This window comes from Pectinophora gossypiella, unplaced genomic scaffold (genome assembly GCF_024362695.1).
Source record: "Pectinophora gossypiella unplaced genomic scaffold, ilPecGoss1.1 Pgos_59, whole genome shotgun sequence".
Taxonomy (NCBI): Eukaryota; Metazoa; Arthropoda; class Insecta; order Lepidoptera; family Gelechiidae; genus Pectinophora; species Pectinophora gossypiella.
Genome location: NW_026063269.1, coordinates 1 through 66,116, shown reverse-complemented (window position 1 = coordinate 66,116; position 66,116 = coordinate 1). Strand labels below are relative to the sequence as shown.

Genomic DNA, 66,116 nt, shown 5'->3' with positions numbered 1-66,116 from the left:
CTGTCTGACAGATATGAGCCAAACCAGTCTAGTAGTGAACCATTGATTCCAAATCTTTTGAGTTTAATCAGTAAAGCTGAGTGACTCACTCTATCAAATGCACTACTGAGGTCGGTATATATTGTGTCAACCTGGTGACCTTTATCTACTTCGTGTGACAGTGTAGATATTAGCGAGACCAGATTTGTGTCAACTGAACGGCCCTTTATAAAGCCATGTTGGTACATTGATAACTCACTTCTAACTTGTATATATAGGTGCGGATATATGAGGGTTTCAAATAATTTAGAAAGACATGATAAAATTGAAATGGGTCGGTAATTTTTAACGTCTGATAAATCACCTTTCTTATACACCGGCACTATTCTTGCTTTTTTCCATTCTTCTGGAAAGATACCACTGCTAAGGGAACTGTTAAATATAACCGTCAAGGGGAGTGTTATTGCAGGTCCACAGCGTTTAATAAACAAAGGAGGTAAATTATCCGGCCCAGAACCTTTTTGTATGTTAATATCTTTAATAGCCTAAATTGTTATTATTATTATTATTATTATTATTATAACGAAGTTGTTTCTTTTCTGTTGAATAAAGTAGGGGAATTTGAAGAAAGAGACAGTGGTTGGACATTTTTAAGCAATTCACACCTTGAAATAAATATAAATAAATATCAGCCTTTAAGCGGTTCCAGCTTTATCTCATTGCCTAAATATATAAGAAACAAAAAAGCATGCCTCAATATACAAAACAAGGATGACTTTTGTTTCTTATGGTGTGTAACCGCTGCTCTGTATCCTTCAAAAAAGCACCCAGAGCGGGTATCATCGTATCCCCATTTTCAACAAGTACTAAACATTAAAGACTTAAATTTTCCGATCACTTTCTCAGATATTTCTATATTTGAAAAAAATAACCCTAGTTTGAGTATTTTTGTTTATGGATTAAAAAATGGTAAAGAAATAACAGGTCCGTTATACAAATCAGAGTCGACCATAAAGAACGATAAACGTAAAGTTGTACATCTTTTGTTCCTAGAAAACGATACATCATCTCATTTTTGTCTAATCAAAGACTTGACTCGTCTTGTTAGAAACCAAATTACTAAACATCACGAAAAAGTTTATTACTGTGAAAACTGTTTGTTATTTTTCCACTCAGTTGAACGCATCAATAGTCATTTATGCGAAGGAACTGTTACTGTTTTACCAGAAGAGGGTTCATTTATTACATTTAAAAACTACAACAGAAAACAAGACATTCCGTTTGTTATCTATGCCGATTTCGAAACAATTCTGCGACCTATTCAAGACAATGACTGTGATACTGCTAACACAACAAAATTGCAATGTCACGTGCCCGCGGCGTTTGCGTATAATATTGTGTCTTCCATTGATCCTAAGTTTAACCAATTTAGAATTTATCGTGGTAGAGATTGTGTTAATAAATTCATAAATATGCTTTTGGATGATGCTAAGGAAATTAATACTTTATTGAATACGAATCGAGGAATGAAATTTACTGAAAGTGATGCTCGTGATTTCGAAAAATCTTTATATTGCCACATTTGTAATAATTTTTTATGGGGGAAAAAAGTTAGAGATCATTGTCATATTACTGGAAAGTATCGCGGAGCAGCCCATCGTCATTGTAATTTACAATTTAAAGTTCCTAAATGTATCCCGATCTTTTTCCATAATTTATCTGGCTACGATTGCCATTTATTTATTAAGCAGTTAGGAGAGGTTCCTGGAAAAATAACAATAATACCTAAAACGAAGGAAAAGTACACCTCGTTTTCTAAATTTGTTCCTATCAACGAAAAAGAGTACATACATTTACGTTTCGTAGATTCTTTTAATTTCTTAGGAACGAGTTTAGACAAACTAACCAAAACAATGAAAACTGAGGATTTTGTTTATCTTCGGCGTCATTTTCCTGAAGAGGAAAAATTCAAATTATTGACTCGTAAGGGAGTGTATCCGTATGATTATATGTCAAGTTGGGATAATTACGAAGAAACCGCACTGCCATCGAAGTCTTGTTTTTTTAATTCATTAAATAATGATCCAATTTCCGATGATGATTACAATCACGCGATGTCTGTATGGTCGCGATTTAGTTTGACTAGTTTAGGAGAGTATACTGACTTGTATCTCAAATCGGATGTTCTTCTGTTAACTGATATATTTCAGAATTTCCGTAAGACCTGTAAGCGACATTACACTCTCGACCCTGCCTTTTACATCTCAGCGCCAAGCCTATCGTTTGACGCTATGTTATTAATAACAGGAATCAAACTTGAACTTATATCTGACATAGAAATTACCCGAATGATTCAAGACGGAATTCGAGGTGGATTATGTATGTGTTCGCATCGCTATGCTAAAGCTAACAATAAATATATTAATGAATACGATGAATCACAACCCGAGTCTTATATCGTTTATGTGGATTGTAATAATCTTTATGGTTTCAGTATGTGTCAATATTTACCATACGCGAATTTCAGGTTTTTGCTTGTGTTGCATATCGGTTTCTGCGTGATATGGAACGCTCTCTTCTTGATAATATTAAGTGAGTGTCTGGGTCTTGCTGCCAAATAAATGGATAGTAAAATACTATTATTTGTTTCAATATATAACAGTGGCGACGAGAAATCATTACGAATCACGCTGCAACGGAATTCAATGAAGGATTTTGGCAAGAAGAGCAGAAATCACCAAAAGTAAGAAATTAATTACTACAATTTACCAAAAAGCAAACATTGGAAGGTATTTGTAAAACATTCCGCAAGGATAACAAAAATAAATACCCGTTCATTTTGCGTGCCCGTTCAACTTAAAACGGAACGTAAAAAAAAAAAAAAAAAAAAAAAAAAAAAAAAAAAAAAAAAAAAAAAAAAAAAAAAAGACATTTGTCCATGGTACAAACAAACCAGAAATGTCAGATATACTAATAGAAGCAGTGCGCGCGGGGAAACGAAAATACATATACAAATGCAAAAAGTCCGTGTTAAAGCAAATTTGTGAAGCAGAAGATATAAAATTTTCGGAATCAGATACTGTTGAAAACTTACCTACAGAGACAATTGATGACTACTTATTAACATTACGAAAATTAGTGAAAGGTTGTCAATTCAAAGATGAGGAAGACCAAATTAAGGAGAAATTTATAGAAGGAGTATACTCAAAGATGATAAAATTTGAATTATTAAAGCAAGGGGAACAATTAAAATTAGACTCATTAATACAATTGGCAAGAACAGTTGAGTCAGCATACAAGCATGCAAATGGAGAAAAGGACATAAGTACAGTTTCATATATGAAGCCTAGGAGGAACACTCCGAAATTGAAGACCGGACACCAAAAAGACCGGAACTCACAGCCAACTAATAAGAACAAATGTTATTGTTGCGGAAAAGACAATCACATCAAGAAAGATTGTACGTTAAGGAACAAATACTGCTCTGAATGTGGTCAAAGGGGACATATTTATAAAATGTGTCAGCAAAAAAATAATACAAATATTCTGGACGTAAAGTGTGAGGAGGAAGATGGTGAGCAGGCCCTAGATGCCATAAAGGACCTATACACAGAGTATGAAACATTCTCCATGCACAGTGTGAGTAAAATTCCACCGTTTATTTTAGAAATTGACTTAAATCTGGTTCATAAAGTGCCTTTTGAGGTGGATACTGGGGCAGAAGTGTCTGTAATGCCCCTCTCATCTATACTTATAATAAATCTGTAGAGAGGTCAATTCTGTACATTAAATATTTTTTCAAAATAACTATCAGGGGGTGATAAGTGGTCGATACTGATGCCAAAAATGCAATCAGTAAAATTTTTGTCTGTCTGTCTGTCTGTCTGTCTGTCTGTCTGTCTGTCTGTATGTTCCTTATAGAAACAAAAACTACTGGACGGATTTTAATGAAACTTGGTACAATTATTCTTCACACTCTTGGACAGGTTATAGTATACTTTTCATCACGCTACAATCAATAGGAGCAGAGAAGTGAAGGGAAATCCTTTTGTATGAAAAATCTAAACCGCTCAAGTTAGACGTTTGAAATTTGTCATGCAGGTACCTTAGGTATCGTAGAGGTGCATTAAGAAAGGAATTCCCGAAATTCCCACGAGAACGGGAATTAGCGGGAAAATCCTTTTGTATGAAAAATCTAAACCACTCAAGTTAGACGTTTGAAATTTGGTATGCAGGTACCTTAGATACCGTAGAGGTACACTAAGAAAGGAATTCTCGAAATTCCCACGGAAACGGGAATTAGCGGGAAAATCCTTTTGTATGAAAAATCTAAACCACTCAAGTTAGACGTTTGAAATTTGTCATGCAGGTACCTTAGGTATCGTAGAGGTGCATTAAGAAAGGAATTCCCGAAATTCCCACGGGAACGGGAATTAGCGGGAAAATCCTTTTGTATGAAAAATCTAAACCACTCAAGTTAGACGTTTGAAATTTGGCATGCAGGTACTTTAGTAAACTTAAAGCTTAGTTGCAACAGGATATTACAAAATTCCCACGGGAACGGTAGTTAGCGGGAAAAAAACATTTGTATGAAAAAATCAAATCTAAATAAAAGGAGAAACTGACTAACTCAGTGACTAACATATCAACGCATAGCCTGAACGGCTAAACGTAGGCATTTGAAATTTGGAAGGGACATAGCTTAGGTACCGTAGAGGTGCACTAAGAAAGGAATTCCCGGAATTCCCACGGGAACGGAAATTAGCGGGAAAATCCTTTTGTATGAAAAATCTAAACCGCTTAAGTTAGACGCTTGAAATTTGGCATGCAGGTACCTTAGTTAACTTAAAGCTTAGTTGCAACAGGATATTGCAAAATTCCCACGGAAACGGGAGTTAGCGGGAAAAAAACATTTGTATGAAAAAATCGAAACCGCGTAAGATAGATGTTTTCAATTCAATTTAATTAAATTAAATTATTTATTGCATTCCATGTAGTACAATGGGGTGTTACATAGGCATAGGAACTAAAACATGGACCCTGTAGGGAACAGCAACGTTGAAGGGAAGAGAGGAAGTGTGTATTAAAATTAAAACTCAATGAACAATCAATTAAAAAAAAATCAATTCAATCAATTAATTCAATCTAGCATGCATGCATACCTTAGTAAATATAAAGTTTATTTTTGGCTGTAAGTATTTTGAAAAATGGGAGTTATTGGGAAAAAAATTGTATGAAAAAATCTAAACTGCATAAGTATGCACCCCCACACACACAAAGATCTCTCTCTTATATAACACGCCACGCGGACGAAGTCGCGGGCAAAAGCTAGTTTAAAAATAAATATTTAAAGGAGTTTAAAATAGAAACATGTAAAGCGGCATTTAGAAATTTTGATCAAACAATTTCATATCCCCTAGGAATCATTCACAATATACCAGTACGGTATAATAATGTTGAAAAGAAATTAAGTATATTCATAACGAAGGAAAGTACCCCATGTTTAATTGGACGCAACTGGCTGCATCAGTTAAATATGTGGCCACCCAAAAATATTCGTATCATAAATACTAAGACAAGTGTTCAAAATGTTTCAGAAGCACAACGATTAATAAAAGAGAGGTTCGCAGCAGTATTCACCCCGGGATGGGGGAAGTTTAATGGAGAAGCCATATCTTTGAAGCTGAAACCAGAGGCTAAACCAAAATGTCTACCGGTCCGTCGTGTCCCATATGCTTTACGCGATAAGGTAAAACAAGAAATTATACGTTTACAAGAAAATGGAAGAATAACACCGACGGAACAAACCCAGTGGGGTACACCTGTGGTCCCAATCTTAAAGCCCGATGGCTCAGTGCGATTATGTGGGGACTATAAAGTAACCTTAAACCCTCATTTAGAAATTTATCACTATCCGTTGCCACATATTGAGGATATATTTGAAACATTAAAAGATGGTGAATACTACTGCGAGCTAGATCTAAAAGAGGCCTATTTACAGGCATTATTGACTGAAGAAAGTCAAGATTATACTACTATAGTGACCGAATTCGGAACATATAAATATAAGTACTTGCCTTACGGGGTAAATACGGGACCAGGCTCCTTCCAGCGGTTAATGAGTAACCAATTAAAAGATATTCAAAACACAGTGGTGTTTATTGACAATATTTACATGGCAGGGAGAAATTTGCAGGACTTGTATGATACAGTGGTGCAAGTATTAACAAAACTAGAACTATGTGATTTTAAACTAAAAATAGAAAAGTGTAAGTTGTTCACAAAATACATTGATGTGTTTGGTTTTCGCATTAATAAGTATGGTATGAGTGTAATTAAATCTAATTTGAAACCATTGCTGAATGCCCCAGCACCAACAAATTTGACTATGTTAAAGTCCTTTTTGGGGAAAGTGAATTACTATTCACGTTTCTTAAACAATATGGCCACAGCTTTGACACCCCTATATGAATGTACAAAAAGAGGAAAATTTAAGTGGACAAAAGAATGTCAATTTGCATTTGAACTGATAAAAAACAAATTAGCAAATACTGAAAACTTAAAACATTTTAATCCTGAGCAACCAATAATTATAACTTGTGATGCATCACAAAGTGGATTAGCAGCAATATTATCAAACCGAGATGAAAAAGGGGTAATAAAACCAGTAGCTTATGCAAGTAAAAAACTAAATAGTACGGAAATCAAATATGCTGCAATTGATAAGGAAGCTATGGCTATAGTGTTTGGAATAACAAAGTTTTACAACTACATTTATGGGCGATCATTTGAGTTGGAGACTGATAGCTCAGCTTTGGTTAGAATATTTGGTCCAACTAAAGGTATTCCAAAAATGGCAGCTAAAAGATTGCAACATTATGCTATATTTTTGTCAGCATTCAAATACAAAATTAGGCATATTAAAACAAGCATAAATCCAGCAGATTTCCTTTCCCGAACGCCAGAGTTACTACAAGAGGATGGCTTAATGTTGCACTCTTTATGCTTAAACGGTAATGTGACAAATGTAATTCAAATACATAATTCTAAAATAGATCATTTAAACTGGAAAATAATCCAAAATAAAACTAAAGTTGACCAAACTTTATCAAAAGTACTTCGTTATTCTATGGATGGTTGGCCAGAAAAGAGCTTAATAACACCTGATTTACTGCCATACTATAACAGGAAAATTTAAATTAACATAGACAGAGGTTGTTTATTTTGGGGGCACAGAATTATAATTCCTGGACCAATCAGGCAGGCTGTGATGCAGAGTTTACATGAGTCACACTTTGGAATTGTTCGTATGAAAGAATTGGCTCGATCATATTTTTGGTGGCCAAATTTAGATTCACAGATAGAAAATGTAACTAAATCATGCCTAATATGTTTGACAAATTTTAAAAATCCGCCTAAGTTAGAAAAACCATGGCCAGTACCGCCATCTCCTTGGTATAGACTGCATGCAGATTTCTTAGGTCCATTTTACAAAAAGATGTATTTAGTTGTTGTAGATAGTTACACTAAATGGCCCGAAGTATTTGAAATGGGAAACATGACCGCAACAAAAACTATTGATATACTTGAAACTTTATTTTCTAGATATGGATATCCAGTACATTTAGTAACGGATAATCAAACAACATTTGCAGGTTTAGAGTTTGCGACGTATTGTGAAAAAAATAACATAAAACATACATTTACCCCACCATATCACCCAGCAACAAATGGTGCCGCGGAAAGATTTGTAGAAACTTTTAAAACAACAGTTACAAAAATAAAGGAAACTGGAACTGCAGTAGGTACAGCAATACAGTTATTTTTGTTCGATTACCGTAGCACACCACAAAGAACAACAGGAATTTCACCAGCTCGTTTGATGCTGGGGAGGGAGTTGAGAAACAGATTTAGTATCCTTAGACCGCCGCCTCTAGTAGATAGTTTAATAGATAAACAAACACAAAAAGGGGAAGGGAGGAGAGACGGATATTTTATAGTTGGACAAAAGGTCATGGTTCGGGATTATAGAAAAGGATGTAAACCTTGGATTTTGGGAATTATTATAGCCGAATCTGTTCCTGGTTTAACTTATAAAGTAGACGTTCTAGGAATGACTTGGAAACGACATGTAAATCAAATGTTATCTTGTAATGAATCCATTGAAGAATCGACAACTTAGTATAGATATCGCAGGACTTAAATGTGTTTGAATAAACGACGCCAAGATATCTGTACCAGGTCACAGTCAAGGATTCGACTGGTAGTTTAATTCTTGTTTAACTTTATTTTATTAGTTGTACCTAATATAGTTGTTACTATTATTGTTGTGTAACACTTAATATCTAATATAGTTAAGGTATTCAGTAAGTGACAGTCTAGGCTGTGTTTATACGAGGTTAGGTTAGAATAAGTTGGGGAGAATGTTGCATATCGGTTTCTGCGTGATATGGAACGCTCTCTTCTTGATAATATTAAGTGAGTGTCTGGGTCTTGCTGCCAAATAAATGGATAGTAAAATACTATTACTTGTTTCAATATATAACAGCTTGAAAGCGAATTAAATGATTTTAACGTTTCAAGTATACCCGACAACAATGCCTGGGGTTACATACTTGAAGTAGATCTGTTATATCCTGACCATTTACATCAATACCACAACGATCTTCCATTTTGTGCAGAAAAAAAACTCGTTCCAAACTTATATAATAAATACAAATATGTGATTCATTACGTACACCTAAAAAAGTGTATAGAGCATGGTTTAATATTACGTAAAATCCATCGAGTTATTACCTTTAGACAGAGCGCATACTTAAAACAATATATTGATTTAAATACCGAGTTACGCAAAAAAGCAACAAGCGTATTTGAGCAGGACCTATTTAAATTATTTAATAATAGTACATTTGGAAAAACGTTAGAAAATACCGAAAATAGAGTGAATGTCCAATTAGTTAATAGTTGGAAGGATGAAAACAATATAACAAAAAAGTCTACCCAAGCGGAGCGATTGATAGCTAGTCCTTATTTTCATAGTGTTTCAGTGTTCACGGAGAACTTAGTTGCTATACAAATGAAGCCCGACCAGATTGTTTTAGATAAACCAATATACATAGGGTTTACAGTGTTAGAGTTATCAAAATCCCATATGTTTCACTTTCACTATAATGTCATCAAGCCCTTTTATAAAGATAGAGTACAATTGTGCTATATGGATACCGACTCGTTTTTGTATTTAATACATACAAAAGATTTTTATCTGGACATAAAAAGTACTTTTCATAGTTATTTCGATACAAGTAATTACGACGAGCAAAACCAATGGTGCCTTCCTATTAAAAACAAAAAAGTTCCTGGTCTTTTTAAAGATGAGATGGGAGGAAAGATTATTACTGACTTTGTCGGTTTACGCTCAAAACTTTATTGCGTGAAAAATTGTGATCAAGTTATCAAAAAGGCTAAAGGCGTAAAGTCCTCAGTAGTACGTGACTTAACCATTACAGACTATGAAAAAGTTCTCTTTGATAATGAAATAATTAAAAGAAAAAATATTTTGTTCAAGTCGATAAAACATCAAATATTCACACAAAGCGTAAATAAAGTTGCATTATCTAACAGCGATGACAAACGATCGATATGTACCGATAAAATTAGAACCCGAGCTTGGGGAAACGCTTTAACTTTTAAAAACCTAGATTATGAGTAAAACCTAAAGACCATCTCAAATAATCATAAGTAGTAATATAATAAATTACTTAATAATTATTAACTTAAATTTGTATAAAATTGGTTACGAATAATTGTACATTGTACTTATTTCCTAACATAGTTTAAGTTTACTAACAAAATTTACTATACTTATTTAATGTTTTATAAGTACTTTCTAATTTTTTTATACAATAAAATATTATATTCAATATAAATGTTTTTTTTATTTTATCATAAGAAATTTTACCTCCTTACCTATGAAAGTTGTCTCAAGGATACGAGTAATCTCATGACTAATTTCACGAGTGACAAGCAACTAGTGTCTCTGCCTACTCTATTAGGGATTACGAGCGTGATCGTGAGTTTATGGTTGTTGATTACTTGACCTACATTGATGTCATCATTCATCAAGTCAGCGAATTTATAAGAATGTAGCAACTGCTAGCATCAGTGATGTGCCGTTCTCGGGAATGTTCCCAAAGTGGGAATGTTTCCGTTGCAAAAACTTTTTAGTAGTAAAATAATGGCTGTTTTTCTTTTTCAAATTGTTCTTTTTTGTGCTCTATAATGTTATCTGCGTAAAGGTTAGGTAATAAAGCTCTTTTTATCATAAATTTTCCGTCTTTTACTGCTGGGTACATTCCCTAAGTGGGAAAATTCTCGGGAACGACACATCACTGGTAAGCACAATACGTCATTCTAGCAAATTTTGCAAAAATCGTGCATTTTGTGTATTTTGCATTTTATTTGCAATCTACACTTTAATACCTTCAAGGTGCGTCATTCATTTTTAAAACTCGAAGAGGTTAGACACGACACGAGTGCATCTACTTGGTAAGTCAATATTATTATTTTATTTTTTATTATATTACTTGTATTTTTTATGTATTGTGACGTTAATTCTAAATTATAAGTCTGCAGACCCTGTAAAAACGGAATAACGCTAGGAAGATATACGTACAGATAGTTCTAAATTGTGTTTATTTTAGAAAAACTTTATTTTCTTTTTTATTAATATGTTTCTTATCTTATGTTTTTGTTTAACAGATCAACATGACGACGTCATCTGAAGACATAACGTACATGTTCGAACAACATGCGCAAGACCCGCTGGCAAACTTTGATGAAGATTATCCAGAGTTGGCCAGACTCCACCGCGAACCAAAGAAGAGGAAGCCTGCCAAGCGAAATGTTAGCGTGCAGTGCGTCTCAAAAAAATACGTCATAAGGACACATCATCCTTCGTGCTACAAAACCACCACACCCCGGGCACTCGACTAATTAGAGTCCAAGTTGTCGATCTAGAGAACAGTCCCCAAGTTACTCATGACAACGGGGACCCTGAGGAAAACATTTTAATGAGCGCCCAGTACGTGGTACATAAGGATTCCTATGATGAAGTGTTAACGCAGACAGAAGCACTTATCGCAAACATATCAAAAAAGTTGTGTAATTATCATTTCTAGTGCAATAAATATTTTATATTTATTCTGGTGTTTTTATTTATTTTTCTTCTAAAGCAATTTATTAAAGGTAAAAATAAAACTATTTTTTCATTCATTACACAATCATCATCATCATCAATTTAAGAGCCACGCTCTTGTCGGTGTAGCATTTTCCATTCCAGTCTATCAAAGGCTAATTCCTTGACTTCCCTATAAGACACGACGTTAACCTTTTCTTTAATCTGTTCCATGTAAGCTCTTCTTGGTCTTCCCCTTCCTCTCTTTCCTTCTAGCTTTCCTTCTATGATGTTTTTAATGAATTCGTCGTGTCTTATTAGGTGTCCAATCATCTTGCCTCTTCTGTCCTCAATAATTCTCAGTATTTGTCTCCCTTCCCTTACTCTTACTAGCACTTCCTCATTTGTAACCCTTTCTGTCCAACTTATTCTTTCCATCCTCCTCCAACACCACATTTCAAAGGCCTCGAGTCTCTCTCTGTCCTTCTGTGTCAGTGTCCAAGTTTCACATCCATAGAGGGCTATACTCCATACGAAGGTTTTGACACATCTTTTTCTGATAGATTTGGCAATCCTAGCCTTGAATATGCACCCTTTGTTATGGAAAGCTTGTTTTGCCATTGCTATTCTGGTTTTAACGTCTAAAGTACATCTTGAGTCATTCGTTATTATGCTGCCTAGATACTTAAAGTTCTTTACATTTTCAATCGGGATATTATTTAACTTAATTATTTGGCTGTCTATTTTTGGAGTTTTGGAAATTGTTAGAATTTTGGTTTTACTTATATTAATTTTAAGGTCGTATTTTTCAAAAACTGTGTTCATTGTGTTAAGTAGGGTTTCTAGGTCTTCTTTATTACTGGCCAGTGCCGCAATATCGTCTGCAAATCTGATACTAATTATATTCTGTCCATTTATTGTTATTCCGTTACTGATTTTAGCTATTTCCTTCATGGCACCCTCTATGAAAATGTTAAATATTAGTGGAGATAAGGAACAGCCCTGTCTTACACCTTGCCGTACTCTAGCTTTTCTCTTCACTTCTCCTATTTCTACGACAGTTTCCTGGTGTTTATATAGTTCGTATATTATCCTTCGGTCTCTATAATCCATTCCTACTTCCTTCAACCCCCTCATCATTTTCCTCCAGTTTACCTTGTCAAAAGCCTTTTCAAGGTCTATAAAAGCCACGCTGGTATCCATGCTTAAATCCAATCTCCTGTCAATTATCAGTCTTAAAGCTAATATTGCTTCTCTTGTACCTTTCTTTTCCCTGAACCCATACTGGTCATCTCCCAGACATCCCTCAGCTTTAGGTCTCAGTCGGTTTTGAATGATTTTAAGTAAAATTTTTGAAGCCTGTGATATTATGCTCAGTGTCCGGTGTTCTTCGCATTTCAAAGTATTTGGTTTTTTTGGTAATGCCAAAGTTTTACTAACTTGAAAGTCTGTTGGTATTTTGCCAGTTGTATACATTAGATTGATTAATTCGTAAATTTCGTTCAAAACTAAGGGGTTTGCAGATTTTAGCAATTCTATAAACAACTTGTCGTCTCCGGCCGCTTTTTTATTTTTTAAACTGTTTAAAGCTTTATCAAATTCCTCTCTCAAGATGTCCGGGCCACGATCATTCTCTTCCACCTCTTGTTCATCCTCTATATCGTCCTCGGTTAGTCCATCTCCCTGATATAATTCTTCTATGTATCTCTTCCATCTGTTAGCTATATCCTCATTATCAATCAAAATCTTTCCATCTTCATCTAGTATTGCTGTACTTCTTGTCTTTTTCTTCCTATTTAAACTTTTTATTATGTTATATGCTAGATCCATTTTACCTGCTTTCATATAATGCTCAACGAGATCACAATCCTTTTCTAAGTCTTTTTCTTTACGGTTCCTACATTGTGTTGTTATTCTGTTAGTAAGTTTTCTATATTCAACAATACTGGCGTCATCCGACTTATTTCTTAACTTTCTCCCATTACACAATAAATTTATTATTTTCTATACACCATTTTTTAATACACAATACATTTTTCAAAGCACATGATTTAGAATGGTTTATACAGTTATAATTTTTTTCATTTTTCGTATATTTATCACATAATTTAGAAAGGTTAGGACATTCTTTTTCACTCAAATCGGTCACTTCGCAATTAGAGCCTAATTCTTTTATCCACTTTACTTTTTCTAATCCTTTAGTAAGAATGTTTTTATTTGCTAAATAAGGCTGTATAATACGTTTGAATTCTCGATGATCTATAAATCCTTCACTCCAATATATTTTACGATTTTTTTCGAGCCATGTAACTTGTTTTTTTTCTTCGCTTGTTAGAGTATTATACGAGTATGGAGGTTTAATCAAAAAAGTTTGCGTATAATCACTGGTTGCTATAGCGAGCTCCTTTATTATGAAGTTATTTCTAAGATCCTTAAAACCTTGAACATCAACGATTATTGTTTGCGAATTCATGATATCTTTTTAACCACCCCACAGAGCGGTTTATATTCAACTATGCAATCGTTCAAAATTAAGCAATATGCCGAAGTTAGATCTGGTATTTCGGTATTGGTTTCTATTTCCACTCGCACATTTACTACAGGTCCAGACTTCAAATTATCAACCTGTCTCGAACAATCTATCACAAATAACGGAGCTATTTCTTTAAATTCTTTTGCACTTAGTAATGGTTCTGTTCGGCGTCCATAATAAGACTGTTGAAACCTCGCGTATTGTTCGTATAATAAAGCTATATTATTGTTTGAAAAATTGACATTTAAATGGAGTGGAATTTAGGTATACTTTAACATCACGTAAATTGCAATGGTCGAATCGAGACATGTCTGCGTCACCATTATTTTTTCTATTAGTTTGCAAACCAATTATGACGTATCTAGGTTTTTCGATTTGTGATGAAGTTTTAATTGACCACGTATGTTTTGTAGTTTTTGGTAAAGTAGGATATTCATAAAGGTCCCAATTTCTAAAAGCTAATTGGACTGGTCTATCCCTTTCTAAATGTTTCAATAAATTATTTTTTTCTTTATCGGAAACTTTCACGTGTGGCACACGCCATACTATTTTATTTATCTGAATATCGTTAACAATCTCTCCAGTATTTAATTTTAATGCATTAAGATTAGTATTACTACGTAACAAAATAAGTTCGTGTCTGCAATTAATGATAATTTTCTTATAGTCCTCTGCAAACCCTAGTATATTACAGAGGGGAATAGAAGCAGAAAAAATACCTGAATTTATATTTTTTGTGCCATTAATATCCCACCCCCACACTTTAGACATTTTTGATTCACACTCATTCATAGATAATAAAGATTTTATAGTAGTGGTTACGCCAGCATTTTTTATTCTATCTATTTCGATACCATTCAGTTCATATCGAATATCTTGAAAAAAGTAAAGTAATGGATTGTTTGTAAACTGAACAGACGAAGCTATTTCTTTCGAATCTCTCTTGCCGACGAGCACTTTTCCTTCTAGATATAGAGTGCTGGCTGATGGTAAAACATATAAATCTTGTTGGTTGATCGGGATGCGTATTTCATCGTTCCTGTTGAAACTTGTCACATACGGTTTATAAGAATGAAACTCAATACCGTCAATGCTGTTGTCGTATGTAGGTGTAGATGATATATCTAAAATATTCATTTTTTCAAACCAATTTTTTTGAGGAAATTTATATTTTCAGCAAATAAATTATTACACTTCTTAGATGTTCTTTTGTTGATGCCTCGAGAATAACTGGTATTTTTAATTGAAGGAGTCGTCATTTTATTATAGACTAGCTTTTGCCCGCGACTTCGTCCGCGTGGCGTGTTATATAAGAGAGAGATCTTCGTGTGTGTGGGAGTGCATATCAAATTTCAAGCATCTAACTTATGCAGTTTAGATTTTTTCATACATTTTTTTTTCCCAATAACTCCCATTTTTCAAAATACAGCCAAAAATAAACTTTATATTTACTAAGGTATGCATGCATGCTAGATTGAATCAATTGATTGAATTGATTTTTTTTTAATTGATTGTTCATTGAGTTTTAATTTTAATACACACTTCCTCTCTTCCCTTCAACGTTGCTGTGCCCTACAGGGTCCATGTTTTAGTTCCTATGCCTATGTAACACCCCATTGTACTACATGGAATGCAATAAATAATTTAATTGAATTGAATTGAAAACATCTATCTTACGCGGTTTCGATTTTTTCATACAAATGTTTTTTTCCCGCTAACTCCCGTTTCCGTGGGAATTTTGCAATATCCTGTTGCAACTAAGGTTTAAGTTAACTAAAGTACCTGCATGCCAAATTTCAAGCGTCTAACTTAAGCGGTTTAGATTTTTCATACAAAAGGATTTTCCCGCTAATTTCCGTTCCCGTGGGAATTCCGGGAATTCCTTTCTTAGTGCACCTCTACGGTACCTAAGCTATGTCCCTTCCAAATTTCAAATGCCTACATTTAGCCGTTCAGGCTATGCGTTGATATGTCAGTCACTGAGTCAGTCAGTTTCTCCTTTTATTTAGATTTGATTTTTTCATACAAATGTTTTTTCCCGTTAACTACCGTTCCCGTGGGAATTTTGTAATATCCTGTTGCAACTAATCTTTAAGTTTACTAAAGTACCTGCATGCCAAATTTCAAACGTCTAACTTGAGTGGTTTAGATTTTTCATACAAAAGGATTTTCCCGCTAATTCCCGTTCCCGTGGGAATTTCGGGAATTCCTTTCTTAGTACACCTCTACGGTGTCTAAGGTACCTGCGTGCCAAATTTTAAACATCTTACTTGAATGGTTTAGATTTTTCATACAAAAGGATTTTCCCGTTAATTCCCGTTCCCGTGGGAATTTCGGGAATTCCTTTCTTAGTGCACCTCCACGGTACCTAAGGTACCTGCATGACAAATTTCAAACGTCTAACTTGAATGGTTTAGATTTTTCATACAAAAGGATTTTCCCGCTAATTCCCGTTCTCGTGAGAATTTCGGGAATTCCTTTCTTAGTGCACCTCCACGGTACCTAAGGTATCTGCATGCTAAATTTCAAATGTCTAACTTGAGTGGTTTAGATTTTTCATACAAAAGGTATTTCCCGCTAATTCCCGTTCCCGTGAGAATTTTGGGAATTCCTTTCTTAGTGCACCTCTACGGTACCTATGGTACCTGCATGCCAAATTTCAAACGTCTAACTTGAGTGGTTTAGATTTTTCATACAAAAGGATTTTCCCGCTAATTCCCGTTCCCGTGGGAATTTCGGGAATTCCTTTCTTAGTACACCTCTACGGTATCTAAGGTACCTGCATGACAAATTTCAAACATCTAACTTGAATGGTTTAGATTTTTCATACAAAAATATTTTTCCGCTAATTCCCGTTCCCGTGGGAATTTCGGGAATTCCTTTCTTAGTGCACCTCTACGTTATCTAAGGTACCTGCATGCCAAATTTCAAAAGTCTTACTTGAGTGGTTTAGATTTTTCATACAAAAGGATTTTCCCGCTAATTCCCATTCCTGTAGGAATTTCGGGAATTCCTTTCTTAGTGCACCTCTACGGTATCTAAGGTACCTGCATGCCAAATTTCAAACGTCTAACTTGAGTGGTTTAGATTTTTCATACAAAAGGATTTCCCTTCACTACTCTGCTCCTATTGATTGTAGCGTGATGAAAAGTATACTATGACCTGTCCAGGAGTGTGAAGAATAATTGTACCAAGTTTCATTAAAATCCGTCCAGTAGTTTTTGTTTCTATAAGGAACATACAGACAGACAGACAGACAGACAGACAGACAGACAGACAAAAATTTTACTGATTGCATTTTTGGCATCAGTATCGATCACTTATCACCCCCTGATAGTTATTTTGAAAAAATATTTAATGTACAGAATTGACCTCTCTACAGATTTATTATAAGTATAGATTATCATGTTTTCTTTAGATGGAAATATAGTTGTACTTCTTCCCCACGTAAATTAATTAAATTGTTGTATGCGTCTAATAATCTTATGTGAATACAACTTATATTACTTTGATTTACTGGAAAGTAAATTATTTTTGTAGGGCTTTCTATAATTCTGTAACCAGGTGGTGCGTTAGGAGCAAATTCATAAATAATATGGCTTGGTTTTCCGTTTATAAATGATCCGCTCACTATATCACATTCAACCCTCACCACAGTCGTTGGTAAAATGTTAACGGGAAGGTGAGACGTGTGTAATAGGGTAAATGTGGGATAGACGCCTCAGTGGGATAGTTGCCTCAGTAAACACATAGCGACATGTATAAACATTAGACCCGTTGTGTTTTGTTTTAACGTAACCCTACCCCCGCCCGTTCTTAAGTCAGTGCCACGCACTTAGCTGGAATGGACGTGTCGCGAATTGTGAGACAATGAACATTTTTTGCGGTAATTAATTCGTGAATTTGGTTCGTCTGAAATATTGATAAGCTCGCAACTTTTGATTTTATGAGGTAAGTGTCTATATTTTTGTTTTATTTAAGTGTAGATGTCTTAAATAAAAGATTTTGTTTATTATTTACGTATGTTTTATCATTGAAGTAAACAATATTTTGCGCGGAGTCTATCCCCTCGAAAAAGGATAGATGCCTAGTTTTTTATGAGTATAGATGCCCTTTGAGGCATGTATGAAACTTTAATCATTTTTTTATATTTTAGATATGCCTCGCAAGTACGTGCGCAAAGTAGGGGCAAGCCCTCGGGGCGAATGGACGGAAGATGCCCTAAGAGAAGCTTTTGAAGAAATGAGGCAGAATAAGCACGGCTTGAATGAAATATCTCGTCGATATGGAATTCCTGCCAGGACCCTGAAAAGACGTTTCGTGAAACAAGATACTAAGAAACTTACTTTAGGTACTTTGTCAATTAAATCATAATAAATAAATCTAAGACAATCTTTAATTATATGCATAGGGCATCTATCCCACAAGCCAAATAATTATTATGGCATCTAACCCACACTTTAGGCATCTATCCCCGATTATAATACTTTTTTATTTCTTTTGTACAAAAAAAAATACAACTATTAATGTTAAAATACTTTAATTATTTATTTCATTAATAAGTACACAACACATCACAATCATTTAATTTTTATGAAAACTCATATTCTATCATTTATTTGCCTATTTCAAAAAGTGCGGCAACTATCCCACATTTACCCTATATTTCCCTCTAGAACCTGATTAGAAAATCCCAATAAATGGCCTAAAGAATCATGTTTTTCAAAATTAATATCTTTAGAACAAAATAACGATGTTGTCATTGTATTATTGTTGCATGACAGATTGAATGGTACGTCAATTTTGGTTCTTATATAATCATTTATATCTTGAAGTTCATAGGTACCTTCAGGTATTTCGATGACTTTGTTTTCACCGTAGTATAATTTATTGTTTCTTTTATCAATATTTGGAATAGAATTAAATGTTGCTAAATACAATAGTGCACATTCGTACTCGCCTTCTAATTGTAAAGTTGGTGTATAATATGTAGATAGAAGAGCGGAGTTCCCAGTTATTGATAGTGTAAAAGACATGGTGCAAATGATAAAATAAAAAAATGTTTCTTTACTTTATACATAATTTATTTAAACCAAAAGTTAATTAAGAATTCTAAACACAAATGACCACATTTAACAGAATTGAATTCTTGAAACCTTGTATAGTTATAAAATAATTCACAGTTCTGAACATAGTATAAAAATTCCAACGGGGGTTTTAAATCCCCATAACTATCAAAGTATTCGCAATAATTATTTACTTTGACATAAGCTACCCAATGTGTTCCGTTATTTTCAGAGTTATCCAAATTTATAATACCACATTCAATAAGATTAGATTTTGTAGGTAATTGATCTTTCATATACACACCTCGAAAATAAGGTATATGTATGGCGAGTTTTAGAATATCCACATTACTAAGTGCACGATTAGGTAGCTTACTAATTAGTTTTTTGCATGATTAATGTATAATCCATTGCCTTTTTTGTACGGCCTAACAAATAAACCTTTCCCTATTTTTCTCATTTCCATTGCCCTATTGTGACGTTCCGTTTCTCGTAAACTCTGTTGGCTAGCTTTGTATTCATTAAGAGTTTTAGCAATACCCGCTGCACCCCCGGCTAAAGTGCCTAGTGCCGATAATCCAGCAAAAATTGGAACTAGTGGTAAAATTCCTCCTGTCTTCGGCAAAGGCAAAACGCGAGGCACTCTAATTTTATGATTTTTAGAGACAAGTTTCTTCGCAGCGAGATAAGCACATCTAATCATAGTCTTGTTATCTTTTGGGTTACTGTTTTTTACGTGTTTACGAATCTTGGAAACCAGAGAACCAAATTTTTTTAATCCACTTCCAGTTTTTAATTTAGCCTTCATAACTTTGCTAACCAACCATGAAGCAAGTTTTTCACCTTTGCTTGATTTTTTTGATTTCAGTTGATGTTTAGCCATGTTAAGTAATTGTAAATCTGCCTTATGTCGATTTTTCAAATCAGAATATTTTGAATATGATATGTCGTGAGCCTTACAAGCTTCGTCTAATCCGTTTACTCCTTTATCACCACGCAGTAAACGTTTTTCTAACTTGGTTCCTGGACCGCAGTAATTATATCCAGGTAAATGTAACTCGAACGGTAAATTGTTTATTAAATTATTGAGAAGTCCACTGCCTTGCATTGCTTGTTTTATAATGTTATGGATTTAAATTGAAAATCATATTTATATAAAGTGATTTATTGCACAATAGCCTTATTGTTAATCCAGCTATTATAACTATCACTAAGTCCTAACCATTTTACATACAATTTATTACCTTGTTTCTTAATTACTTTTTCTATAAGATACACATCAGGGTAACATGTTTTCTGAAGTTCTTGTTGATAAAAAGCCCCAGATATTGGTATTTCTCTTTGGTCTTCAACTAAATATGTTACAGGGACAGTTTTATTCACTTTTCTTATCTTAAATATTTCAGTAGACCAATTAGGAGTGTATCCCTTATGAAAGCTACTTTTATATTTGCTTATACGTACGTAATCACCAATTTTAAATTTATTCTTAGTTAACGAAGACAGTTTATTTAGCTTAGACTGAATATTTTCTTTCACCATAGCTGCATTATTACGATTAACTTCAACTGGTTTATATTTAGTAGTACGATGCTTTGTATTGTTGTATGTTTTCACTACAACGTTTAATGATTTGTCAATCCAATTATAACTTCCATTTAAACTAAATAATTTGTAAAGATTATTTTTTAAAGTTTTAATTAATCTCTCCACAATTGATGCCTTTTTGATTGAAAACGAAGAGTAATGGTTGATATCCAAACTTTGCATTAAATTTGAAAACTTGTCATTGTAAAACTCTGTACCCATATCAGTTTGCAAATTACAAGGGGTTCTCTTACTTTTTTCCAATACTTCTTGAAAAGCGTTTGTAACATCTAATTTATTTTTAGTTTTCAGTGGCACTACCCAAGCATATTTAGAAAAACAGTCAATCACGACCAAAATAAAGCTAAACCCTTTATTATAGGGTTTTATGTTTTTAAAGTCTATCAAATCTGCTTGCCATAAGTCGTCTATTCCTTTTAGAATAACGGAGCGACGTATGAAGTTTTTTCGAGCTGTCTTATGAATTTCATTCACTATTTGTTGTTTTATCATGTTGAGTAGATTTATTTAACTTAGGTGTATCAAGGTTTTGCAACTTCTGATCTATATATGCAATAATAGTTGCTTTTAAACGATTTATTGCTAGTTGCATTTCAAATATATTTTCTTTCTTGTTTTGTTGAATATAACTTTTTATTTCTTCTTTTGTATAAAAATTACGAATTGTTTGATCCACATATTCTTTATTGACTACATCGTCTGCTTCAATAGGTATCACCACACCTCTTAATCTTTGCGAATGTAAATTAAACTCACCGTTATCTGTTCTTGTAATAGTTTTAGTTAAATCATATAATTCAGGCAGCCGCATTCTTTTATGAACGTGATGTCCGAATTTATCAATATTCATGGTTTTGAAACAGGTGTGGTTCTTTAAATTATTAAGTTACGAATGAAACTATAAATATTTTGTGAAGTATTTTATTAGTTTATAATACCACTTTCTTTGAGTTCTTCTATAATAGAAATTATTTCATTATCTAAACCTGTATTGCCGGCCTCTTGAGAAGCAATCAACAACTTTAATCTTTCAACCAATTCGTTAGGATCATTCCAATACACGTAATCTACGTTTTTATTCCACTTCTTCATTACTGACAAGCCCTTTCCTTTTGGCATTGGACTAAGGTTTGGGGTTGTATTGTTAGGTAACTTGAAAAGAGGTTGTATAATTTGTAGATACTTTCTACCTTTATTGCCGTTTATCGGTTTTTTAGGATCGTAATCGCGCCTGTGAGCATTGGAAATCAAAAGCAGTGACTTATATATTTTTTTATCGTCTTCTGTAACCGAAGACAAATCTGGATTTTTTTTATATAATAGTTCAATTAATCCTGGAGTAGTAGTATATCGGTTTCCATCTATTTTAATGGTCTTGTCTCCTATAGTGATTGGAATTGTACCAAGCATCAATTTTCCTCGTTCATTCCTCACACCATATGGAACATTTGTAAAATCTTCAGGCGTTAATGACCATGAAGACAAATTGTCTTCTGTATCATCGTTCCATTCAACTGTTTTGAACGAGTCGCTACTATTTTCTAGATCAATACTATGATTATCACTATCATTACTTCTTTCATTGTAGTCCTTATCACTGGCACTATTATTGTTTTCATAGTCATCTTCATTAACGTTTTCACAGCTTGCAGTATACGGTTGCGTGATAGTATCTTCATAATTCGGCTTTTCTGTTTTGCGAATCCCATTTTCTGTCAATTTATGGGAGCGTTTATTGGCAATTTTATTTAATGGATTTATTATAGGTCTGAATACAGATTTCAAAGCTTCTTCATTTTCGGTTTCAATGTTTCGCAACTTCTTAACCTTTTTTTTAACAGCTTCTGCTGCATTGACTATTTGGCGTTTTAAACAAGCTTCCATTATTAAAATAAGTTTGTGCTTCTGCTAAATCTTTAGGCAAAATAACGCGATTTACCAAGTAACATCGCATTATATATCAGAAAAATGATATGATCAATTAAAAAATACGAAACTGTCAAATTTATTTCTATAACATCCTTCATTTTTCTGACAATCTTTATTGATCACCAAATAACTATATGGTTCACTCCATATTTTAGAACACATTTCACGGAACTCATTCCAGGACATATCTGTGTTAACGTGTTCATCATAAACGTGTTTCATATTTATTTCATCTTGCTTAAACAAAATAATCAAATTAGCATTGTCTCGTACTAGTTGTTTTGGAACCTTACTGTAAGTTTGATTTAAATAAAACGAATCTATGTTTCGATGCCTACCCATCGCAAAATAATCTCGCATGTTATTCTGATTTTCACACGCTACGTCATCAAATATAATTATTGAATTTGGTTTAGCATCCTGGGGGCTGAGAACTTCTTCACTATCCTTATATTTTGAAAATGAGACACTGGGCACCATGTCTAGGACTTTTTCCAAAAATATGTATTTAGGTTGATCTAATGTTTTTGAATACACGTAAACATTTTTAAAATGCAACCCATCCTTATGCAAAAGAAGACCAATAACAAGATTTGTTTTCCCGCAATTAGAAGGTCCGCATACTATACACCTGATTGTATTAGGTAATAGTTTACCATGACGGATATTTTTGTTTTGCGTGTTTAAACAAAAAGTGTCAATTTGCAACGAATCCGGTTGTTTAATAAACTTCATAGTCGCAATGAATGTCACCTGATATAGCTAAAATTATAATGATTAAAAGAGTCGTATAATTTACCTTATATACACATTACGATGTTGATCTTATATTATTGGGCATTCCACCCACCTAAGTGAGCGCAGCGAACGGTCGTGAGCAGAGCGAACGATAGGTGGGGCAGAATGCCCAATAATATACTACTTAACTCGGAGGTCTTGCGTCCCAGGATCCTTTAATTATGTCTTAGAACCTTCTTGGCCTATGTGGTCCAGTGGTTGAGCGATGGGATGCGGAGGGTCCGGGTTCGTATTCCGGTGGGGACATATCACAAAAATCTGTTTATAAGGCCTTTGGTTGGGACGTAACAGGCTGATCACCTGATTGTCCGAAAGTAAAATGATCCGTGCTTCGGAAGGTACGTTAAGTCGTTGCTCCCGTCTACTAGGTACTTATGTAAGCACGTAGCCGTTACATGAATATTGTACACAGAACAGGATAGGTTTAATTAGTTCTTTACTGATGATTTAACAATGAGATTTAAAACACGAATAACTTAGTATGTACTTAGTACCTCGGTACCAACATGTAACAAGAAAAATAAGATCACTCCTCTCGGACAATTTTTTTCTTTGAACATGCCGAAATTGCCTACGCGGCGGAGTTGCCGAACTATCGATAGGTAGATTATCAATTGTTGAACTTGAAAATTGTCTAAACTATCGAAAGTAGTGATAGTACATTTAGATCGATACTAGCGATAGTACCGATAGGTCTTGCTTTGTAACAATAATGGGTATTGATCTAAAAGATCTATCGATAGGTACCTACTATTGGTTTTTTTTTAACTAGGTATCGATAGAATATCGATAGGCAACACTCTGGCGGAGTGTCCGCCCAATTCTAGACGCGATCTCGCTCGATTTTTGTGTAGCGAGGTTTTGCGTAGGTACTTACATACTAAGTTGGTGGATGGTTGACATAGTAGGTAACTAATTATGTAATCTGTGGTGGTTGTGTTAGTTGGTTGTTAGTTATTCTAATGACAACAAAGAATACAATTATTTACTGTTTCAACTGTTTTAGGTAGATAATGGCCCCGATTCCTATGAGTAAATGAATGAATAACCCGGTCGAACCAAAAAGGTATCTCGCTGGTATGCAAACCGTTTGACGTGTGCTGTCAACTTAATTCTGTCGGTTGTTTTAGATTTCTGCTTAAAATTGACGTGTATTCCATAATTTTTATGCCTGTTGATTATCCGTCCATTTAAGAATAAGAATAAAATAAATTTATAATTTACGATAGACAGAGAAAGAAATAGGATCGGTTCGTAGTGCCTACTTTGTAGGCCGCGCCACCGCCGCGCCGCCGCCGGCGTGCGGCGCGGGGCGCGCGGAGCGGGGCGTGCGGAGCGGGGCGCGCGGCGCGCGGTGCGTGTGGCCGTTGACCCGTTCGAGCAGCTGTTGTCTCCATTACATCGAACATTTTCGATAATTTGTCATTATTGTTTTTTTTATTGAAATTTGGGTTCTATGCAGCTAAAAGCACAATATGGAATTGAAAATAATTAAAAACAAAACTCAAAATTTCATGAATTTTGCGACGGAAAATTCCACTAGATATTAACTCAGAATCATGGTCTGAATCATCCCTCTCAGTATTCGTTACGATGTCACTAACACCCAGTATGTTGTTGATAAGTAACTAAACTATCAATTAACATTAAATTCAAAGCACCGGTAAGCGCCGGTAAATGTTAAAAGCTTCGACGAAGTTGAAGAAAACCTTTTTTTTCCTCCATTTCTTCTTTAATTTTTTTTACGTACATATTCGTATTAAAAACAATCAATTTAATTTGTTTAAATTTTCCGATAGATAAGCTTTTCAAAAATATATAATACCATATACCTTTCATTTTAAGTTTTAAAACTATCTGACTTTGAAAATCGTCAATGAGGAACTTGATATTTCCCAATTTCATGAACCTTAACTTTACCACATGAAAACAACTACTTTCACCAAATATAATATGAATTACGCTACAGAATATGAATCTTCGACTTTCGAACTATTAAATTACATTGATAGAAGGACCTATTTCAATAAGTGAAAAAATGAATTTTGATACGCGTTTGTTCTACCATATTCCATAGTGCGGCGCACAGCATGGCGTCCAGCTCAGCGTCCACGCGGGGCCGCAGCGTATACGGCACCGGCCGCGCGCGGTGGTACACCGGCTGAGCTCCCTCGCGCACGTGCAGCCGCACGGGGGAGCCGCGGTACCGTCCCAGCGTGCCGTCAAACAATGACTCATGCCTGGAAACAAATTGATTTATTATTTTATTTTTATCAATGTTCTCCGAAGTGATTTTATACAAACTTAGCCTTGGTATTTCAATGTTTAGTTCAGAGAGCCACTGTCGACCTAACAGGGTGGTAGTTCCCCTTCCTATCACATACAAGTCTAAAGTTTACTTTGCATCTTTATAGATTACTTCCACCTTTATGTAACCAAGCGGTCGAACTACTGATCCGTCATAAAACTTTAATCTACAAGATTCTAAAGGCACATTACTATATTTTTCCCGGTACGTATTATCACTTATACAAGACAACGCCGAACCGGTATCCACCTCCATCTCTAATAATGAATTATTCACCAATAATGTCATACATACCGGTTTGTATTTAGCTAACGACATTTGGTAAATAGGTTCATCGTCGTCGTTATCGCTCGTCTCATTCCCCGGCCGCTCGCCTCGATTGTCCTGATCAGCTGACGGCGCGCGCGGCGCTGCCTGGCTGAGGCAGTAGGTACCGGCGCCGCCGCCGCGGGCCGGGGCCGCGCGCCTCGCCCCGCGCCCTGCGCCGCGTCCGCCGCGACCGCCCCGCGCCCCGCGGGGATAATTACTGGCTGTTCCCGCCATATCGAGTCTTGCATTTTTCTCCGGACACATTCTTCTAAGGTGACCTATTTTCCGACAATGGCTGCATTCGAAGTTTCGATACTTACAGCTGTCTGTCTTATGCCAATTATCGCCGCATGCCATACACTTATGGTTTGTATAGATTTGATGTATCTGTGACGAATATGTAGATGTACAAGCCGCATCCCGATCGACTGCGCCCGCGTTTTTCTCCGCCGCTTCGAGTGTTGTTGCCAGTTTTACCGCCTTGGTGTATGTAATGCTATCGTCCTCTGCAAAAAATCTTTGCCGCGTAGACTCGCTCATTATTCCACACACAAATTGATCGCGTAGATTTTCTTCCAATCCTGAGCTGAAGTCACAGGATTTAGCCAGCTTCTTCAACTCGGCCACGTAATCCGCGATTGTTTCTCCATCTACCTGCCGACGCTGGCGAAATCTGTATCGCTCAGCCAAAACAGACGGCTTTGGCTGAAGGTGGTTCTTCATAAGTCCTACCGCTTCTTTATATGTCAACGTCGAAGGCTGCTTAGGACTTGCTAAAGTTGACAATAGCTGGTAAGCCTCTTCTCCCATTACAGCGATTAACGTGGGTAACTTGATATCGTCCGCTATTTTATTCGCTAAAAATACATATCGAGTCGCTCACAGTACACAGTCCAGTTACCATTTCTAGTGTCAAACTCCTGTATCTGCCCCACAGTCATTTTTAACTTAATGCACGCAATTGTTCGTCCAAAAAAAAACACACACCCCGTTCGCCACTGATAAATAAAAGACGTAGTCACCACTCAATGTGTATTGCAAGACTGGAGTACCGACATTAATTACAAAAGTGTAAAGAAATACATCTACCTGCTTTCTTAAATATATACCACGTGAGTTGGCTGTCAAACCGATATGACGTGCCAGCCGAATCTAGCGACCAGGTATGCAGGGGGGGAGGTATCCTGTGAAGTAATCATATCAGCAAAGGTGAAAATGTCGATTGGGAGTGAAATGGAGGGAGAAGGGGAGCTGCAGTCAGCGGTCACGATCTTGCTGTAAATAGACTACATGCTCAGTTTACGTGTAGTTGTAACTGTTCGAAGTTAATTGAAAACGATCGATATGCATATTCCTGTTTAATGAAACAAGTAATAAATGAACAGGCAGGTTTGTTTTTTCGGTGTTTAAATGCTAAAGACTGTTGTTTGTTTATTGATTAGCAGTGGTATGATGGATTCTTGGATACTGATGAATGCTAATAAGCTAAGTATTTAAAACAAAATCACATTCAGAAGCACTAAAAACACATTAAATTAAAGAACGAAATAATACCTTATGAAATGTTATTTAATATAATATAAAGGATGGAAAGAAGAAATGACAAGAATTCTATTTAGCGTGACATGGCTCTAACCAGTTCAACTGGAAAACATAAAACCATGTAATCCCTAAGTTTTTGTTTAGCTCATGCATACACGATATTATGTTTTTTGAGGAACCGTCTCATGCGAAACAGTGTTCTATTGAAAAGTATTGTAAGAAGAAATGCAAAAAACACCATTTAGCGTGACATAGCTCTAACCAGATCCACTGGAAAACATAAAACCATATAAAACCTAAGTTTTTGTTTAGCTCATACACGATATTATGTTTTTTGAGGAACTGTCTCATGCCAAACAGTGTTCTATTGAAAAGTATTGTAAGAAGAAATGCAAAAAACACCATTTAGCGTGACATAGCTCTAACCAGATCCACTGGAAAACATAAAACCATGTAAAACCCTAAGTTTTTGTTTAGCTCATACACGATATTGTTTTTTGAGCAACCGTCTCATGCGAAACAGTGTTCTATTGAAAAGTATTGTAAGAAGAAATGCAAAAAACACCATTTAGCGTGACATAGCTCTAACCAGATCCACTGGAAAACATAAAACCATGTAAAACCTAAGTTTTTGTTTAGCTCATACACGATATTATATTTTTTGAGGAACCGTCTCATGCGAAACAGTGTTCTATTGAAAAGTATTGTAAGAAGAAATGCAAAAAACACCATTTATCGTGAAATGGCTCTAACCAGATCCACTGGAAAACATAAAACCATGTAAAACCCTAAGTTTTTGTTTAGCTCATACACGATATTATGTTTTTTGAGGAACTGTTTTATGCCAAACAGTGTTCTATTGAAAAGTATTGTAAGAAGAAATGCAAAAAACACCATTTAGCGTGACATAGCTCAAACCAGATCCACTGGAAAACATAAAACCATGTAAAACCTTAATTTTTTGTTTAGCTCATACACGATATTATGTTTTTTGAGGAACCGTCTCATGCGAAACAGTGTTCTATTGAAAAGTATTGTAAGAAGAAATGCAAAGAACACCATTTAGCGTGACATAGCTCTAACCAGATCCACTGGAAAACATAAAACCATGTAATCCCTAAGTTTTTATTCTGCACTTACTATGTGTATTATATTATATATTATTGTATATTCATGGTAAGTTGGATTTACTGTAGGTGTATGCAAATTAATAACAAGCATATTTTTTTGTTATTTGCGTCATTAGAAGTAAATAAATAACGAATGTAGACTTTAAAAAAACTATTATCTTAAAATATTACGTAGGTAGTTTGTTGGTTATGACTGTACACATATGAATTAAACTATTTGCAGTTACTTTCATTTCTAATAACATTTGGTGTATTTGGTATCATTTAAAACTAAACAATTTTACCAGAATATATAAAATATGACTCGCTTTCTATTTTTTTAACTAATGGTGTTTTCTTTTACCTTTCAATTTTTAAATATTTTTTTTTGTTTTAGCCATATTTTATTTGAAAATTTGAATATCAAAGTTTCACGTTGTTAGGTAGTGCTTTCTTCTCCAATTATTGTTTTTCCAAGTAGCAGGTATTTTCTAGCAATTTCACTTTATTTAGCCTGTATACATGTATTAATTACTTTATGTATGTTTTTGTATCGATGAGTGATCATTCTTCTGTCAATACTGGTGAGACCCGCTTGTGGGAGGCCAGAAATTAACATGATCAAATTTGTTTTTGAATTTGCTTAGAATGGTATAGAACATTAATTGCTGATTATAGGCTTAATTATTTTTACATACACCATTAAAGGTAAAGCATGGTCGTACTTAATATCCTCCTGCGGCTTAGATTTTCAAACACAATAGCGAAACAATGGGATTTGGTTGAAGGACTTTTTTCATGTTTAGCCCATCTGACAGTCGTCATATTTACCCATGTTTATGAATGAAATTGTTCGCACTGCCGGATACAGGTAATTACTGACCTATTTTATTGCACAACACAATAAATAATGTTCTAAATAACACTTTTCATTTATATATTTGTAGCCACAAATCTGTGCAATTGATGATGCGTCTTTGCTGACACAATGACGATGACGATTCATACACCATTGAATGCTAATGTATAATATACTGTATCCATCACAGTACACGCGAGTTTTACTATGTAGCGTTTATGTGTACTCATTAATCGATTTCCAGCTTGGCAATTGTTTAAGTTTCTGAATCTTTCTTCGAGCAGATATTTGAAGTAATGTTATTTCTTAAAGTTTCCTTGATGATGAGTAAACAGGCATCCGGATCCGGAGTTTTCTTTCTTCCTTATATTTATTATTTTAAGGCCTTCCTTGTTTTTTGTTCCTTATATTTATATATTTTTTTTGTTTGTTTACTTAATTCTAACTTAAGTTACTAATATACGCTAGTATAAAATACTCTTTAGTACAATTTTAAAGCAAATTATAATTTTTTACTCATCAATATAATTTGCAAATGCTAAATACATTAAAATGTATACACTACACATTACACAAATTTAATCGGTTATAAAAACTTATTTTTCATTATACATTTATTTTCCTAAATTAATGCATGAAAATATCAAGGCGTTTGTGTTATAAAATAGCTACTCCAACTTACCATGAATTTCGTATTTTTTTTTTTATTATTATAGTAAATATATTTTGCTTACTGCTTAGTGAATGATAAAAAAATAAGTGACTAAAATGACAAAGATAAATTTTACTTAATGTAAGTTAGGTATTGGGTAAAATGCTTTCGAATGATGATTTGTTTAAATATACTCGTAGAGGTATAATTACTGCATAACTTATTGCTTTAAGTTGAGAAAGTAGCACTTAGGAGAAAAATGTATCAATAAACATCATTGGTGTCTTCATCGAAATATTTTAGTATTAATTTATTGTTTATATACGCACTTAAATTTGGTAACAAAATCATTTGTATAGCGTTAGCGTTATAAAGTAAAAAATGAACATCAATAAATCATACGTTTGCTTACAAAAAATAAACAGTTTTAGCGCTTAAACACTGTAACAGAATTCTTTTAAAAATAACTTCGAACAATTACCGCTTTAATACACCTAAACTAAACATTGTCCACGTACAGCGAGATCCTGAATACTGATTACGTACTCCCTCCTTTCCAGTCCTAAGCGACATTCAAACCTTCACGGACACGATCATTCCACAGGATACGTCCATCCCTTGTATCCCAGATCGCAAGAATCGGCTAGCACGGCATAGCAGCTTGACAGCTAAAACTCACGCAACCATTGTTGAACGACCTACAAAATCCACCGAAAATGCCTACGACGATGGGAACAACACCGACAGTTCTACTCCGGATCATTCCAACCTGCGACATTCATCCATATGACAGCTTACTTGATCTGAGTGGAACTCAGCTAAAGCAATCGAGTGATACCTGCCTCCATCTTCCAGCCAGCTCCACTTCACTCTCATGCACCGGTCGCACCCGCAGCCTAGTGTTCATCCTGCCAGTTCACTTCACGCCCGTTCTCTCGTCCCCTAAAGATGAGCCTCCACAGCGTTAACGGCTGGGAAGGGCATGCACACATTGCCAATTGATTAACACACATTTTAATTCAGTGATTGTGACTAATGAAATGGTAAACCTAGCTTTGAAATTCAATGTAACCATCATCAAATCGAGTGCAAGCTTGTTAAAGTCAGTTCTATCGTTAAATTATACGAAAAGAAGAAAAAACAAGATAGAATGAATATAAATAATAATAAATAATTCGCAATATACGATAATTTCAGCACATGATTTAACCGATCTAAAAAAACCCAACAAGCTTAATAACAGAGATGAACTGTTCAGTCTTTTCAAGAAATGCCAACCTAAATAAAGTTACGTTAAACTTAAAAGTTCTGATATGATAACGTTATTCGAGAAAGGTTGGTCATTTTCGATTCGGTGCCTGGGTAGTAGTACTTTTATGTCACGTCTTTCGCGAACGCGACCTAAAGCTACATACAATTGACCGTGACTAAACATATCAGATCTAAGATCGACCCCAACGCCCCAAATAAAAAAGGATTATTTAGAATACATACATACATCAATTCATGCTTACATTTCCTAACGGGTTGGACAGAAACAAATATAATGATCAGAAGGATGTAAACAAAAAATGTGGGTTCCGTCACATTCCCAGTACATTTAGCATGCCATGATATTCGTGGAAACTGAGATAAAGCAGTAAAGAGCTTGTAAAAGAAGTTTTTTAGTCCACCTTTTGTTACTGCTAACTGGTGATTTTGTTTGGTTCACATCATAAAGTATTTTGAAATAATCTAAAGGAATAAACCAACAAGTAAGGTATCTACCCAGAGCGGGATCAAGTGTGTTAGTAATTTGACTTGGGCAATAAACTGTTTGGTTGCTGCCATGTTATTTATACCTGATAACATTTACCTTGCTTTGGAGGCCTTCCTTCAGTGTACTTCTGTAGTTCCATTCCATAGATAGGTACATTACTTTTGTAGTAATTTTAAGTCCTTCAGGTCAAAAGGATAAGAAGAAGCAGGCAGTGCAGCCTGCACTGCGCGCCTGGTAGGAGTCATTACAGTTTTGACACACACAGAGCTAGGTATGTGTTGATGTTACACGTTAATCGTTAATATCACTGGCACTGCATTGTTTCAAGCATCCACCACACGGTCCAGTTGAAAGTAGTGTTTAAGATTGACACAATTAGATTGTCCTCTTAGATAAATGTTTGGATTAACTTTGAAGATGATACTCATGCCAGAGACATCATCATACCAGCTAAGAGTCTTTTGTTTCGATGGGGCCTCCTCGCAGTCTTCTTTCTTTTACTGGTCTTGGGCGGTAAACGACGTAAAACAAATATTTCTCGTTGATCCTTCTATTCGTATATTTAGAAGGTTCTTTATCGCTATTTAAGCTATTTTGAGAGCGGCAAGGTCTTCCTAATGATCTGCAGGTGAAATCAGTGGCCGGAATTCACAAAAAGCGCCGAAAAACTGATTCATGTACTTAATTTTAAGAAGTTTAATTTTATCCGGCAAGTTTAGAAAACCGTATAAAATTAATTTAGAATAAGAGTTTAACGTCAAATGAAATGTTTGCTAGAATAGCTTTTTGTCGCCTAAACCTAAATTGAGTAATTTAGAAACGTCATTCCTAAATTTAAGATTAGGCGTCAACTAAAATGTGCCGCCAGAATGCAAATCCAGTTTTTGACATTTAAACCGTAATCTTAGCTAATTTAAATTTAAGTTTGCCTTCCGGAATCGGCACCAATATAAAATAATATAAAATAATAAAATTATATGACTCTTTTAATCATTATAATTTTAGCTATATTAGGTGACATTCATTGCCACTATGAAGTTTATTAAACAACCGGATTCGTTGCAAATTGACACTTTTTGTTTAGACACGCAAAACAAAAATATCCGTCATGGTAAACTATTACCTAATACAATCAGGTGTATAGTGTGCGGACCTTCTAATTGCGGGAAAACAAATCTTGTTATTGGTCTTCTTTTGCATAAGGATGGGTTGCAATTTAAAAATGTTTACGTGTATTCAAAAACATTAGATCAACCAAAATACATATTTTTGGAAAAAGTCCTAGACATGGTGCCCAGTGTCTCATTTTCAAAATATAAGGATAGTGAAGAAGTTCTCAGCCCCCAGGATGCTAAACCAAATTCAATAATTATATTTGATGTCGTAGCGTGTGAAAATCAGAATAACATGCGAGATTATTTTGCGATGGGTAGGCATCGAAACATAGATTCGTTTTATTTAAATCAAACTTACAGTAAGGTTCCAAAACAACTAGTACGAGCCAATGCTAATTTGATTATTCTGTTTAAGCAAGATGAAATAAATATGAAACACGTTTATGATGAACACGTTAACACAGATATGTCCTGGAAAGAGTTCCGTGAAATGTGTTCTAAAATATGGAGTGAACCATATAGTTATTTGGTGATCAATAAAGATTGTCAGAAAAATGAAGGATGTTATAGAAATAAATTTGACAGTTTCGTATTTTTTTATTGATCATATCATTTTTCTGATATATAATGTGATGTTACTTGGTAAATCGGGTTATTTTGCCTAAAGATTTAGCAGAAGCACAAACTTATTTTCATAATGGAAGCTTGTTTAAAACGCCAAATAGTCAATGCAGCAGAAGCTGTTAAAAAAAAGGTTAAGAAATTGCGAAACATTAATAATAATATATCGTTTATTTCAGATTTAAAAATCCATACATTAAAAAAAAAATATACCACAAACAATTAAAATAGTAAAAGTCAAATTCAAATTACAAAATAAACAATTAAAAATTAAAAATCAATAAATAAAAATCAATAAATAAAAACGAAGTGGTCCTATGCGGTATGGCGGCCTATCCACACCTTAAGAAAAGGCGAGTCCCACCGGTCCACCAACGCCCTCAGGATGCCGTTAGGGCTGTCGCGCGCCCTCGCTAGAAAGGAAGCGCATCGCTTTCTAATAATGGCTGCAAAGCCGTCAATATGCGCTACCGCGAACATTCCCGACGCACTACAACGCCGCGGCAGCCCCATCAGGACCCTGAACGCGTTGTTGTATTGGACGCGCAGGTCGCCGTATGCCCGTCGCGTACAGTCAGCCCACAGGCTGCACGTGTAGAAGCTCTGACAATACGCCTTGAAAAGCGTTACTTTTACTTGAGAACTACATCGTGCGAACCTGCGAGCCAACATATTACAACGTATAACACCATATTACAACATTGAAACCGAAAATGAAAAAGCTTTGAAATCTGTATTCAGACCTATAATAAATAATTTAGAAAAAATAGAAAATTAATTATTCAAATGTTCGGGCCCATCGATAACCCTGCAGCGCCATCTGTGATGTCATAAAATTACGTTGTAAACGTCAAAAATCACTAGATGTCGCTACAAGGCTCGTCTGGTCCGAAATGCTTCGTAACAGTGCTTGAAAATAAGTGCTGCATGCAGACAATACTACTTTGTGGGCCTGGAGATGTTTCCCCTCGTCCGCGAGGGTGACATCAACTAATGTTTGCGTGTTCAGCAGCGTTGTCCACATCGAGATGAAGTTCGGCTGGTGGTTATTCCACCTCAAACTATATTGCTGAGACATCTTCGACACAGTTTTAATGGTTTTCTTATTATATTTATACCGTGGAATTGCCAACCTGAGGATGTTGAGGGGCGAGTTGTGGGCCATGCCCTGCAGCGGGAAGTCGACGGGCCGGGAGTCAATATAGCTTACGGGCACGGGGTGCGGTGGGCAGATGAGCGCCATCTGCTGCTCCTGTTGCGGTACGTCATCCTTGACGAGGTCCCTCGGCGGCGGCGGCGTCGTGCGCTCTCGTTTGATGCGGCTCTTGATGCTCGGCCGGTTGTTGGGGTAGCCCTTCTTTTTGTATTCGAGCCATAGAGTGTGGTTGTTGACGCCGAAAAGGCGCGCGGCCTTGCAAAAGCCTATGCCGCCGAAGCGCACGGCCTCGAGAGAGCGCTAGAAGTTTTCCTCGGACCGTGGGTTGGTGGCGCGGCGGCGCTTCTGCTGCTGCGGCGGCTGCTCGGGTGCGGCGGCAGCGTCCGCCACGCAGCTGGGTCCTGGCGAGGGGCCTGCCACGCCGCCCACTCCGCCCACGCCACCAACGCCGAGCGCCTGCCCGTACTCGCTCAGCCCCGCGTTCATGTACTGGCTCATGTTGTTCATATAAAAAAAACAAATAAACTGTAAAAAATAAATAAATAAATGTACATCGCCTCGCCCTGCAGACCGGTGCTACCCAAGCACGCATTCGAGTACCGCGGGTACGTATGATCCATCATACTCCACTGTCCTCCTTGAGCCATTCCTGTGTTACCCCCCATTCCCAATTGTTCCAAGTATTTTGTGCTTCGGATGTTTGTTGGGAACCGTCGACGGCCCTGTCGTCGTGATACTCCCGGCTGCGCCGCTGCGGCACCGAGCTCAACGTGATCGCGTCGCCGCGCACCACATTCACCGATGGGCCGGACTCCTCGCGGCCCTCTTCCTCCACCATCTGCCCCGAGCCTGCCGAACTCCTCCTTCGCCCCCGTTTCCGCCTCGGCAAAATGCTTGGCGAGGCAGCGTGTCGCTGCGAGATAACGGAGTCGGTAGGGAAGTCAGCGGACGTGCCCTGTGACCGCGTTAGCAGTGTCGAGTCCGGCATCTCCGTCAGACCCTTTATCTTTAGAGTTTTCGCTGTATCCAGCACCTGTGGGAGCTGTTCCTTTGTGACATTAACTTCGCCGTAATACATAAAATCGGCCATTGTTCGCAGATCTGCGAAAGTGACATCTTTCAGGATCACGATCGGATGCCGAGACGGGTTGTACATAAACAGTGCCTGAAAATAAGTGCTGCATGCAGACAATACTACTTTGTGGGCCTGTAGATGTTTCCGCTCGGCCGCGAGGGTGACATCAACTAATGTTTGCGTGTTCAGCAGCGTTGTGAACATCGAGATGAAGTTCGGCTGGTGGTTGTTCCACCTCAAAGTATATTGCCGAGACATCTTCGACACAGTTTTAATGGTTTTTTTATTATATTTTCTTTATGTCGCGGGAGTGACGGACGTCCGACGTAAGCCGAAGTCGGTATGGATATATCAATATATCCTAAATAGAATAAATCTAAAGAGAAGTTATTTTTTGTCTGTCTGTCTGTCTTTCTGTATGTTCCTTATAGAAACAAAAACTACTAGACGGATTTTGACGAAACTTGGTACAATTATTCTTCATACTACTGGGCAGGTTAAAGTATACTTTTCATTACGCTACAATTAATAGGCGCAAAGAAGTGAAGGGAAATTTTGGGAAAACGGGAGAAGTTACTGCATTTTTTAAGCTTCCGTCGCGTGTGCAGCCTTAATGGTTAATGTTACATAGAAATCATGTATGACGGAAATATCTTCTAAATATATACGTCGTAGCAGTGGTGTCAGAAAGGGTCGGCGTTAGAAGACAATAATGGCCATCATTAGTATCACAATCATTTTATTTACTTCCACATAGTTTTTGTATTACGATTAGATAAAGTCACAGCATAAGGTTCACACCCACGGCAAAATCACGGTATTTGTAACGGTTACACAGTTTCTCGAAATCTAGCGCGCCTAAGAACGTTAGCGCGAAGGGGCCCTCCACCACCCATGGTTCCTATATTCGGACCGAATCATCGCGACATGTGTACGTACTTGTTAGGTGCTCTTTTCCGATCACATTTCTTGACGTCCCTACAAGTTATAGGTGAGCGACTATAGCACTCCACTTTCCGATCGTAATTATTCGACACGTCCGCTCATGACGATGGTTAGCGGTAGACTACCCGACTAGAACGGCAGTGCACGTCCGCTCAACACGACGACTCTGTAGTGACTCCCGACTTCACCCCGCTCTGGTCGTACGCCACCTCTCGTCGGAGCGTTGCAACTTCATGACGGAAGTGTTGCCACTTCATCATAGTGTCTGATTTGATCAATTTCTCTTCTTAATTCATAGCTAACTCCGATACGGCCATCCTGCGCGACACACGTCTTCGTGTGTTAATCTCAAACAATATACTACAGCACAGTATCAAAGTTCGCTCGGTCATTCCTGACCTAACATGAGACTATAAAGGACTCTGCCCGAGCTCTATTTGTGACTCAACATGAGCTCTACTTGTGACTCTACATGAGCTCTACTTGTGACTCAACATGAGCTCTACTTGTGACTCTACTTGTGACTCTACATGAGCTCTACTTGTGACTCTACATGAGCTCACATTACATCATGATAAATCATCAACTAACAATACACGGACCATTGACCAGTATTCACATACACACACAACCAAACTTGAAAATTAAATTACTCTTTACACTAAAATCAGCAGAGTAACGATATCTCACAACCAGGCATCACTACCACCTAAATCGAGCGGTAGCAACTCATGCCAGTTACACCAAGTGACGATATCTCAACACAGTCGTTGCTGCCACCTAAATCGAGCGACAGCAACTCATACCACTTACACCAAGTGACGATATCTCAACACAGCTAGCACACAAACTTTACATTTTAGTTGGTAGAATAGTGGTCAATGGGTTACACAATTTCTTCTACATCACTAATTTCTAATTCGTTTGACTGATTCTACGGGAGGTCAACTTGACTTAGAATCAGGTACAATGTCATGACCAAATACAAAGTCAACATGACATCCGGGCCTCGACCGCATACCTGTAGTTTCTGAGACGAGCAGCACAAAAGTGGCTGCAGCCCCGAACACTACAAGTGCGCAGCTTCCTATCAGAGTTGCTCCGAAACAGGTCAATGGGTTACACAATTTCTTCTACATCACTAATTTCTAATTCGTGTAGTTTGCCTAATTCTACCGGAGTTCAACATAGACAGATTCAGGTACAATGTCATGACCAAATACAAAGTTAACATGAAATCCGGGCCTCGACCGCATACCTGTAGTTTCTAAGACAAGCAGCACAAAAGTGGCTGCAGCCCCGAACACTTCAAGTGCGCAGCTTCCTATCAGAGATGCTCCGAAACAGGTCAATCATAGCTTTCGTTACTCAATCAAATTAATCAACATTATAACACATCTACTGCAATGACAACAGACTGTAATATTCCTCCCCAAACTGCGGTTACGCTACAAAACAGTCATGAGTCACAACATCCCCTCCCGGGATGGCCACCATGGTCCACGAACACAATACGACAGAGCACCCTGGTATCTCACACACACAAGTCATAAAGTCACAATGTAGCCACCAACACCTTGAGGAAATATTACCGAACTTACACAATTAGGTACTGCTTCGGTATGATCATCATTTAGAATGTTTTGCTCCAATTTTCTCACTAATGATTTACTTTGTTTCGGGCATTTTCTAAGCCTATTTCATTTAATCATAATCCAAATCATTTTACTTCGCAATGTTTACTTCACTTCATTACGATTACCAATTTAACTAAAGTTTACAAAAGAGAACTTTCTGCACTATATTCGTTTGTATCCTATTACAACTTCCCATTTTTCAAATCAGGTAAAACAGATACGACTCACCAGGACTTATAAGAATTTCCGATAAAAGATCAACCACTGCTCTTGTGACATGGTTTAGGTCTTCAACAGCGCCAGTGCAGCAAGTCCGGCTGGTATACAACGCGCTGCCACGATGTCGTCACTTTACGCAGCTCAGCCCGCGCCACTTGCATAGCCGCTTGCAATACACCAGTTGCCGAACCACGTGTCAAGTTATGACATGAAACAAAAGAATTCACTGTGTTATTGTATTCACATGACTTTCTTTCAATCGGTTTAAAAAGATTCGATGAACGACAGTAGATTACAAAACACGTTATTTAACGAGACTTAATTATCATGTCATGACTAACCTCCTCCTGTTTGGAGTGAGAAAATACAACTTGAACCACGCAGGTTAAGCGTATCTACACCAATTCGAAATATTTTTAGACCAAAAAACAAAGATTTAACAATGATGAAAACAGATTGGAAAACGCGGTATGATTGACACCGATTGACACAATATGTCTCGTCAATTTTCTTTTTAAAGAAAGGGAAATAGTAATTTCAAAGTTAATTTTAAATCAATTTCCTCATTATTAGAAACGAAAATTCACATAGCAATGAAGACAATAACAATAAGGTTCCAATATGAAAACGACTCACCGTAATAACAGTTTTCAAGTTGAGGTACTGTTAGGTTTAATTAAATTTGTCGGCGTTAGTTATGAATTAAGAAGAGAAATAGATCAAATCGGAAAATAAAATGAAGTTACATCACTTTCGTCATGAAGTTGCAACGTTCCGACGGCAGGTGGCGTACGGCCAGAGCTGAGTGAAGTCGAGCGAGTCACTACAGAGTCGTCGTGTCGAGCGGACGTGCACTAGTAGTATATTATTGGATATTCTGTCCCACCTATCGTTCGCTCTGCTCACGACCGTTCGCTGCGCTCACTTAGGTGGGTGGAATGCCCAATAATATAAGATTAACATCGTAATGTGTATATAAGGTAAACTAGATGTCGCGTGGTTCGCTCGCAGCAAGCTGCTCGCGTGTCCTGTATTAGTTCGAAGCTTTGTATGGCGGCTTCATCTTGTTTAAATAGGTCTGGTAAAATCAAAAAAGTTCTAGGTGCTATAGTTTTGCCAGGCCGTAGGGTGTCTCCCTGATGCGGAGCAGTTTTCCAAGATGACGTTTCGATCACACCCCTATACATCATTTTTATAACCGAGACATTTTCTGGAAAAACAAAATTTCGTATGGCGGCCATCTTGTTTTTCGGCCATTTTGTTTTTTTTTTTACCGGCAATAAAATTTGACTAAGATTTTAATAGGTTTGGTGGAAAAAAAAATGTTCCAGGTGCGATAGTTTTGCCAGGCCGTAGGGTGTCTCCCTGATGCGGAGCAGCTATCGAAAACCCAGACGTATTTTCATACTTGACATGACGTTCCGATCACATTCCTATACATCATTTTTACCCCCGAGACATTTTCTGGAAAACCGAAATTTTGTATGGCGGCCATCTTGTTTTTCCGCCATTTTGATTTTTTTTCACCAACGATTGAATTTGACCCAAGATTTAAATAGGTTTTGTGAAAAAAGAATCATTCCAGGTGCGATAGTTGCGCCAGGCCGTAGGGTGTCTCCCTGATGCGGAGCAGTTTTCCAAGATCTGGAAGTTTTCCCATACTCACCGGGAGGTTTTGATCACTTTTCTCATACATTATTTTTACCCGCCGACGCTCCTTCTGGGAGAACAATTATGTCAGTGAGTCAGTGAGTCAATGGGTTTGCAGCTATATATAATGGTGCCGATTCCTGCAAACACCAACTTAAATCTAAATTTATCTTATAAAACCTAATTTTATTTTAGTTTAGCAAAAAGTGCAATTCTGGCTTTCCGGTCGTCTAAATTTAAAATATTTTAACAAGATTTTTGACACGCTTAAATTTAATAGAACGCTACGAGGTCTATGGTCAACCAGCTGGTGCCGTTTTTTTCGTAAAGAATTGGTAAAGAAGAATGAATGGAAGTGAGTGAATGAAATCGTCATTCGAACAAAAAAAATACATGTTTTTCTTATAATTTCGTACGAAGGAATACAAAATCATAATTTATGTGTGTTTTGGCAGCAAATACAATAAATAAATGCAATAAAACATTTTTCTATGAATTTTAAAACATACATCTGGCATTATTCTAAACCATAAAAACACAACGTCAAGATCATACTTAAAAAAAAAACGTGTAGAGATTAGGTATCGTTAGGTTTTCAAATCAAAAATACTTAATAAAACACAAAAATGACTAAATAAAAGGACGTCGATGAAGAGGAAGACCAAGGCGGAACTAGTAAAAGTGGAAGTTGTGTTGTATCAGAACGACGGAACTCGCTGTGAATGCATATTAACAGTCCTCAACCAACAAGACTCCTATCTTCTTCTTTGTCGTTCCCACACTGCTGAGGATCGCGACCACAGGTTATGGTTTTCCACTTGGTACGGCTATATGCTGCGTGCACCGCCCTCTGTATGCTGCCGTCCACCGTCTTCTTCACGATGTCAGACCACCTCGTAGGCGCCCTTCCTCGCGCACGTTTGCTATCCATTTGCCCAACGATGATCTGCTTCTCCAGACTGTGCTTCGGAGACCGCATAATATGTCCGAAGAAGCTTAGGGCACGATTCCGGCATATTGAGGAGAGCCGCGTCGTGATCTTGAGCTCTTTTAATATGGACTCATTCGTACACGTAAATAGCCTTAAATTACCAAGTAGAGAAAGTCCACCATGAGGTGAGCACGAAGTTTTGAAGACAGGAGTGATTGTATTAGATTTCCTCCTGAGCAGTTGCACTACAAATTTAGTGATGAAGAGGTGAGTGATCGAAAAAATATGTCATAGAAGAACTTGTAGACATCATATTAATCTGAGTTACTTGTATTAATCAGATTTTTTACTAATTTTCAGGCAATACTTGACAGAAACCTTAAGTTGGATGACATAATTATAAAGAAAATCAATAAGAGGATGAACTCTTTTAATGTTTATAAAACAATAGTATGGAAGAATTTTGATGCATCTTGGAGCAATGGCAACATGTAAGCATATTCCTAGTTAAAAATATATATTTAAGTGAGTGTTGCTCGTTTTAAGTGGATTTCCTTTACGGCTGATTAGGCTCAGGCCTAGGACGGCCAGATATGAGGAACGGCTAATCCTGTTTTTTTCTCTAATGTGGTTTGTAAGATCAATGACCAACCTCATCAACCTGCTGCTGTGACTATTTGGGTGTCTCGGACTAAAGGCTTACTTATCTAATGAAATGACTATATAGGTACTTAAGTAATTAGTAAGGGAGTCAATACTCTCTCTTTGTGAATTTGCCTCTTATGTATGAAACCGTTTATCATGCCAGTCATAGTAACTAAACACATAACGGCCTCCGTGGTCCAGTAGTTGAACGTTGTGCTCACAATCCAGAGGTCCCGGGTTCGAATCTTGATGGAGAAAAATCACAGAAATCACTTTGTATTCCTTGTTTTGCTAGGACATTACAGGCTGAACACCTGATTGTCCAAATGTAAGATGATCAGTGCTTCAGAAGGCATGTTAAGCTGTTGGTCTTGGTTACTACTTACTAGTGTAAGTATGTAGTTGTTACATGAGTCATGTCAGGGGCCCTTGGCGGCTCAATAATAACCCAGACACCAGGGTTGATGAGGTTGGTAATCCATCTTATAACTCACATGATAGAAGAAGAATAGTAACTAAGGAAGGGATCTTCTTCAGTATTATAATGGGCTAGGTAACGGACTCCAATACGGGTTGGTGGAGGTGTTTTTACGGTGTTTTTCTTTTTTGGAGCAGCATGGTGGAGTATGCTCCATACCCCCTCTGGTTGATTGAGGGGAGGCCTGTGCCCAGCAGTGGGATGTATATAGGCTGTTTATGTATGTATGTAGGTAACTGTCTTAAAAAACTGACTGCATGTTGTCTTGATTTATTAAAGTTTAGAGAGATGGAAGTGTATACAGCATTTATAATATTTGTTTTCTCTTCAGATTTGGGAGTTGAGAGTGACAACGAGCAGATTACATAACAATGGGAGGATAACAAGGGCCTTAACTGAAAAAACTGGTGAATGTTCCCAAATAAACCTCACAGATGTAGAAGAAAGACAAAATAAATTTGTTTATTTATTTTATTTCTGTTCCCTACTAAACTAGTAATAAAACATACTTGTTACAAATACTTTTTGATTGTATTTTATTTATAACATCAAAAATTGCACAGAAAAAAGAAATATTTATATTTGTGATGGGTTGCTTATCTGTCACCACTCTGGTCATTATGACCATCACAAGAGGCTGCAGTTGGTCTTCTTGGTAGTGCACGGCTCAGTCCATCCTGGTATGGTGGTGTGACTATGTATGTATGTACAGCACCACAATGGTAGGTATGTATGTAAGTATTTTTTTATACTCCTGGGTTCTTCTTTCTTTATTCATCACCATCTAAAACAAGTATAATGCTTAGATAATTATTCTAATAAGAAACAAACATAAATAGCCTATTTATTATGTCCCACTGCTGGGCATGGGCATCCCTTCAATCAACCGGAGGGGGTATGAAGCATACTATATGCTGCTCGACTGCAGATTAGTGACGGTGTTTGGGCTAAATAGCCCGGGAATAGCTGCTTGACGTGCCTTCCGAAGCACAGAATCATCTGACTTCTTCAGACAATTGGATGATTCAAGCCTGCAATTTCCTATCCATACAAAGGACCTTGACAGCCTCAAAGTGATTTTGATGATGTCCCCATTGGGTATCAGACCCGGATCTCCTGATTGTGAGCTATGGTTAGAGAACCATTAGACTAAGGAGGCTGTTATATATATAACTCATAGGTAGACAGATTTGCATTCATATTTAATGTACTTACATACCTGAGAGAACATTAGGGATCCATGTCACAGACGTCTTTTTTGTTATAATTAAAACACATAATAACGGGTTCTTATCGCGTTTAAATGGGGGATATGAGACTCCCGATATTTCGACACTGTTGCAAGTGCCTAGAGTCTTTTTTGTTATTGGTGGCTCATAATTACAATTCAGGATGCAGTGGCTATTAGGACTACTTGCAAATGTCAAAGTCAAAGATTTATCACCTGAAATAAAAAAGGATTATTTAGAATACATACATACATCAATTCATGCTTACATTTCCTAACGGGTTGGACAGAAACAAATATAATGATCAGAAGGATGTAAACAAAAAATGTGGGTTCCGTCACATTCCCAGTACATTTAGCATGCCATGATATTCGTGGAAACTGAGATAAAGCAGTAAAGAGCTTGTAAAAGAAGTTTTTTAGTCCACCTTTTGTTACTGCTAACTGGTGATTTTGTTTGGTTCACATCATAAAGTATTTTGAAATAATCTAAAGGAATAAACCAACAAGTAAGGTATCTACCCAGAGCGGGATCAAGTGTGTTAGTAATTTGACTTGGGCAATAAACTGTTTGGTTGCTGCCATGTTATTTATACCTGATAACATTTACCTTGCTTTGGAGGCCTTCCTTCAGTGTACTTCTGTAGTTCCATTCCATAGATAGGTACATTACTTTTGTAGTAATTTTAAGTCCTTCAGGTCAAAAGGATAAGAAGAAGCAGGCAGTGCAGCCTGCACTGCGCGCCTGGTAGGAGTCATTACAGTTTTGACACACACAGAGCTAGGTATGTGTTGATGTTACACGTTAATCGTTAATATCACTGGCACTGCATTGTTTCAAGCATCCACCACACGGTCCAGTTGAAAGTAGTGTTTAAGATTGACACAATTAGATTGTCCTCTTAGATAAATGTTTGGATTAACTTTGAAGATGATACTCATGCCAGAGACATCATCATACCAGCTAAGAGTCTTTTGTTTCGATGGGGCCTCCTCGCAGTCTTCTTTCTTTTACTGGTCTTGGGCGGTAAACGACGTAAAACAAATATTTCTCGTTGATCCTTCTATTCGTATATTTAGAAGGTTCTTTATCGCTATTTAAGTTGTTTTGAGAGCGGCAAGGTCTTCCTAATGATCTGCAGGTGAAATCAGTGGCCGGAATTCACAAAAAGCGCCGAAAAACTGATTCATGTACTTAATTTTAAGAAGTTTAATTTTATCCGGCAAGTTTAGAAAACCGTATAAAATTAATTTAGAATAAGAGTTTAACGTCAAATGAAATGTTTGCTAGAATAGCTTTTTGTCGCCTAAACCTAAATTGAGTAATTTAGAAACGTCATTCCTAAATTTAAGATTAGGCGTCAACTAAAATGTGCCGCCAGAATGCAAATCCAGTTTTTGACATTTAAACCGTAATCTTAGCTAATTTAAATTTAAGTTTGCCTTCCGGAATCGGCACCAATATAAAATAATATAAAATAATAAAATTATATGACTCTTTTAATCATTATAATTTTAGCTATATTAGGTGACATTCATTGCCACTATGAAGTTTATTAAACAACCGGATTCGTTGCAAATTGACACTTTTTGTTTAGACACGCGAAACAAAAATATCCGTCATGGTAAACTATTACCTAATACAATCAGGTGTATAGTGTGCGGACCTTCTAATTGCGGGAAAACAAATCTTGTTATTGGTCTTCTTTTGCATAAGGATGGGTTGCAATTTAAAAATGTTTACGTGTATTCAAAAACATTAGATCAACCAAAATACATATTTTTGGAAAAAGTCCTAGACATGGTGCCCAGTGTCTCATTTTCAAAATATAAGGATAGTGAAGAAGTTCTCAGCCCCCAGGATGCTAAACCAAATTCAATAATTATATTTGATGTCGTAGCGTGTGAAAATCAGAATAACATGCGAGATTATTTTGCGATGGGTAGGCATCGAAACATAGATTCGTTTTATTTAAATCAAACTTACAGTAAGGTTCCAAAACAACTAGTACGAGCCAATGCTAATTTGATTATTCTGTTTAAGCAAGATGAAATAAATATGAAACACGTTTATGATGAACACGTTAACACAGATATGTCCTGGAAAGAGTTCCGTGAAATGTGTTCTAAAATATGGAGTGAACCATATAGTTATTTGGTGATCAATAAAGATTGTCAGAAAAATGAAGGATGTTATAGAAATAAATTTGACAGTTTCGTATTTTTTTATTGATCATATCATTTTTCTGATATATAATGTGATGTTACTTGGTAAATCGGGTTATTTTGCCTAAAGATTTAGCAGAAGCACAAACTTATTTTCATAATGGAAGCTTGTTTAAAACGCCAAATAGTCAATGCAGCAGAAGCTGTTAAAAAAAAGGTTAAGAAATTGCGAAACATTAATAATAATATATCGTTTATTTCAGATTTAAAAATCCATACATTAAAAAAAAATATACCACAAACAATTAAAATAGTAAAAGTCAAATTCAAATTACAAAATAAACAATTAAAAATTAAAAATCAATAAATAAAAATCAATAAATAAAAACGAAGTGGTCCTATGCGGTATGGCGGCCTATCCACACCTTAAGAAAAGGCGAGTCCCACCGGTCCACCAACGCCCTCAGGATGCCGTTAGGGCTGTCGCGCGCCCTCGCTAGAAAGGAAGCGCATCGCTTTCTAATAATGGCTGCAAAGCCGTCAATATGCGCTACCGCGAACATTCCCGACGCACTACAACGCCGCGGCAGCCCCATCAGGACCCTGAACGCGTTGTTGTATTGGACGCGCAGGTCGCCGTATGCCCGTCGCGTACAGTCAGCCCACAGGCTGCACGTGTAGAAGCTCTGACAATACGCCTTGAAAAGCGTTACTTTTACTTGAGAACTACATCGTGCGAACCTGCGAGCCAACATATTACAACGTATAACACCATATTACAACATTGAAACCGAAAATGAAAAAGCTTTGAAATCTGTATTCAGACCTATAATAAATAATTTAGAAAAAATAGAAAATTAATTATTCAAATGTTCGGGCCCATCGATAACCCTGCAGCGCCATCTGTGATGTCATAAAATTACGTTGTAAACGTCAAAAATCACTAGATGTCGCTACAAGGCTCGTCTGGTCCGAAATGCTTCGTAACAGTGCTTGAAAATAAGTGCTGCATGCAGACAATACTACTTTGTGGGCCTGGAGATGTTTCCCCTCGTCCGCGAGGGTGACATCAACTAATGTTTGCGTGTTCAGCAGCGTTGTCCACATCGAGATGAAGTTCGGCTGGTGGTTATTCCACCTCAAACTATATTGCTGAGACATCTTCGACACAGTTTTAATGGTTTTCTTATTATATTTATACCGTGGAATTGCCAACCTGAGGATGTTGAGGGGCGAGTTGTGGGCCATGCCCTGCAGCGGGAAGTCGACGGGCCGGGAGTCAATATAGCTTACGGGCACGGGGTGCGGTGGGCAGATGAGCGCCATCTGCTGCTCCTGTTGCGGTACGTCATCCTTGACGAGGTCCCTCGGCGGCGGCGGCGTCGTGCGCTCTCGTTTGATGCGGCTCTTGATGCTCGGCCGGTTGTTGGGGTAGCCCTTCTTTTTGTATTCGAGCCATAGAGTGTGGTTGTTGACGCCGAAAAGGCGCGCGGCCTTGCAAAAGCCTATGCCGCCGAAGCGCACGGCCTCGAGAGAGCGCTAGAAGTTTTCCTCGGACCGTGGGTTGGTGGCGCGGCGGCGCTTCTGCTGCTGCGGCGGCTGCTCGGGTGCGGCGGCAGCGTCCGCCACGCAGCTGGGTCCTGGCGAGGGGCCTGCCACGCCGCCCACTCCGCCCACGCCACCAACGCCGAGCGCCTGCCCGTACTCGCTCAGCCCCGCGTTCATGTACTGGCTCATGTTGTTCATATAAAAAAACGAATAAACTGTAAAAAATAAATAAATAAATGTACATCGCCTCGCCCTGCAGACCGGTGCTACCCAAGCACGCATTCGAGTACCGCGGGTACGTATGATCCATCATACTCCACTGTCCTCCTTGAGCCATTCCTGTGTTACCCCCCATTCCCAATTGTTCCAAGTATTTTGTGCTTCGGATGTTTGTTGGGAACCGTCGACGGCCCTGTCGTCGTGATACTCCCGGCTGCGCCGCTGCGGCACCGAGCTCCACGTGATCGCGTCGCCGCGCACCACATTCACCGATGGGCCGGACTCCTCGCGGCCCTCTTCCTCCACCATCTGCCCCGAGCCTGCCGAACTCCTCCTTCGCCCCCGTTTCCGCCTCGGCAAAATGCTTGGCGAGGCAGCGTGTCGCTGCGAGATAACGGAGTCGGTAGGGAAGTCAGCGGACGTGCCCTGTGACCGCGTTAGCAGTGTCGAGTCCGGCATCTCCGTCAGACCCTTTATCTTTAGAGTTTTCGCTGTATCCAGCACCTGTGGGAGCTGTTCCTTTGTGACATTAACTTCGCCGTAATACATAAAATCGGCCATTGTTCGCAGATCTGCGAAAGTGACATCTTTCAGGATCACGATCGGATGCCGAGACGGGTTGTACATAAACAGTGCCTGAAAATAAGTGCTGCATGCAGACAATACTACTTTGTGGGCCTGTAGATGTTTCCCCTCGTCCGCGAGGGTGACATCAACTAATGTTTGCGTGTTCAGCAGCGTTGTGAACATCGAGATGAAGTTCGGCTGGTGGTTGTTCCACCTCAAAGTATATTGCCGAGACATCTTCGACGCAGTTTTAATGGTTTTCTTATTATTTTTATACCGTGGAATTGCCAACCTTATTTGTCTGGATACTTTTTCTAATTGTACACGAACTTTGTCTTTATGTCGCGGGAGTGACGGACGTCCGACGTAAGCCGAAGTCGGTAAGGATATTGTGCGATCTGCGCAATTTACAGGTGTCGCTGATAGAATATATACATGGTGTAACGGAACGGGGGTATCAACCCGAAGTGTGCCTTCTCTGTCACTATCTACAAATCACATGCGAGAGTATTGGCTGCCTAAGTTCATATTTGCATTAGTTATGAGCAATTGAATTCCAGGTCTTCATGTAATAAATTCAAATTTGCACAACACTACGTAGCAATCAGCTGTTCAAGGTATTTAACTTTTGAGTGAACAGCTACCACCTCTTTTATTTCTGCCTGCCCTAGTAAAGGGTAAACGTGCCAGTGATGGCCATACTAATAAATATTTTTTAAACTGTTTTGTTTCTTCCTTGTAAGACCGAGGTTTCCAGACACAATAGTTAAACAAACAATGGGCTTTGATCCCGGTTACTGCTTACTGATGTAAGTAAGTAGTCGTTACATGAGCCATGTCAGGGGCCTTTGGCGGCTCAATAATAACCCTCGCACCGGGATTGACGAGGTTGGTTATCCACCTTACAACCCACACGATAGAAGAAGAAGATGTGAACATACATAAAACACGCCTTTATCCCTAATGGGCCAGACAGAGCCATAAGTAATCACACATATCTAATATCACACTTATTGCGCTACTGAGTTGGGCAGAGTCACTTTGCTGTACGAGTTTTGGCCAAAAATGTAGTCGATTACCTACAATAATAGTTTATAAAGAAATGTACTTTACAATGCATCTCGTCTCCTTGTGTATCATGCTTTATTTTATGATTAAGTACGTAATATCAGGCTCCCATAACACCGTCATCCAGGTCAAATGTATGGGCATCACGCTAGCGGCGAATGCGTTCATGGCTAGTTACGTACGGGACAGTTTCATTAGAATACTTTCAGAGTTTTGCAGGCCCTAAACATGCAGGCCCTACTTTGGTGCCATTTACTAAGCCATCCGCGAAACTAAGATTACGCGTGATTACACAAACACAGTCTAATTTTAATTGCAAATCGAAATCTGGAACACCTTGTCAATTAAATCTTCTAATCTGTTGAACTGCCTTGCGATTAACAGCGGGGTTTTTCGTTGTGTATTTCCTGACAGCTTCGCGATGCGCGTTTTCTTTACTTGGTTTCGGTCCGCGTTTCTGTTTTTTGGGTCGGCCACCTTTATTTTTAACGCATTGGCTTTCGTCTTGATTACTGATTCTTTCTAATAGGACAACTGGTTTTAAAATTGTCAGTTTTATATCACTTGTAGTGTCATATACATCTACCGGATTTGAATCAACTTCCAATTTACTAATATCAAAATTTTGCACAGAGGTTTTAAGCGGGGCCAGGGTTGATTGATAGTTCATCAAAATCGAATCTAAAGTTTGATTCTCATTCAGTAATGGTGATGATATTAAATCTACTAAAATGGATTGTGACGTTTCGGAACTAACCTGCGTTTCGTTTTTCCATATAAGGTCGTCATTTAATACTCTTAATCAGGTCAATGAGTATTCGGATCCGTCGTAAACTTCATTCGCGAGCAAAAGTTTGGCTAGCGCTTCGGTTGAATTACATTTAAATAAACGTGCTACGTAAGGACCATCCTCTGGCTTACCCGTTCCTATATTAATGTTGTTGCTGTTAACTGCATGGCTGTTAAAGAAATAATATTCACCATTAAACCGCCAAAAACTAAAAGTATAACCCTGACCCGTAAACAATATGCTATCAGTACTGTCGTTGTGATTTGAATTGTTCACATTATAAGCGAATTGCGAATCTACAGTATAGTCATTAGTATTAAAAAACACTCTATTGTCCAGTATATTCATTAACGTTAATAAACCTATGTCTTTATTCGCGGGAGTTGTAGGATACGTATTAGAAATGATCCAGTTGTCCTCCATACTAACTATATGTGCGACGTTATCCCCGACGCGAAGCTCATTGGGTAATTCATCTGGCATAAAATAACTGACACCCCTCTGAAGTAGATATTTTAACTGCATGTAAAGTGTTTCCCCCATTTTTAAAATTTTATCAATTTCGGCAGTAGTGAAAGATGCGCGATTATGGAACACAGAATAAATTGAAGCGCATGCTGAGATAACCGTACATTGCGAATTATTACCTTCATACATATCGGAGCCTTGGTGTGTTAGACCTAAGGATTCAGTAAATTTTAGATATTAATTTATTTAATAGGTAATACACCCTATTATTGACACCCCTACTGACTATTAAGAAAAAAAAAGAACATTTTGATATATTCCTTGCATTTTGATATATTCGGATTGATTTTGAAAAATGATTAGACCGTACCAATCATTTAAGGTTCTATAATTAGGCAGTTTACCCTACATAAGTACTTAAATTAAAATATCAATTATCAATATTATCATTCTCCAACAATCTATTTTTTAATAAAACAATTATTCACCGATATTATTATAGGGAATGCAATAATTATTATATGAGAACTAAGTTACCTACCTAATATAAAAAAAACTACGCATATATATAAAATTTCAGTCGGATCAATAAACCTAGGTAGGTGATTTTTTTAATAAGTAGTTAAAATGGCATTCGTTTAAGCACTTTCACACAGTGCCGCCAGCTCGTGCCGCACAAAGCCGCCGCCGATAATCATTTCAGTCGCGACGGTCATGTAGAGCACACATTGTGGTTGAACATCAAAGGTCGATGAATCAAGTCGACAACATTGCCATCGTAGCTGTGGCTGAAGTAAAAAAAATACGAGGCGCCGACTTTACAATATAGAAAATGGCTAAGCAACTTTCTCGAAAAAACACATACTTAAGATTACGCCTATTTTCCGTTGGGATCGGCCACGCAATTCCACTTACTACGATCCTGACACGTCACTTTCGCTTCTACCACTGAAACAAAAATCTTTTGCTACCATATGTAAAGTGAGGTGTAATAGGAAATGGGTGTTATGGTAATACCGATATGTTTCAGAAAATTTATAAAGTGGTGTTTACCTGAAGGGCACAGCTAGATGTTATAGACCGGTGAGCATGAGACAAAGAAAACTCCCTTGAATTTGTACAATGTATATTTTACAATTATAGTTATTAAAGTACAACCATGGGCAGGTAAAAACCCTATGGAGGGAGACAGGTCGCGCTTTGGTCCGTCAGGTTAATTGTCACTCCGTAACAACCATGGGATATCACTATGTTTAAAACACTGTCCGTACACCTGTAGGCACCTCACTTACTCGAGGACCTCCGACTATCAGGCCTACCTGAGGCGTTCCGGAATACCATACAGGTGATGCGTTGAGGCCGGCTCAGGCCAGGGCGTGCTGGACGATGGCGGCGCAGCGGGCCAACTGTTACGCAGCTGGCGGGCTGCACGTCCACCGGTCAACCTCGCAGTCCTTCACCGAGCCTTATCCGGAGTGGAGCTCCGCCGAAATGAAGCTTGAAATAACTCTCAAATGCAGAAGAAAACAGTAGGAATCTTCATTCACAAAATTTGTTGAAATAGTCTGATCCAATCATAAACTTCTTCATAGAACTTAAAAACGTCAGAAAATTAAACAAAACTTTAAAGACGTTAAAACAATTAAAACTCAAAAACTTTATAAACGTTAAAAACTTAAAGAAAAAAACCCCATCTGCAACAAGGAATGGCAATGATTAGCATGTGGTTCAGCTGACAGCGTGGCAAGGCAACTCACGAGTGTAAAACAAAGAAAATAACTTACAGGTTCATCCGGGATAGTTGGGCATCGCTCGGATGAAACCTAAACCCACCCACTGGACCTTAGGCGATGGGATTTCAGTGATATTGCTGAAAACAAGGACCTCGAGGTTATCACAAAGTTGGTGCAAAAATATGCACGAAGAATTGCGAGGACTCACCATCTCGGTTAAGCTATTTCTATTAATCAAGACATCGGCTCTTGATGCCGCCGATACATTGGGGCTTTAATTTGCCCACATTCGGGTTTCGGCAATGGAGTCTCCGGCGCTCTCGCGACGACCCCACTTTCCAAAACCTGTCTCAGCTCAGCCAGCTGTCAGTCTGACACAAGAACCACGAACAAAGTTGCCAAACTAGAAAAAATCTACCAAACCATAAATTCGCCGAATCAACGACAACAATCGACCGACTTGTTTGATCCCAAAATTTAAACAATATAATTATAATATATCAAAAATAAATGTTGCAGATAATTTTAATATACCAAATTTTGAAGAAAATAAAATAATTAAAAATATTCGGGCCCATCGATAACCCTGCAGCGCCATCTGTGATTTCCTGCGGGTAAAATATAAAAACAACGTTATATCGTCAGAAACCACAAGATGTCGCTACAAGGCTCGTTGGTCCGAAATGCTTCGTTACACCACTCTTATCAAAGTACACTCATTTATGCATGCTCGCCGGTTCCCAGTACTCTTGACCGTGGCTTTTCTTTAAACATCCTGAAATTAATCGAGGTATGTACCACCTAGGCCATCCACTTCGGATTTTACCACTTACATCCGTATAATAAATCTTGGCCTTGTCCAACCTATCTAAGCGTCCTTTTGTCAATTCTCTTCACTACATTTTCTTTTACAACAATCCCTTAACACACTATTTTATCATTCAAAGTTATTCAAAGTATAATAAATATTCAAAGTAACCTTTTGACAGTTTTAATAAAATATCAAGCAATTAATTAATTACATCATTGTAACATAAATATTTAATTCAGGTACCTACCTAATAAAATGACTTTAAGACCAATGACATCGAGAGGGTGACGTACCGGTATACAAACATTCAACTCAATTGATGTAACGCAACGCAAACCCTCGTTATAAAATATTTAGAAGACATGTCGATTTACTACACTGCACTTTACTTAAATAAAGGATTATACAGTCTGTTCTCTGCCTACCCCAATGGAAAATAGGCGAGATATTATGTATGTACGCAATGCAGCACTCTATTGACGGAATATTTCGAAAATTAAATATAAAATAACAGGAAAACGTAATATCAGTTTTTGTTCTTCTTTTGATCTTGTTGCATCATAGCGTGGGATTATTTCAGACTAATACAGGTGAAGTAGGTATGTATATTTGTCAAAAATTAAAAAAAAAAAAAACTAGGCAAGTGCGATTTGGACTCGCGCACCGAAGGTTCCGTCCACAGAAAAGGTTAGTAAAAGAAAACTCTGATGGCGAAATTCAAGTATCTAGATATTCACTTAAGCTATAGGCATCAAATAAAGAATAATACTACGTTAGAATGGTCTGTCTCGCTCGTACTTATGCGTTAGATGTGTATCTACGTATGATACGTATACATACTTACATACACAGATTTTTCCTTTACTAACATTTTCTGTGGACGGAACCTTAGGTACATATACACATAAAATATAGTATAACATAGTATATATACCTACCTATATTATATTTTTACTGTATCAGGGTTGTGGAGGTATCGTATTTTTTAGACACTCATTGTATTCGGCGTTTTCCATATCTTTAGATAGATGTAAAGTAATAAACAAAATAATTATAAAGTTGTTACTTTATAGCTGTCACAAAAAGTAATAAAAAAAAATAAAACGGACTTCAAAATCTGTCAAATAAAAAGTAAGAAATAATATTTAGTTGAATACATTAGAATCTAAATTTTGAAATTACTTTTTATTTGTATAAACTCGAGTGTCCCTAATAATATTAATAGTGTCCGACACACCCTTAACCGTTTTCCAATTTTCTTTAATTTACTTTCAAACCATTAGTATCCATACTTACTTAAGCTCTAAGCTTCTATTAGTATAGTCGAAACACAAAGTTCCTAATTTTTAACTGTTTTTCAACCATAAGTTGGAAATTTCTAAACCAATTTTGATGAAACTTGCATTCTTTTCTATGTTGGACGATACTTAATAAAAAAGCATTGCAATACGATTTGTAGTTTTTACGAAATGCATGGACAAACATACAGGCATGTATATGGAAAATTTAACACACATTACGATATACATATTATGGATCAAATTAATAACCTTTTTTTTGAAGTCGGTTGAATTAGATTAGTTTCCTTCAGTCCCCACCACATGGTCATCAAGATATATAACCATATCCCTAACCATATTCAAAATATAGACAAACCTACATACACCCTTTAACAGTAATTTAAATAAGTTTATTGTAGACAAATGTTATTATAGCATTCAAACTTTTTTTTTAGATAAACTAAATACTTCAAAGCTTCGATATCTATATACTTACTTAATAACTTGTTTGATATAATTTTGTTATTATAAATAGCTGTATTATATAATTAAGTAGGTAACTTTATAATAATTTTGTTACCTAGTTACTACTTATTTCTATAATTCTTAGTTAGATAGTTAATATCTTATAATATTATTATAAGATTGGTTATAGTTGTATTTAACCATCTGTAGTAACTTGTCATTTTTGATAAAATACGCTACTTCTTCTACACATAAAACAGACATAATTATTTAGTTGGCTTTTTCACGATTTTAGAGAAAGGTTTAACTTTTCACACAGAATATTAAGAGAGTGACTGGTATTAGTATAGCATAGAATAAGTAATAATACTACGGTCATAGGTTAACTTTTGTGTGTATTATAGGTAATTTGTTACAGATCTACTTATTACAGATCATCTCATAATGAGTGATGTTACTGTTGTGCTACAACATGGGTTGCTGTCAAACCAGAATCACACTCGGATTGTTATAATTCAAAAAGGATACAATCTTATTATTATTATCTATAGTGTTATGATCTCATCTAAATTTATCATAGGTTAATTAACTTATTTCATATACCTACCAACATACTTATATAATCTAAAAAAATATTAATAGTAATTAACTATCGCCTATTCTAGTCACACAGCATAAGTAGGGGCAATGCAATTGATTTAAGTAGGTAGGTACCTATTGCCTGTTATTAAGTAAAGTTTTTTCCATGACTGATGTAAAGCAGCTATTTTATCATCATAAAATCAATCGATCGTTTGGTAAACTGGAATTAAGCTCGTTAAAATCTAAATACTTACCGGCACCGATGCAGGTTGCAGCAGGCTCGTCGTCGACGCGACGGCGACGCATTGTAGAGCACGATGGAATTTCGACGCTTGAACGCTTCATCTATAAACAAACCACTTCTGTACTATTTGTGTTTATCTAATAGACAATAAAATAAGAATTATAGCTTTAAGTAGGTAGGTACTTGCCTTTTAATGTTTCACTTTCATTATGTGAAAAAGAGAAAATCAGTACCGATAGTTAAAGATCTTACAATTATAATAATTATGTTTATATGGCTAACTATTTTACGATTTTAAAGATTATATACCTAAAAATATTTATAAATAATTGTTAAATTATCAATAACAAAATCGACTTACCTTTGGAAATCTTGAAATACAAGTGAAAAAACGCTTGTCACTTTTTCGCGCCAACGGTTTGGGTACTGAGTTTACTTTTTTTTTCCATGAGACAAAGAAATTCTGGCAAAGCAGATTCAAACAGCCAATATCGAAAAATATTGAGGTACTTTTTTCTTCATTCGGTCGCATAGATGTCGATGGAATTAATAAATAAGCAATATAAAATCTAATTGCTTTTTGTTACTTCAGTACAATTTAACTTTTTTAAATAAGCAATGAAGATTGAGTAGTTTCATTAATTTTTCCATTGTTTTTTGGCGGGAAAGTTGTTTTCTTCATTGAATAATCTATTTATATTTAATACGAAATGAAGAAGTAATCGAAAAACATTCACTTAAGTGTTATCGTATCGGAAAAATATATAAATATAAAGTATAAATAAACATTCAGTAAACAAAGTGGTACTATCTATTTTCACTTCGTCCCAAAAAGCCGCTTCATAACTCGAAAATTTATGCGGACTTTTGAGTTAATTCATATCACAAACCTAAAGGTCTATGTAACCAGGCCAAAAATTTCCAAAAAGAAAAAAAGATGAGGCTATAATTATGACATAATAATACATTTGCGTAACCTGTGGATTCCATTGCCAACCGATTTGAAAATATGAAAATACGTTTATTGATTTTAACGAATTTAACGTACCTAGTATAGTATTTGGCTGTATGGGTTATGGTTCCTTTGCCTATCCTATGTACAAAATAACCAAAAAAAACTAAACATAATGGTCTTATGGTCTCGTTCTGTGGTCTCGTTGCCGAGAAGTTCTCTTGATAATTTCCTGCTTTTTGGCGGGAAACGGGAACGGGACAGTTGCTTTCTTCATTGAATAATCTAAATAATTAATACGAAGTGGTGTTTTGTGGTTAATGATCGCATTAAGTTAGTCGGAAGACATTCGCGAGTGTTATTATATCGGAGTATTCAATGAACAAAGTGTATCTGCCTATTTTCGCTTCGTGCCAAGAAGCCGCTCCATAACTCGAAAGTTTATGCGGACTTTTGAGTTAATTCGTTTGGGGTTCGGAGTGGGAGTCTACTCCGAGGGTGGGGGCTTAGGTTTCATCATCATCACCTTTTATCATTTCATTAATCATCAAGAAAAAAAATACGTAAGACATGGCTGTATGGGCATAGTTCCCTTTGCCTTACCCTTCGGGGAAAACCAAAACAAAAAAAAAAGATAATTTCCTGTGCTACTTTGTTAGAATTTGTAGCTTACAAGTTCATCGTGCGAGAGCGTCGATATTCTACTGTAAAAACTTCCAGAGCCATTGTGTGTTTTGGATAGAGCCGATATGATAAAAAGTTTGTGGATAATGTTCGTTGATAAATTGCAATGTAAGTAACATACAATCAAATGACATTGTTATTATATATGACACTGTTATTATATATGACACTGTTATTATATAGTTATTTATTTATAGGTGTGAATGCTGATCGACTTTGTCATACTAACTTATACTCATACTAAGAGATGTAAGCAACAATAACAAGTTTCCTGAAGAATGTTCCAATCGGACAGTTACAAACAATTATGTCTGTATAAGTTGTGGAATATCTTTGGGAAAGCAGTCACGAAGATAAAATCACAGGCCATGGGCTTATGGAAAGAAGTGAAGAGTGGTATTATATAGAAAAACAATCTCCGAGATAGGTATTAAAGTATTAAGTATTTTAATTTATGTTGTACATGAAAAAAAATGTGTTTCAATCATAATTGTTATAAGGCAATCCTTAATTATGATTAAAACATTGTTCTAATTTTAATTTATTGTTGCCAATGTTTCAGTTCCATTTCTACACATTAAATAATATTGATACAATCGGGCATATTGTGCAATATACTATTAAAAACATTCGTGTTTGCTTTCAGATGCCTGATGGATGCCCATGTATGCGTTGTTTGCAGGATGAGCTCACCTCAAAAGCATTAATATCTAGTGAACATAAAAGCTGTGTTAGGTGTGTTGTTGCAATGTATATATTTATTAACCCCCAATGCAAAAACAACGGGGTGTTATAAGTTTGAAGTGTGTGTATGTGTCTATCTGTGGCAACGTAGCTCCCAAACGGATGATCCAATTTTAATATGTTTTTTTTTTGTTTGTAAGTTATATTAGTCGAGAGTGTTCTTAGCTATGTTTGGTAGAAATCGGTTCAGGTCTTCGAGGTCATCAGAGATGTTTGTTATGTGATAGGAATGTTACACGTTCAGTTTGCTTGCAAGCATAGGTATGTGGGATAAGTTATTTTTTGCTTTTTATAGGGTTTTTAATTTTTTTCACTTTTTTTCATAATAATTGAGTACTTTTGTTTTGTCGGGGTTTTTTTTTTTGTTCATAGATGTTGGTAAACTATGAGTTTATATCACTTTATAATTATAATTTATATTATTAAATCATTAAATATATAAAAAACCTTTGTATATTTTAATGTTATTGTTAAGTTTATTCTCTACCTACTTACTAATATGTTACCATATTAAGTCTGTTCAAAAATCATAAATAGGTACTTGTTCTTCTTCTATCATGTAGGTTGTGAAGTGGATGACCAACCTCATCAACCAGGGTTATTGCTGAGCCGCCAATGTCGTTGGATCAGCCAGCAATGTCCTAACTGAATCAGGGATCACAAGAAATTTTTTGTGTTTTGTCCCCACCGGGACTTGAACCTGGGACCCTCCGGAATGTTTGCCCAAATTTGGACCACAGAGGCCGAGAGTATATGGGTTAAGTTGCTGTTTTATTTGAACTATTTATTTAAATGTAGGAATATTTTGTATGAGTATGAATAATATAATAAAACAAATTATTTCTAATAATTATATCATTCATTATGTATTTAATGAAAATTGTTTCTTTTTAAAATTATTTTGATAAATAAAATAGTAATCACGTCGTTTAGGCACCACTTCAACTGATTAGGATCTCACAATCAATGTTTTTTGTGGTATCAAAATTGTTAGTTACATTTAATTTTTGACCTCTTGGACCAGATTTTCACATCAAACATCCTTTGGTGGTCTTTATTGGTCTAAATGCAAGAAAATATAATTACAAAATCTATAGGTACCAATGAGGGACTTTCCAGGCTACGTCCCCAAAAAAAATAGATGGCGCTGTACAGATGTGCGATCGTATAAATATGCCTATATACCCTTGCCATTACATTTAAATAATATTTATGTACCCGAGCAATGAGAAAATAGGTATTTATCATGTTAAATCTGGACAGCGCCATCTGTATTTTTTTTTTGAGAACCTAGCCTGGAAAGTCATCTATTAGCTTTTTTATAAAATATTTCTATTACCAACCTAGTTACTAAATATGCAAGAGTAACGTGTGTTATTGGTGCTGATTCCAGTACACACTATCTAAGTTTATATGAAGTTATACCTGTCATTTTATTATCAGGCTGACGGGTACAACGACAGGCTTAAAATTTATGGAATAGGTTCACAAGAATTTAGGCAGAAATTAAAAAACCCCAGCAAAAGTTGACAGCACACATGTCACCGGCGATAGAAATATGTTATGCGAAATAAAAGTTGCTCCAGGTTTTATAGTTTTGCCAGGCCGTAGGGTATCTCCCTGATGCGGAGCATGTCACCGGTGATAGAATTTGACCAAGATTTGAATAGGTATCGTGAAAACCAAAAAAGTTCCACGTGCGATAGTTTCACCAGGTCGTAGGGTGTCTTTAATATACTTATTGCACTTAACAACTAGTTACATCACAAACAAGAAATGGACGTTTACAAGGGTGGACTTATCTCTAAGAGAGATCTCTTCCAGCCAACCCAGAGGTAGTATTAGAGTAACTGCGGAAGAATAAAAAGAGGTGCAATATATTAAATACATTATAATAATTATATCTACATATAAAAACCGTTTAAAAAAATATATATACACCAAACATATGCCTAAGCCTCTATAAATATATACACATATAAAATATACTCTACCTACATACATACCTATATATCCACTCTACAGTCGTTGGTAATTATAGCTACCGATTCCAAATTTCACCTCAGCAGTCGGAGGTAGCTATACTTACCAATTGTCGGGGTTCCGTTAGGTGACCAATTTTACGGATTAACTAGTTTTACAAGCTAGTATAGATTATAAAATTATACTAGTATTGTGTACTATAAAAAACTTACTAGGTGGTATTTGCATCTCTTCCCTATGAGTTGATAACATAAAAAACCAACTTTCAAAGTCCAGACGAGTGTTGGTCGAGTCTACTGTCACTACTGTGTTTGCGAGTGAGTGTTTTAACAAGAAATATGCCGTAAGTATATAAAATATATTATTTTTATTGATTAGCATACACCTTGAATCTATCCTCTACCGTTTTCTACCAAAAACCTGAACATTTAAGCCATGATTTTGTTCCAAAATCATTAAGAGAAAAATATCGTATCAAAAAAACGTCTCCTGAGACAAAAATGGAGGCAAATTACAGAATATTACACGACGCATTATATTTTAAATGTTTTAAATACATCACGGTTACTTATTAGTTACTCGTGGAAACAAATTATTTACCTAAATAAACAATTATTTCAGCAGATGCCCAGGATTTTAGATTACAAGGGTACACCAAATTTGGTCACTTTTATCATGGTAACTAAACCTACCATCGACTTATCTGGGTTTTTAAGGGTTCGTAAATACGGAGCGATTATCTTTCTTTGGCTGCATGAACGCGCTTATTTTTTGTTTGAGCTTACAGTTACTTTGGTTGTTGGTATTTGGAGCACGTTTTGGTGTAATTTTTTTAGTGTGTTTCTGTGTGACAATGATTTTTGTGTGGTTTATTAATTAATTTAATAATTCAAATGCTACAATACTAACTTTCATACTAATCCAAATCCTAGTGGTTAATTTTGTCGGTGTTTTCCTTGTATGACATTTTTGTAATTACTGTGCAAGCATAATGTTTTGATTAAAGGTACTAATTACTAAGTATTTATTTTAGATTACCAAACAAAAAAGGTCGCGACTTGAGTCCGACAAGTCGCGAATCGGCAAGTCGTCAAAGGTAAATATTATTTATCTGTTTTCGTGATTATAAAGTATGTATAACATAATAATATGCTGTTTTACGTTTCAGTGTTCAAAGAGGTAGAGGTCGAGGACGTGGACAGGGAAGAGGTGGGCGTGCACACAGAGGAAGCGAAGTTGACAATGTAGAGTAAGTATTATTGCACACAAATTCAATTTATAACTAGCGTTCTTTTATCTTCAGTTCTAAACAGTGACTGCTTTTTTTCAGAGATGTTATAGCTGAAGTGAGGGCACAGAGACAAATTACGAAAAAACGTATGACTAAACTGCCAGTAGATATCCAACAGGAGTTTATAGACAGAAAGCGGCAGGCGCAATTAGATCGCATATTATTGCCTGATGCGCCTCCCTCGAAAGCGCCGCACGCAGTAAGTAATCTTCGTTATTGTTATTTATGTTATTGTCATGTCTATATGTTTGCTTTTGTTTTAGACGTCCATCGCCAGAACGCGGTGCAATAGAATTTATTTCGAATTCTAATGCACCTTCTGGCCAGGTAGTCTCCGTGCCTGTGGCTTCGACTTCCAATGCACCTGTTGGCCAGGTAGTCTCCGTGCCTGTGGCCACGGACGACTTCATTATTATTGGTAATTTAAAGAGATTAACTTGTATAGTTTAAACACAATAGATTTAAACCCGCACTTAATTGCTTTGTTTGTGATCCAGCCCCCGAAGCCACCGACGTCGCTGGCGGAGAAGTGGTCGGGAACACCGACGAATTTTATATGGGTAAAAAACTCATTAATAATCATATAAAAGTGTAGTTATCGTCTTTAAACCCGCATTTATTAATATTTTGTTTACAGTACCGGCACCCGAACCTGCCGCATCTATTGTCGCTGCGCCTGCTCCCGTCGTAGCACCCGCTGGTGACGACGACTCAGATATCACTGGTAACAGGTTAATACAAAATTGTGGAGTGTAAGCGTACTTGAACTCGCATTAAATTATATTCTTTTGCAGAGGTCCGCCCGTCTATATTTTCGGCGCCAACTGCCAGTACGTCGAAAAGGAGTGTAATAGGTGAAACACTTTTAATTAATTTGACTATATCCTTATACAATTAGTCCCTGAAAATGATAAAAAATCTGTGCTAATATTATAAATACTTTTTCAGCTATGAACGACGATCACTTTGCCGAGACTGTGACTAGCTGGATGACAGACTTTTTTGATAGTGAGGACGAAGACTTACTCGATATCGACAGTAATGACGTTGACTTGGGTATCTCACTCTCGACACAAAGTAATACTCGTACAGCCACTGACTGCGCAGCAGACGATGATGGACTAACTACTGAACAAATTTCTTTACTTCATGCGCAAGAGGAAGCTGATGACATATGTGTGAGAGACTTGGCACCTACTAACGATTTTTTTGAATTTAATTGGACGTGTGACAGACAGACTTTTACTGGTAAGCGAGAAGTCTTTACTGGTTCGCCAGGACCGACATTCACGGTTACTAACGACATGACTCCGACTGATATTTTTTATAAAATGATTGACACTGATTTTGTTGACATGCTGATACGACAAACAAACCTATACGGTGAACAAAAACTGACAAAACTAAAACAAAACCGAGAAACGAAAAAACATACACGGACTTTGCGTTGGACACCGACTGACCGGGACGAAGTGATAGCGTTTTTAGCATTGATTATACTTCAGGGATTATACCCCAAAGTGACGGAGGAGTCCTACTTCTCTTATGACGGGTTTGGGACTACTCCTTTCTTTGGGCGAATAATGTCCTACAACAGATACTTCCTGTTAAAAACGATGTTACACTTTGTAGACAATGACTCGACTGAGGACACGACAAAACTTAATAAGATAAGACCTGTCATCGACTATTTTAATGCCAAATTTTCATCACTGTATTACCCTAAACAGAACGTGGCTATTGACGAGAGCTTGCTAAAATGGCATGGGCGACTTAGTATTTCTAAAAAAATAGCAACCAAGGCCGCTCAAGTAGGTGTAAAAACCTATGAGCTATGCGAGTCGTCATCAGGCTACCTATGGCAGTTCAGGGTATATACTGGAAAAGATGGCCCCAACAGGAAAAGACAAATGCGACAAACTGACGACCACAACACCCAGCAACAGACTGAGGATCAGGACACACAGCAAGAGCGACTTGACAACAGTGACAGCCAGCCACACCGACCTGAAGACCGCGTCATCCAGCAGGACCAAGCTAATGACCCTGACACCCAACAAGACCGACATGACGACCAATCGAGCAGTACGTTTCGTCCGCGAAATGCTACTTCTCAGATTGTTTATGACTTAATGAGACCACTACTTTACCGGGGACACACGCTAATAATGGATAATTTTTATAATGCTCCATTATTAGCGCGTTGCCTTAAACAGGAAAAGACTGACGTATTTGGGACTCTGAGATTATCGCGAGAATTTGTTCCCGAAAGTTTAAAGACTATGAAAAAGACTGACATGCGATAAGGTGAAATAGTGGCATCTTACTGTTCCGATCTGTCGGTGATGTTGTGGCGTGACTCTAACCTCGTTAGTATGATCTCCACTTACCATCCCCTTCTAATCGGATCAGTGACTACGTATAACCGTACGCAAGTACATAAGCCGGCTGTCGTCCTTGACTACAATAAATCAATGGGAGGTGTCGACCGCAAAGATCAGTATCTTGCCAGTCAAGCTCTTGAGAGACAGAAAACTAAAGTGTGGTACAAGAAGCTGTTTAGGCGCCTTTACAATGCAGCAATCTTTAACTGCTTTGTGATTTACGATAGTAATCCCACACACAAACTTGATCACCGTCAGTTTAGGAGGACGCTGGCTGAAGACTTGCTACGGTTGCACAAAAACATTGACTTGACGACAGAACCCAAACTAATTCGACATAGACAGACGACTCAATTGGTGGCACGCCAAACAACGCGACCGTACGTGGCCTCGAACCATTTTCCGATGAAAACGGGATCCACTGCCACACGTTGTTTTCTGTGCACTAAGAACAAACGACCGTCTAGGACTGCATATAAGTGCGAGGAGTGTGACGTAAATCTGTGCATCGTGTATTGCTTTAAAGCCTATCATAAGCCTCCTCGCACTTCCACCACCAACCAGGACAATACTGACGATTGAGATTTTTGGCGACTTTTGATTAATACTGACGGTTAAGACTTTTGACGCTGACTTTTGTTATTACTACTTCTCCGGGCAGTTGGACGACCTGAAGGCTCAAAAATACACTCATCGGTGTATACGTACGCGTCCAACATACTCCGAAGCGATGGACCGGCTTATCTAAATTAGGTCACCGTAAAACTAATGGAGTTATTTTCAACTAACTATAATCTGTATAGATTGGTCTTGGTAATTAGTTCGTTGTTTTATGCCAGGACACTCACAAAATTATGCAAAATAAAGTTTTTATGTATGGGGTACTGGCTGGTTATAACTAAGTTACAAATTACAACTTTTCAAGAGAAACTAAATACAGACTTTCCAAATTAAAATTTTGTATGGAAAACGATGGGCCTTAGTAAAATTACTATGTTTTTGCATTTTATGTATTATGTATCTTATCGACAAGGTGTTCAGCAGGAGCAGGAGCATTCAATTATAAATTAGTTTTAATTAATTTAATAAATCTTAATTTTTCTTCTGGCTTTCTTTAATTCCATGCACAAAATGTGCATGTTAATCTTACCCTTTATTGGTAACTATAGTTACCATAGACTTAAAAAGGTAGGAACGCTCAGTGTAAACAGAAATTTAGCGAGGGCGGCCATCTTGGTAAGAATACGGTGTTACAAATAAGTCGTGACCAGGTGTTATATTTATATGTCTTGTGTTTAAACTAAATAACATTAAAATATAATTTGAATACTAGTAAAAAGTGTAAAAAATATTACAGTTCCTAGAACATGATACTTTACATGCTATTAACAGGCATGGCTGGGATAACTGAAAAAATGAGCGGATTCTGTCAATTCTAATTGGATTTGAGATAGATTTTATAATGTGATCTTTTTTTATTTTTATCTAATTAGAATCATTGCACGTCTCGCTTGCTGTTTCTGAATTTTCTTTATTATAGCCACAGTAGTTTTTGAGTTACACGCCTTTTTATAACACGCCACGATATCGCTCACCGAACGCCGCGCCAGTTCGAAATGCCTGGACTGTTGAGGCTAGATTTGCTAGTGCGCCTGGACTGTCAAGTGGATATATATATAACAATATACTTAGACTACGAATATTCTATGGATAAAAAGTGCTCTTTGACTCTCTTCTTAAAAATTAGGTAAGAGGAACTCTCCTGAACTACCCTCGGCAGCCTATTCCAGAGCATGGCTGCACGGACGGAAAATGAGTGAAAGCCAAAATTGGTATTGGTCCTAGGTATCTCCAGCATCTTAGTAATACATGGACGCCTAGAACGTGAGGGAGGGGGCAGGAGGTGGAAGCGGGACCGTAGATAAGAAGGGGTACCAGGATCATAGAGAATTTTGTAAAGGAAGGAAAGGATGTGCACATCACGGCGAAGTCGGATAGGGAGCCATTTTAACGACGCACGAAACTCGGAAATATGGTCATACTTGCGTAAGCCGAAGATGAAACGTATCGCCAAATTTTGAAGATGCTCGAGTTTGTTAAGCAGCTCCTCGGTTACATCCAAGTAACAGACGTCCGCGTAGTCGAGAATCGGGAGCAGGAGAGATTGCGCCAGCATAATCTTGGTGTGAAAAGGGAGGAAGAATTGGAGACGCTTGAGAGAGTGAAACGTGAAGTGCATACGCTTGCTCAGCTCATTAATATGAGAAACCAAGATATGACAATCCATTATAAGCCCCAAATTTTTCGCCTTCTCAGAATAGGCAATAGGGATCCCGTCGTAGACAAGCGGAGGAAAAGAATTCCAGTCAAGCATACTTCTGAGTCTACTGCTACCCACGATCAACGCCTGTGATTTAGCGGGATTGACAAGGAGACCAAAAGTAGTGTCTCCCTGATGCGGAGCAGTTTTTCAAGATCGAACAGTTTTTCCATACTCAGCTTGACGTTTCGATCACACCTCCCATACATAATTTTTACCTCCGAGACATTTTCTAGAAAAACGAAATTTTGTATGCGCGCCATCTTGTTTTTTCGCCATTTTGTTTTTTTTTTCACCGGCGATTGGATTTGACTAAGATTTAAATAGGTTTCGTGAAAAAAATATTGCTCCAGGTTTTATAGTTTTGCCAGGCCGTAGGGTGTCTCCCTGATGCGGAGCAGATTTTGAAGATAGAGAAGTGTTTCATACTCCACAAGACGATTCGATTACATCTCCATACACAGTTTTTTACTCCCGATGCATTTTCTGAAAA

At 36.9% G+C, this 66,116-nt stretch overlaps 2 protein-coding genes, 4 long non-coding RNA genes and 2 pseudogenes across 8 annotated transcripts; 5 read left to right on the top strand and 3 right to left on the bottom strand.

The window, feature by feature from the left end:
- Window positions 1-10,102: 10,102 nt before the first annotated feature.
- LOC126381530 (uncharacterized) lies at window positions 10,103-11,178 on the top strand. The gene is made up of 2 exons (XR_007568857.1): window positions 10,103-10,524; window positions 10,738-11,178. It is a non-coding gene; the product is annotated as an uncharacterized LOC126381530 (long non-coding RNA).
- A 6,322-nt stretch (window positions 11,179-17,500) lies between these two features.
- On the top strand, window positions 17,501-18,078 carry LOC126381533 (uncharacterized). Its single transcript, XR_007568859.1, has 2 exons — window positions 17,501-17,636; window positions 17,842-18,078. It is a non-coding gene; the product is annotated as an uncharacterized LOC126381533 (long non-coding RNA).
- Window positions 18,079-20,825: 2,747 nt separating this feature from the next.
- LOC126381517 (uncharacterized) lies at window positions 20,826-25,937 on the bottom strand. The gene is made up of 4 exons (XM_050031001.1): window positions 25,708-25,937; window positions 25,139-25,326; window positions 21,763-22,071; window positions 20,826-20,902 (listed from the first exon to the last, which is right to left on the bottom strand). Exons 1-4 carry the CDS (start codon window positions 25,935-25,937, stop codon window positions 20,826-20,828), a joined length of 804 nt encoding a protein of 267 aa, XP_049886958.1.
- A 7,644-nt stretch (window positions 25,938-33,581) lies between these two features.
- Window positions 33,582-36,546, bottom strand: LOC126381536 (protein bric-a-brac 2-like; annotated as a pseudogene).
- Window positions 36,547-40,330: 3,784 nt separating this feature from the next.
- LOC126381537 (uncharacterized) lies at window positions 40,331-42,617 on the top strand. Of its 2 annotated transcripts, XR_007568861.1 has the most exons (3): window positions 40,331-41,240; window positions 41,334-41,464; window positions 42,428-42,617. It is a non-coding gene; the product is annotated as an uncharacterized LOC126381537 (long non-coding RNA). The 2 variants fall into 2 exon arrangements; XR_007568860.1 differs by having other exon boundaries at window positions 40,331-41,464.
- Window positions 42,618-45,794: 3,177 nt separating this feature from the next.
- Window positions 45,795-48,061, bottom strand: LOC126381532 (protein bric-a-brac 2-like; annotated as a pseudogene).
- Window positions 48,062-56,808: 8,747 nt separating this feature from the next.
- LOC126381516 (uncharacterized) lies at window positions 56,809-58,315 on the top strand. Of its 2 annotated transcripts, XR_007568855.1 has the most exons (4): window positions 56,809-57,009; window positions 57,099-57,328; window positions 57,548-57,636; window positions 58,209-58,315. It is a non-coding gene; the product is annotated as an uncharacterized LOC126381516 (long non-coding RNA). The 2 variants fall into 2 exon arrangements; XR_007568854.1 differs by lacking the exon at window positions 58,209-58,315 and having other exon boundaries at window positions 56,821-57,009; window positions 57,548-58,025.
- Window positions 58,316-60,295: 1,980 nt separating this feature from the next.
- Window positions 60,296-64,408, top strand: LOC126381534 (uncharacterized). The gene is made up of 9 exons (XM_050031015.1): window positions 60,296-60,306; window positions 60,662-60,724; window positions 60,797-60,877; window positions 60,959-61,118; window positions 61,183-61,337; window positions 61,417-61,479; window positions 61,557-61,643; window positions 61,714-61,773; window positions 61,868-64,408. Exons 4-9 carry the CDS (start codon window positions 61,090-61,092, stop codon window positions 63,223-63,225), a joined length of 1,752 nt encoding a protein of 583 aa, XP_049886972.1. The 5' UTR covers window positions 60,296-60,306; window positions 60,662-60,724; window positions 60,797-60,877; window positions 60,959-61,089; the 3' UTR covers window positions 63,226-64,408.
- Window positions 64,409-66,116: the final 1,708 nt, after the last annotated feature.

Coding starts and splice junctions, on each gene's coding strand:
- LOC126381534 (XM_050031015.1), top strand. CDS start 61,090: ATGCGCCTCCCTCGAAAGCGCCGCACGCA. Junction 61,338..61,416: donor GGACGACTTCATTATTATTG/GTAATTTAAAGA, acceptor TTTGTGATCCAG/CCCCCGAAGCCACCGACGTC. Junction 61,480..61,556: donor CACCGACGAATTTTATATGG/GTAAAAAACTCA, acceptor TTTTGTTTACAG/TACCGGCACCCGAACCTGCC.
- LOC126381517 (XM_050031001.1), bottom strand. CDS start 25,937: ATGGCGGGAACAGCCAGTAATTATCCCCGCGGGGCGCGGGGCGGTCGC. Junction 25,327..25,707: donor GAACCTATTTACCAAATGTC/GTTAGCTAAATA, acceptor ATTTGTTTCCAG/GCATGAGTCATTGTTTGACG. Junction 22,072..25,138: donor GAATATGGTAGAACAAACGC/GTATCAAAATTC, acceptor ATAAATTGACAG/AAAATGGGATTCGCAAAACA.